General features: G+C 40.6%; 1 protein-coding gene across 2 annotated transcripts; it reads right to left on the bottom strand.

Annotated features, from left to right (window-relative positions):
- Positions 1–854: 854 nt before the first annotated feature.
- On the bottom strand, positions 855–59,497 carry CNKSR3 (CNKSR family member 3). 2 transcript variants are annotated; one of them, XM_057406139.1, is made up of 13 exons: positions 59,402–59,497; positions 29,192–29,355; positions 21,524–21,726; positions 19,767–19,854; positions 17,563–17,604; positions 15,543–15,662; positions 13,730–13,789; positions 11,019–11,087; positions 10,157–10,303; positions 8,248–8,381; positions 5,620–5,828; positions 5,051–5,152; positions 855–3,670 (listed from the first exon to the last, which is right to left on the bottom strand). In XM_057406139.1, exons 1-13 carry the CDS (start codon positions 59,451–59,453, stop codon positions 3,372–3,374), a joined length of 1,689 nt encoding a protein of 562 aa, XP_057262122.1. In that variant the 5' UTR covers positions 59,454–59,497; the 3' UTR covers positions 855–3,371. The 2 variants fall into 2 exon arrangements, with proteins under 2 accessions (XP_057262122.1, XP_057262115.1); XM_057406132.1 differs by lacking the exon at positions 855–3,670 and adding an exon at positions 58,478–58,612 and having other exon boundaries at positions 4,853–5,152; positions 59,402–59,471.
- Positions 59,498–72,089: the final 12,592 nt, after the last annotated feature.

Here is a 72,089-nt window from a genome sequence, read left to right on the forward strand (position 1 = left end):
CTGTTGGCCAGCCAGAATTCAAACACTGAATAATTTCATTATGCCTAATATTATCATTATTCCATAATATTAGGGGAAACACATTGCTTGAAGAATCACCTTGAACTCTGTCTCTATAAGTCAGCCCTATTCATTTTTATGTCTTATTTCCTCTTCCTCATTACCATCTAGAATAGCATTCTCTTGCAGTTGATTATGTAAGGGAACACACAAGGAATTGGCATGCAAGTATTCTGCAGACTAAATGGAAGGCTGCTCAATATTTCTGAAGTGCACATTCCTGAAATCTCAGCATACATATATGCAAGAGTGCCTTTTCTATTATTTTTGTGGGTTTTACAATATTTTCTAATTAACTGTGTTGTTTTGCTACCTTGACAGAATGTCCAGAGTATTATGGAGTACTGTACCACAACAGGATATTTGGATACATATGTTATACTCATTAGGGAAGTCAACCTTGCCATAGTTTTTGTTATAACAGATACATGTACTTCAATGCCAAGAGACAAGCCAAGTTGTTGCATATTACACTAACTTGTTACCTACATTTTTCTCAGATTAAGCCAGAAAGATATCAACATCTGTGATTGGTTCCTAGATAAGTGGGTCTTTCTTTTAAACACCCCAAATACAGAACACCCTCTATATTCACTATACACAGTAAGAAATTAAGCAATCAACATCTTTCAAATTTAACCTCTTGGACAAAGATCTGAGAGTTCAGACTTTTCAGATGTTTCCCCTCACTTTCAATTAATATGGTAGAAAGAGGACTAGCACAAGAGATGGGTATTCCACAAAGATGGGGCAGATATCACCTTCTCCGAGATTAAAACGCAAAAGGAACGATCTGAAAAATATGAATTTTTAATACCTCTCCAGTAGAGCTTCTAACAGGAGAGCTGTTACTGTAAAGAAGAAAAATACCTACACTTTGGAATGTTGCAACATGCACTGCTATGGGTATTTCCCACATCATAAACCATTCTCCCAGACCAACAGTAGCATATCTCCCAAATGGTAACAATAGTACTACATGATCTGTGCCACTCTGTTATTTGGTAAGCAACAGCTGGTTAATATTAAACATTGTGCACAGACATCAAGAAAGGTGAGGTACTTGTATTTTCCCTCTCATTTGGTGTTCATGCAGTGAGGAACTTCAATGTTTCTCTGAAACAAAAACGTAGGACTTTATTAGATGCCACTACACATCTGCAGCAGCTTATTCAACCAATTGTATTATCACCCAGTGGCAACAGCACATACACTTGTTCTCAACACAACACTGAGCCTCCCTCTAGATGGGAGTTGGAGTCCCCACTTACTCCATCAGCCCTCTTTGGAGAGAGCTTTCTAGCATTATTAACATTCCGTAACAAATACAAAAGGAAAGGAAATACAAGATACATGCTTCCTTCTTTGGTAAAGAAATCATCTGGACATCATTTGCACACACCTGAGCCAAAAAAGACACTTGCTTAATGGTCACCTCCATTTTTAAACCATGGAAAACCAGACATTAAAGATGAGCAAAAATTCCATTTTAAAGTCTTATTTAGACAAGATCCCCGACTCTTATCTTGTTCAGTAATTGTGATTTAATTTAAAACAGTTCGGTCAGTCAGTTTGGGGCTCATCTATACTACACCACAATGCCTACACCAATGGCAGTTTCAGCCCTCATCTCAGGGGCAGGACCAAACTGTTCTAGGGTTCAACTGTACTGCAGCTGTATTTGTCCATGCCTCTAGTACAGACTGCCATCTGAGGGAGTGGGGAAGAGTGGCATTAAGACAGACATAATCTGCTTTGATGAGAAAGGTTCAGGCCAGCCCCCAGCTAAATCACCAGTGAGTCACAATCAAACATAATTGAGAACTGAATTTAACACACTGTCTCTGTGGGGTGTAGCACGTCATAAGCTTGTTGCAGAATGGCCTCATCTTCACAGCCAGACTTACGGTATGTTTTAACATACCCTAAATAACTTCTGTTATCACATACAATTTCTGCCCCAGTCCAAACTAGCATTTAACCTTCCTTTTTCCCTCCCCACCCGTTATTAAGTATAAACTCTTCATCTTTTCAGCAAGGCCAAAGGAGTAAAGGCTGTTGGCAATGTATCATCTAAGAAAATAGTTAGTCTTATTAGCAGGGAATGCAAAAGACTTTTTCTTTTCATTTGACTAGTCTGTGCCCAGTACTGCAGTACAGGAAGGTACAAACTGTATCTGTTTAAGTGTAAAAAATATATACAACTGTATTTAACATTTAAATTAAACACAACTGTTTCATACCAACAATCTTATGTACATTCAGTTTTAAACAATACCTCTTTAATATCCTCTTCTTTTGTTAAACAAGTTTTATTTTCCTCCCAAAATACCCAATGCTACTTTAAAATTCTGGAGAGGAGAAAATCTGAGCTATATAGAAAATAGCAAGAGGTCTTACAATTGTAATGTATTAGCACATATTTTTCATAAACAATATGTAATTCAAAATCTGAACCACTATAAAAGTTCTTGTAAGTCCAACAGGACTGCCTTTAAAAACTGACTTTGGTTAACAGCAAATCATTCTTAAACAATTAAGGAAAAATATATATTCTTTTACCACCTCTACAGATGCATTTCCGTGGTATGTTGTAGCAATCCATATATCTTTACGGATGAGAACTATAGTTGCTCAGCGCTCTTCACCTGTACTGTGATTTCAGTAAAATGGATTATATATCAGGTTGGATTGATTTATAGTTAAATTAGTCCAACTTCTTAAGATCTCTGGGTAAGAGAACTCTCTTCCTAAGACTTCCTAACATCTCTGGATATCAGAGGAAGAATGGCAACACTACTACTTCCTCACAAGGCTGATCTCATGCAGTACTTGCAATAGCACTGCTAAGTTGCATGAAACTGCTGTTTTCCTGCTTATCTTTCCTGGTCAGGAGAATAACACGACTTTTGCTGAGCTCTACATACTCTGACACCCAGCTAGTCACACCAGCCCCTAAGAATCCAGGCAACTGAAGTGCCACTGGACTTTACAGTAATGCAATGATTTCCTCTGAGTCATTATGCATGTTTCAGGTCATGCATGGCCTCTGTATCACTGAAATTTTACTCATTTCCAGGGGAATAAATGCCCTCAGCTTTTGGCCAGGAAGAGGAACTTGATCTGTATCTTTCTTCCCTCCTTGTACTACAAAACCCTCTGATCCATCTAAAATCACCAATGAAAAGGCAAAAATCTAAGATTCTCCAGGAAAAGAACACCACATTAGTCACTATGCACCAGTTAAGCTGAAAAGTAGAGAAGTCTGACCGATGAGCAAAGGCACTTGGTAACAGTCCTGTGAACAACAGTCAATGAGTCAACAGTTTCAGTCTTGTGATCCAACTGACCAGCAGCGAGGGCTCTGTGGAGGAAGATTTTGTGGATGATGTAACAGAAGATTTTTTAGCACCTTCCTCTTGAAAAGGAATTGTTGCACTGTTGTGGAGGTCTGCATTCATAAAACATCTGCTGCCTCGAATATAATCTGTTCCCCTCACTAACTGCTTCTCAGAGACTGGCCTTGAGAGAGGGTGTTGTGTGGAGGTGCTTTCTTCAATGATTGGGGGTATCCTTTCATTACTGAAGTACCTGCAGAGGGCATCTTCACCTGCACAAACAGGAGGAAGAAAACTAATTACTGCTGACTTCAAAATCCTCCATTAACATTTTCTATTTTAATAAAGAGATTCTGGTTGCAGTTCAAGTTACCTAGATTTTGGTTACCCTTCTAAACACACCTCGACATAAGCAGCTATCAGCAGATATATGGCTTTTTGCATCTTTCATATTTTAAGCAACACAAAGAACAACAAAATCAACTCACACATAGACAATACCATTTGGCTGTTAAATTACAAACCTGCTAGTGCAGACTACCTTCATGTACATAACTATCATGAGCAAGACCCAATAAACCTTCTTGTAATGTGTCACTGAATATGCTGATAGACCAGAGTTCAATCTATGTTTACCTGTATGTTACTCATGACTAACTTAAAAGCTACAGATATTACTCTGGACACAGAAATTAATTTTGCAGATAAAGATGTAAGCATTTCCCTGGTTTTGACCATTGTTTCTCTGGTTTTACTCTTCCCTAGACAACTGTCCAGAGCAGCTGCTAGAGACATCCTACTGGGCTAGACAAGTCTTTTTTCTGACCCAATACAGCTTACACACAAGCCCACAGCACTTAACTACATTTCAAGTGCTAAGAACAGCCAACACAAAACCAAAAGCAAAACCAACCAAAAAAAAAAAAAATACCAAATCCATACACACAAAATCCAGCCCTGCCACCTGGTGATCATTCTCTTAGACCTGTTACTTAGCTTGCTTCCAATATCCCTCCAAGTTGAAGTTTCTTGTTATCAGTTACTACGTGGCCTAGAATTACACATTAGCTTTCCATAACAGATTTCAAGAATAAGGTAAATACTCATCCTTTCTTATTTCCCACTCTAACAGGACTTGTAGACTTTCAGATGCAAAAGGAAGCCAACGAGAGAAGTATGGGAATGAAAAAAGCCACCCAACCTAACACCCACTGTTATGAGCTTCCGTCTCCCATTCTGTGTCATCTGCAAAACATATTAATTTCTAACAGCAGGTGCAGCAAAAAAACAACTCCTAAACATTTCACTTTTAAGAATGAGCTTGCTTCCACAACAACCTCCACAGTGAGCTAAACAAACAAAGATTTAACAACAAAGCAGTTTTATGATCAATATTAAATGAAGAAGAAAGGGAAAAGGGTGTGTGTTCACAAGAACATTAAGACAAGACAACAAAAGCTTGAGCCCCAGCACTGAGTAGCCTCACAAATTTCACAACTACCATGCAGCATTCCTACTAAAATCAACAACTCTTATCTTGGATCAGTTCAGCAATATGCAAACACTAATTCTTCATTCCTAATTTAAACACTTCCACACAGTTCACCCCAAAGAAATTTTGGAGAGGAATGAAAGAGAAAGAGGGACAAGACTGAAAACTTTGCCTTTTCTCCCTGGTGCTCGTGGCCTAGAGAAGGGCTCTGCAGCTCCTACCCAGCTCCCATCAGCAGGCATTGACAGAGGACGAGGTTTTCCTGAAGGCAACATAGAAGGTTATGAGGAATTACATTAAGCTTAGGAAACCAAGTTTTAAAATTGTACTTTTCACAATTAAGCAAAGGGAGAGATACAACAACAAAGAGTTAAAATTGCAAGGGGGTGTGTGTGTGTGTATAAAATCAGGATACTTCCAGAGTTGAAATATAAGAAAGCAATGTGCTGAGATTGAACAACCATACTCTTGCTCATTTACTGCAACAGTGAACATAATAACCAAAAGTTGTATTCAAAATACACATGGAAATGGCCATCTGTAGCAGCAGACCCCAGCTGAATGACATTCATTAAAGAAATAATGGCATCTAAGTGAAATTATTTCAGATGTTTCATTATTTTATTCACAATTTACACAGACTGCCCGTAACACGCAGTTTTCTAAAACTATTCCAAACTGACCAAAGTGTTTATCATAACAGAAATTACAAAAGAAGAATGAACTCACCATAGGATTGTGTTTTTTCCCTCATCTTAGCTGGTAGAATATTTGCTTCGATGGGATACACAGGCAACTGATTTGAATCAGCAATAGTAAACCTTCGCCTTCGACTCTCCTGATCCAGAAAAGAATTGGGGGACTCGGCACCCTTGGACCCAGGTAGTGGCTGACTGGGTTTGTTGCCTCCTCCGTACACAAAACTCCCTTTTTCATCTCTGAAAGGACATTTCACTTCAGTTAGTAGCTTAAAAGAGTTTCATGCTACAGACACAAATGAGTTTGGAAGATACTTCTAGCACCTAGTCATGCTCCTGACAACTGATATTGGGCTGCAAACAAGCTGAAAAAAAGTAACCCAAGTCAGGTGATAGATAATTTCGTTATAACACACTTACCAAGGAGAAAAGAAAGCTCCCCGCCATGCTAACTCACTTTTAATGACCCAGTCATTTAACACACGAAGAAGTTTCAAGGTACCATCCCTGAAAAACCTTTTGCGAAATAAGATCTTTCTGCCCTGAGAGTACTAATGCTCCCAATTTGCTGCCCGTTAAGTACACAGTTGCGACAGAAGACTGCATACATAGACTTACTCATCTTTGTGTAATGGCAACACTTACTGCCTCCCTCTGAGGGACTCTGCTTTTCAGTCATTGTAAGAGGCCAATAACTGCCACTGAATATTTATCACCTCCTCTCTTCATTCAAAAGTGAGACCCCCTCCAGAGTTTCAATAATAAATTCATAGTGTATGTACACTGTGCCTGTATTTCAAGCAATTTCTGCAGGAACTCCTTTCCCAGAGCAATTCCACGTTCCAAAGGCCAAGAACAGCCAATTTTAGAACCAGTACTTCCAAGTACTTTTGGAAAAAAACCTGCCCTCCAGATTAGGATTTGGTTTAGATTTTTTCCCCCGTTCCCCGTGCATGCTACAATCTTAATGCTTAAAGCAATCACCAGCCAAGTCAGGCATAAAAATACACAGCAGACTGTCTAAGCACATGCATGCCCTGCTATTCACTACAGCCCCCTTGGCACTGCATACTCCAGCTCTCCATCAACAACAATGCTAGAGCTCGGTGAAAGGGAAGGAGCTATTTATGGAGATTCAGGGACTGAGAATTGCACAGAAGCGTTACATCACAACCATATGTATTAGGAGAGCTCTCCTACAACACCACCATGTGGAGACTATGCCACAGGGAGGGAAAACCAGTCACTGCTCTCTGCCTTCCCAGTGTGAACCAGAGAAAAACCATGCAAGGAATGGAAGAGAACAGAAGAGGACAATGGCAGGGAAAATGGTGAGAATTGCCACACGAATACATCAGTGTCAAGAGAAGAGCAAAACATGCAGAGGTGAAATTAAATAGCCAAACAGAAGACAGAAGATCTGCCCTTTCTCCTCTTCTTTGCTGCCTCAGCTTCCCCACATTTGATTTTTTTAAAAGCCTAAGTCAAGAAGCCTCCCCCTTTCCACACACCATCCAGGACAAGTTTGATCTTGCATTACTAATTTTTTCCATGTCGACAACTATTCAGGTCTAAAGGCATCTGAAACTACATTTAATTTTGTGACATTTTTAATTCACCGATGCACCTGAAATATAATATGAAGACCAAGATATGCTCAACTCAGCTGCTAAAGCTATATGCTTGATTTTATGGCAAGACTTTGGTTGGTTGGTTTTGTTCTTTTAAGAAATGAGCACACATAAACTTGGAAAACAGGGAGACAACAGGTCAAAGTGGGTCCAACTTCAGCAAGGAGACCCTACCCTGGAGAACCCCTCAGTGCCAGCACTGCCTCAAAGACTACAGTAACACAATCTCTGACACTGTACCAGGTCTTAAATGACAGGAGGCAAGCTCTCCTTTCATAAGAGTCCTGAAGTAAAGGGCCATAGCTTCTGTGTTGGGCTATCTACATGTAACTTAAAATGTCAGGCACAGGCCAAGAAGCAAGAGAGAGGCAAAACGCTTTTGTCCATCACCTTTCCATGTCAGCTGGCAGGGTTCTGGCATGATTCAACAAGGACTTGAGAACAAACAAAAGCTAGCCATAGCATACACATGCCACACACCCCTCACCCTCCCCTTTTTGCCTTCTGTGTACACAGGTTTGTGTTTTTATAGCTTACACTGAAGGATAAAAACAAATAAAAGCTGAATGAACTGACCCTCATTTCCCTTCAGTGGGAACATTCCTGGTTTATACAGCTTGCAAGTTTAATAATTTAGAACTTTTCTCTCCTAACTCCCAGAACAGTTACTTAACTTGCTAAAAAAAACCCCAAACGACTAAACACATACACACCACAGTGGAAAAAGTTACAGACAAAAATGACTTATTGCTATGTGCAATTGGATTTAAACAAAACCAAAAACATAACCCCACAACCAGGGATGACATCCATTCGTGATTTGGGAACAACTCTGATCGACACAGCACATGATCTTCTAATAATAAAATCTATTACAATCCTGGTAGTTTATACATTTAAACACCTAGAAGTCTGGGAGATCTGCAGTTTCCTCAAGCTCATCTGCACAGAACTCTAGCAGCAAGCCAGCTCAGAAACAAGTGTAATAAAGGAGTTTTTTCTTCAGTGGTACATGTTTATTTGCATACCGAGGAGAATATGGAACAGCTGGTGGAGGTGGTATGTACAGATCCAAAATGGCTGGCTTCTCTTTTTTCAGTGAGGTATCCACAGTGCTTTCAGGTGACTGGGTTGAAGGACTCGTGATTGGCAGAGGACTGGTCTGAAATGTGAGACAGCTGTCAAACATCTGAGCACTGATATATCATTCTCAAAGAAAACTCAATAGTACCATTTTATCTCCTAGTGAGCTACTGTTTCTATGCTTAAGAAGTGCATTAAAAACTCTTAGCATTTACATTTTCCTCCACCCTCAGTTTTGGCTAGCTTTGCAGTTCCTCCTACAGAAATCCTATCATGGATAATGCATTGCTCAAGAATATTTTGCTCTTTCCAATCCGATTTTTCTTGTAAATTCCATAGACAGAAAAAGCAACAGAGACAAAATTCCGTCTTGTATTTTTAGATTCATTAAAAGAATGCAATTTGTTAAACACAGATACGATCCACAACACTTATGAAGCTAACTCACACTACTCTTATTCCAAACAGTCCTAATAACTGGGGCACAGGCAGGAATATGGTAAATTTCACCACAATTTTCATCAAGGGGTATAATCAGGGTAAGAGAGGCAAAGTAAAAATATATTCAGTATTGCTCATCTGAGCATGTTTGCCATTTTGCTATTTGTAGCTCACTTCTATGTCCCCGGCATCTTTCCAGGCTCTTGTCTGCTTCTAGGAGAGAAAAGTCTTGAAGAACCCTTTCACCTTTGTTAGGCTAGAGAACTACTTGCCCCTTTTTTTCAAGGAGCTGCCCAGGATTCCACTCTGGCCACTCACTTAATGGCACCCCTGCACAAGCATCTGCTTTTTACTGATCGGTACATCAGAGTCCAGAACTGTCAACAGGCTTCGCCAATCACTCATTCCCCGAAGGAAATGCTGCTGGGTACAGCCTATATCCCAGTGCACCTCAGCTCTCCACACAGGCAACAGGTGCTTTGGGTAACCCTTGCTTTGTGTAACCCTTGAAAACTCACAAGGTGGTGCTTTTTTAGCTTTGGCTCTGATTAAACGACAGACAATCCCACAAACACAAGACACAGGCATTGGTGAAAGGAAGGATGAAAAAAAGAAGTCAAGTGAGCATCTTCTAACCGGTCTGAGAGAAATCTGCCTGCATCAACACTTGTGACAGCCATTGGCATTTCACAGATTGATAAAATTATCCTCTCAGGGTTAGGGAGACCTTTGTCAGAACAGAAGTAGGAATAGGAACTCTCCCTGGTTTTCTTCAGATAATCAGCTTAGATTTAATTAGGTCATTTCCTTCTGTAAGCATTAAGCCCTAAGCTTCCTAATACAACAAGCCATTCCTCGGCATGGTTAAGAGGAATTGATGTCACTTTCTCTGCCTGCTCACTACCCAATCTGTGAATTGCCCAACAATCAAATCTTATTTAAACAAGTAGTTTAACTTCTTGAAAAACACTTTCCCACTCTTCACTAGACTAAAAAGAGAACGAATATATAGAATAATCTAAGTTATTTCAGCAAAAACATTAACTCTGCTAAACAGAAGAAGCATTTATTACTCCATGCTGATGAATTCCATACTTATCAGTGGCTTCAACAGTTTTGCCTCACAGAAGTTCTGCCAGTGGCACAGACTGATTAAAATGTTCAACACACCTAGTTGCTTTGTGTATCAAGAAGGCATTATCTGGGTTTAAAAAACAAATAAAAAGAGAAGGGAGGAGGCAAGAACATTCTCCCTTTTATCTAGGGGCCAGAAGAGGACAGCTATTTCACCTAGCCTTCCTTGACCTATAGTTAAACATGTGTACCTGGGAACATTTCTAGTATTTCTCTTTTTTCAAGTTGCAACCAAGGCATTCCTATCCCAGTATCAGAGTTGAGCCATCAGCCTCTCACCTGCACCAAGGGTGGTTTCCAACGCAGGTTCTTTAACGGAGCAGGAGTGAAATGGAAAGAGCCAGTAGGACGTTTCTTAAGCAGCAGCCTAACTCCAGCAGGATTCTCTCGCAACTTTGCCACCAGATTTTTTAGTTGCCATCCAACCTGGAAAAGAATAAAAGACATGTTTTCTTTTGTATTGCTTTTCTGAAGACAAATAACCCCAAATCTCCCAAGTCAAACTATCGTTTAACATGAACTTAAAGAGAGAAACATCCAAAAAAGCCAGAATGAAAAAATTGGAAAGCTCCTTTTTTTTTTTCCAAAGGTTGTTCTTTTGTTTCAAAGGGAGACCTCTGCTTAAGCTGTAAATTAAACGCTGAGATATCAAGCAATGCTCTTTATATCTCAGTTCCAGTCATAGAAGGATGCATGAACGTGCTCAGATTGAGTAACACAGGCAATCACAGTGAACCGTCACATTTCTTTCTCACATTGAAAGGCATTCCTTACTTTTGCTAAGTAAAAATGTAATCATTTTATGTAAGTTCCCAGGTACAAACAATTTGACAAATCCTCGAGTTTTTTAAAGCTTTTATCTGCATTTCAGTAGACTGTAACAGTGTATTTTAAAACAGGCCTTAAATACAACATGAATTATTTTATTATGATGCACACATTTAAACATGGAATATGGCACATTTATTTTAGCAAAATATTGCAAAGAATAAAATCTGTCTTGAAAACAGAGTGTTAAAAAGCCTCAAAGATTTCAATAGGAAAACCCCAGAACCACCTCATAACCCCATCCATTCAGAAACTTTAGGGAGCAAACTTTCCAGAGCAAGAATAAGGGAAGGCTGGTAAGGCTGTTACTGACCACAGTTTGACGATTAACCTGGATCACTTCATCACCAGCATGAATCTTCTGAGATCGATCAGCAGGGGACTACAGAGGAAAACAAGAGATGTGTGTTTCAGCAGGTTTTTTTCCCCTCCCATAGCACCCCCCCACCAAGCAAAGTCAAAGGTTGTATCTATAATGAAGATCACACATTAGATTTGTTGATAACGCAAGAATTGCAAATGAATTCAACTTATGATTTATTTTTTATACTGAAAAAAATACAGGGAAAGGGAGAAGGCACAGCCTATGTCTGCCGCAGGCCAAATGGCACGTAAGTCATGGGACTGACTCCACTGTCCTTTTGTCTCCAGTTTGTACCGTAGTTTGAGACGGCAGTGGGAGAGGACAGAAGACTTCTGTCCTAATAGAGAAGCTATCTTAAAATTTTAGCTTTCAAATAAATGTATACCGATTAAAAAAAAAAAAAATACTGTAAGACTTTGAATGTACAAAGGACCGAAATATTCCAAGACACAAAATAGATCCATTACACTTTCCCTTTTTGTTCCCCACTGTAAATAAGAGCTACCAAGTTTAATGTGAAGTTACCTGTCTGCATCAAGGTCAACAGATAAAAATATATGCTTGCACACATCAAATGTGCATAGATACATATTTTAAAAATACCTATCTAGTAATAATAATACACCTTAAAATATCATTTTCTGTGAACAAAAACCAAGCTCTAGGGAACCATTAGTGAGGAACAGCTAAATGTGTCAATACAACATACCAACTCTGATCAGCCTTGGCAACACCCAAAGCACACAGGCACTACCTGGGTATATTGTACCCTGGTCAGAGGACAACTTCTCCTCCCATTTCCCCCGCCTCATGAGTAACCACATGGCAGCAGGCCATCTTTTCCTAGTGATTCCAGGACTAAGCACTTGGGTTCTCCTTGTCATCATACCTTCAGAGCTCAAGTAACATTTTTATTAGAAGGTACTTTGGAATAAACAGTGCAACTAGGGAAGAAAACATGGGGAAATTTGTGGGAGGCTCCAGCTATCATGAGTAACCCCATTTCTTCATTGTCTTCTTGCTTCCTCTGACAGGAAATGCCTCTGTGGAAGGCTGCATATATATGAGTCAACCAAGATCATGAAAAAATGCTTGGCCAAAGTCAAGCTCGTGAAAAACAAAGCTCATTTCAAGCTGTCCTTTAGATGATCAACAGCCTGTCTAGGGAGGGTAGGGGACCCTTACACAGAGGACTCCTAGAACAAGCACCAGCTAGCACAGCAGACACTGCAATTGTGTTGTGAGAACAGAGGAAAGAGCAAAGTTTACATCTAGGGCACAGGAAGTTACAAGTAGAACAGCACAACTCAGGAATCCTGTTGGCTGACTGGTATTAAATGCATGGACTTTCCCAGTCCTTCCAACGTACACTACTGTTAATTTTGGGGTGCAGTTCCACTGCATTCCAGCACACTGGCCCCTGGTGATTGCTACTAAAATACCATTCCAAACCTAGCAAGAAAATTGAACTAAGACCCAGCCTGGCACATCTAAATAATTGCATGCCACCAGAAGGACATGAGTTGTTTGCAGATCTCAGTCACTTGTCAAATTTTTTGCCTCAAAGTAATGAGCTTCCCTAAAGGAAGAACCAGGGCTGATAAGAAAGCAGATATTTAGGTTAACATTCAAAGCTATAGAAGCAGTACGGCTCAACTCCTCGCCTCCAAACTGAGATCTATATGCACAGGCAGCTTGTCAGCTGTCAATATTACAGTCATTCATCTTATTCAGATGTTGAAATTGCTGTCAAAGTGGACTTTGCTGCAGATCCTACACAACTATGCAAGGGCAATAACACAAAAGCTGGAAAAGCTTTCCATTTTCACTCTAAGCTGCAAGCACAGACTTCCACTCACTCCTCCCTGGCCCCTGGACCTGGCAGGGGTACAACCAGAACCACTGGTTCTTTCATGTTCAGAAAAAAAAATAAAAGAAAACAAAAGAAAAGAAAAAAAAAGGCACTGCTGCAAAAGCCAAGATCCCTCACTCTTGTTTCTTTCAGCCAATGCTCCTGTAGAGTGGCATGTCTGACAACACCACAGCATCACCTGCCAGTCTCAGCTGCTAGCCAGAGGTCCACTGCAATGACTGCCCAGAAACCTTTAATAAAGTCTCAGCTACAGAGAACTCCCAGTGTAAGAACAAAATAAGCAGCCATCTGCCTCAATCATTTCCTTCCAGCAGACCACTTAAAGTCTTACTTTCTCTTGGTCTTTTTATTCTGCAAGGTAATTTTGTCACTGGACAGCTCAATGATTTCATTACTCATTACTGAATTAAGCACACTGCCACCTAAATGTTCCTATTAGGGGAGACTGCCTTAGCCAGCAGCGAGAAAACACATTCAAGGCTTTGTTAAGCATGATACCATAAGCACTCAGAACAGCAGATAGGGTAACTTATTAAAGCAATTACTTTCATGCCAAGTATTTGAACTAACTCATGTACTTGTAGAAACTGGTTTAATTAGACTAACAGTGAAACACGCAGACACAAATATTTACAAATTGTGGATAAACAAAATGATGCATCACAGGGTATTTAAAGCAGTAATATCATGAAAGTCATACGTAAAACACGAAAAAGTAGTAAAAAAAACGAACTCACTCAAAGATACTGTCAGATAGCCGGAGTTAATCTACATTTACTTCACTTACGTTTTCTGTAGTTCCAGTAATTACATGTAATCCATCATAAGTTGATTTGATGTACATTCCCTAAATGTAAGTAGAAAATGAAAAACAAGTTTAAAGGCAAACAACCAACATTAACTTATCTGATTAAACAACTGTTGGCAATAGACTCAAAACATTATTAAGACAATTCACATATTTTCCCTAGAAAAGTGTGTGGTCTAATATTACAACATTCTAAACCTCTTCACAGATCGCTTTGACTGTAATTAATTATAATAGAATAGAATGACTTCAAACACCTAATACATGGAAGACAATATAGAAACATCAACTGGTTCATAATACCAAACGCTGTTGGGTTTGCTGCCTTGTCTGCCTTTTGCCTTGAACAAAAACTTTATTTCCTTATTGCCCAGTCTGCACTAGAGAATTACAGGTTTTCCTAGATGGCCACTAGCTCTCTCCATATGAAGCACACTTACACAGCTGGGCTACAAATATTGTCTACATGTTCTTTTACAATTTCCCTTGGCAAGTCAATATACAGACGGCCTTGTAACCCCAGCGCTTACATCAGCAATAAGAGCTCCAGCAGAACTAAGTATCTGTGGCTCTAAATGTTAAAGTTGAGTGTGAAAGCAAGGACAAACTCAGATGAAGTGGGTGTTGACCATATGAACACTAAATGAAAAAAAATTCACCAACAGGCTATTACTAATTATCTAGCTTTCCCCACAAGAGGTGACCAGTACATTCATGAACAAGTAAGTTTCTACTTCTCCTGTCTACATGTGTTGCTAGAAGCACCCACTGAGCTGTAAAGAACTGGATGTTATTCAGGAGTTGTAGGCAGCTTATCTGCCTGAAGTTGCCACACTTGCTGAGAAGGAAAAAATACAAGATGGTTTGGGTTTTTTTGCCCCTTCCTCTCCAGACAATTCCCTTCCGTGTTTGCCTGTTAGTATCCCATTGTGCTCACCTACCTCCTCATTTCTTACTTAGTCCAAGATAGGCTGATTCTGCTTCACTGTAGCTTGTGCATTAACAAAGAGGTCCCCATAATTTCAAGAATGCATGACTGCTTCTAATGAGTCTAATTCAGTGGCCTAGGTAAAATTGCATAGCAGAGTAACACTGTAAAGCTTCCTATAAAGGTGTTCATCTCTTCTGCCTTCGGGGCTGGGGTGGAGGCAATACAAATGCACTTAAGAACTTAAAATTCCCTCCAACTCATTCTAACGTGTCTGTTCTCCAGCCAGAAAATTCACCGAGGTTTCAAAGTCAGTTTCTCATAACCAGCACTCAGCTAAGCAGCATCCATTGAATGATCAAGATTCAGTAATGTTACACAGCCACTGAACTTTTAAAAGGATTTCTCATACTCCTGCTAGCCTGAAAAATCCTCACATCATTCTCAATCTTGCTATAAAACAAACATAAAATGTGCCTTTAAAAACATAAGCGTAATGTCTCATCACCTTCTCCATCCTCCAACCCTGCTATTAAAACAGCTGGTAAGGCAATCTGCAAAAATAAAATGACTGATTTCACAAGCACCAGTAAATTCCTCAGTATCCTGGTGAAGGTACAAATCTGAAGCAATTTAGCATAAAAAAATACTTGGGATGAAACCTATTAATGTGTATACCAATCTCTGGCAGCCACTCCAGCACACTACCTGACAATTAACCTTCGGAGTTCCTCACCATGCCTCTTTCTGTTTCCCATAGGATATTACTGTTTTGAAATATCTTGCTATACACCCATACACAGTGATCATAAGAATACCTATTAAGCACCGGGATCATCAGGACATTCCAGGATTGGTTCTTACCAGGCCTTCCCCAGGCTTAATGTTAGTTAAATGAACCTCCTCTAGACATGCACACTGGCTCATCAATGGATCTGTAGTTGATCGGATAGCTTTATCACAAATGCCATTTAAAGTCTTGGCCTACAATGAGAACATACAGAAACAGTTACAAAATTTCTCTCCCGGCTTCTTCCTCTTTCAGTTTTCAAGAAGAGAAAGAAAACGAGTTCTGGAACTTGGTTGACTAATAAGTCATAGTTAAGAATCATCCAAATAGAAGATTCGTTTGTACAGATATATTCTACAGCATGTTTATCTTTTTACTGTAACATAGTACAACCAAAGCATTTCCACTGGTGCCACCTCATCACTGCTAACAGATGCCAACACATCTTCAGTTTAAAAAAAAAATATATATATATAAAAATAATAGCAAAAAATTGTGTTTGGAGTTTGCTTGCTTTAACCAAAATATAACCCATTAAAATACTGAAACATTTTAATGAATCTTTGTGGGAACAATTGACAGGTTTTCGTTCTGTTGTTTGTTTCTGCTATGAGAATAAAATTGGCCATGTGTCAGAAAAAGGGACCACCAACTTAAAAATTGGCCACCAACTTATAATGCACAAAGTTTTATAGTACAAGGCAGGACATCCAGCACTTAAGCCTTTCAGCATTACTTCTCTCCACCATGCCTCTGAACTGACCTCCTGTGGAATGCTTATGCAGGCAAGGTTCATATTTCCTTTTGACCAAAACATAACTGAACCTAAGCCAACATTGTAATGAAAGGCAAATTCTGACCTTGTATGTGTGTCAGTAAAGTCAGAGGCAGAACAGTTTTGTCTTGTACAACTTGTAACTAGCAAAATGGCTAATTAATAAACAAAAAAAGTCATAGCCCAAAAATCTGGGCTTTCCCTACACTCAGAAATTTCCTTAATACCCCACAGTGTGGTTTGGGTTAACTGAAACAATACTGAAACTTAAAGTAGGTTACAACAGCTTAAAGGTGAGGGGAAAGAGGATTAGTACACAGTACACAATTTGGAAACCAGCAGGGTAAACCATCTTTCACAGGGGCTTTGAATCCTTCAGAGTAGACATATAATTACAGGACAGGGGGAGCTGCCTTGTAGGAAGACATTGGTTTGGATTACAATGGCCCCTGGAAACAATAGTTCCAACATTTTTTCTTTTGTTTTACATCAGATTTATAGAGCAGCAATAAAATAAACCAAAACAATGCCTAAGTGTGAATGCAAGGAACTGCTCAAACAAGGGAACTTCAAACAACAATATCTACTTCCAGAGTAGTTGTGCACAAATGGAAAAAGAAAGATGCAAAAAAAAAAACTCTTTTACGTGGTTGCATTATTTATACGACATAATTATTTTTAGTTATTGTGCTACTAAATTCTTAAGCATCTATGAGCTAGCGGAAGGCCTTATCAAAGAGCACAGCCTGGCTCATGTCAAAAGCAGGAAGCGATGATTAACTGCTACAAAATATAAAAAGCATTCCATTACGCTCCTCGTTTGGTCACAAGGCTGTTTCAAACAAACCTGAAAACTCTAACTCAAGCACAATCAGAGACAGAACTTTAGTTCTGTGGCAGGGCAGTTATTTTTTGTGAAGAAGTTTAATAAGCCATAGTGCATTTAGGGCTTTCACAAACTGACCATCACAGGCATACTTGGTTTGTTTGGGCCACTATTATTTTACAGTACTACCCCTCACAAGAAAATCTGAGATCTAAATTATCTTAAAATATATATATATATTTATATAAAAATAGCTCTGCAATGAAACTTTAATGAATACTTTACTCTGTGCTATTACACACACTACCAGTCTGTTCAAACTTCATTAGTTTCCTCTAGAGCAAAGAATATTCACAAAATGGCCCATAACAATGTTTACTTGCATGATACATCTGTATGTGTGGGATTGGAAAGCTGTTGTCAGTACAGAGTAGAAGCCACCAAAATAAATGTGAATGCAGGTAGCTGAGTTTCAACAGAAACATGTACTTACTACAGTCTGAACTTTATCTTCCATGTCAGCCACAGCGCAGTCCTAAAACCAAAACAAGAACAAATGGCCTACATTAACCAATAATCACGTAAACACATTTCTGAAAACTCTGCATAACCGCCACTTTAACCTCTACCTGAAATAGAGTTATTCATGCTGCAAGGGATCAATCAGATTAGTTTCACCCAGTAGGGCTCAAATGTACTGTTAAACAACTATTTTCTGGCCCTGGCAGAAAGCAATAATAAACCTTGAAAGCTAAGAGAACACGGGATTCAATTACAGCCAACAGACTTTTCCAGAAAACCAGAACCCTGCACAATAAAACTAGACCCTCAGGAGGCTGGGTACATAAGCTTGCCATACTCTGATAAACACCAACTTAAGAGCTGCTGTGTCCCAGGCACCAAAATTGATCCAAAACATCTATTTTGTTAAAAAGTGATTTTTTTTAAATATGCTATTGATGACATTCCTGAGGGCCAGAGGACTGCACAGAAAAAAAGCATTATTTACACAGCCCAGGTACGAGTCTTTGAAGTGAAACAAGTTTATGTAACAAGCTACAGAAGTCATAATTTTCTGCAGGAAGAGCTAGAGAATGTTAACAGATTCTCAGATTCGTAAGTTAAAACGGCAAGTAAATAATGAAACAAGCTCTACAGTATCTCTAAGGAGAAACCCCCAAACTCCAAGCATTTAAACAAGCTTAAAATCCAAGATACTTGCCCTTGATATCTATTCTGGGTTTGCATGGCAAGGTTTTGGTAGCAGTGGAGCTACAGGGTGGCTTCTGTGTGAAGCCTGCCCTGTCTGATGGAACCTAAATCACCTAAAGATTTTTCAGCTGTCTCTCCTTTTTCCACACCAGTGCATTCCTTCAGACTATTTCCAATGTATCTGCAGTGTCCCAGTAAAAAATTGCATTGATTCTTCTCCCATTAATGTTTTTGCTCATATGCACCAATCCTGTACTTTACTATAGCTCATACCAAGTTGGCAGAGAAGTACTCTGACAGTTTTTAAAAGGCTAGGGTTGTATTTGCCAACTTCCATTCCCCTGCCGTCAAAGGCTGATTTAACTGAAAGATTAGACACCATTTTTAGTAGTTTTATTAACACAGTTCAGCAATCTCATATCTCAGTTCCTGTAGCACTCTTGGGTGAATACCATCTGCTACTAGAAATGCTTACTGCTCTACTTCACAATCTGCAAATCTGTAGCTGTAAATCACTGACTTTCTGCAACTGCACATGCAACACCTAAACAAGAAGGGCATTCAGCAGCAAGCCAAACTTGTGCTTCTTTGAACTTACACTGTACTATCCAGACACTGTCCTTTCACAATGGTCCAACTGATAAAATTGGGTGTTATCATGGCTTGACAACTCACAGGATGTTTCTATCCTTTGACATCATCGCCTCAAAACTGGGAAAGAATCACCCATGTCACAGGACATGGTCCTTTGGAGTTCAAACAATATATAGCCACTAATGTACTATGACAAGTAGTACATTAGACTAATGACTACGAGCAAGTTGGGCTGGAACTGAAGTGTGCACACAGTGCTTCACACCCAAAGCAGCAGATTGCTGTCAGAACACGTTCAAAAACGTGCAGTATTACTCAGGAAGCAAAATTACATAATTTGCCAAGACTGTCACAGTTGCTATATGTCCTTTTAGCTGTTAACAACATAAGCACCCTTCACAGAGCTGATAAATGGAGTTCTGAAACAAAACTGTGGTCTCGCACTACTGGTGGAAGAAGCCAGGCTAGCAGGGTTTGAACTGCAAAGGTGGCAGCTCCTTCCCTTACTTGCATCATTTTCCATCTGATGGATAAAACACTCTGTACAGGACAACATCTAGGGAGCCTGTTTTTCAACATGTTCAGAACTTGAAAATCTTTAAACATAGACCAACTGTTTTGAAAACTAAACCTCTTCCCATTAAAGCTCAAGAAAGTGAGTAGCCTTTAAACCACAGTCACTAAAGACACAGCCAGCAATAGCAAAATTGGAAATTGAGTTGGGGGACAACACACAACTGAAACTGACCTTCATGGACCTTTCAAGTAAGCTGTCATTTCCAGATCTGCCTTCCAATTAGGACCCTGCACACAGTGAGAACATTACTTCCCTAAACACCCCCCCCCTTTCCTTCCCTTTTGGAAAACAAAGTGGAAAAGAAACCAGCTGACCTTCTGAACAGTAGTAGTGAGATCCAAGCAGAGCTGAATGATTCTGTTCTTCATTGATGAAAAGTCAGCAATACCCGTAAATGGGGTCCTGCAAGAGAAAATTCCCTTTAGATAAAAGGGACCTGTCTTCTCCCACCCTACCTTACCAGTGAGGAATAGCAAACAAGAGCAAGCGTTACAATTCTGACATCCATGCAAGTTTGAGGATACAGTTTTATAATACAAGTATTCCTGCATATTCCTGACTGCATAGTCCTGCTCCGTCCTTGCACCAAAATTGGTGAATGTCTTTGATGAGCAAGTTCAGAAAGCAAAACCAGAAGAAAAGGTCCATTTTCCAAACTACAGTTCTCTCAGCTGTGCGCTCATGTCAGATCACACTGACTGTTGTAAAAATCACACTCCTGGGCCTGCCAGCGAGTAGACATCTAACTCCCACATCTATGATTACTAAACCCCAGGGGGGGGGGGGGGGGGGGGGGGGGGGATCTCTAAATGAAAAAAAGAAAAAAAATGGATTTTCATATTGAGCCTCACTGTACCTCTGTGTGTAAATCTTGGAAAAGGATCATTATAGGCAGAGCAGCTTTAGAGCCTATAGAATCTCACCTCAGACCTTCCAGACAGCTGAAAGAGCGAGAAGGGGGGTTGAGAAGCAACCCCAAACATCTTGCTGACTGAGATGCAGAAGAAATTTAGGGCAAGCTACCAGCAACAGGGTAAGAGGAGAGGATCAAGCGAGAAGCACACTGTTAACATCACTGCCTGGACACAGAGCCAACTGCTAGGTGAAGGGCAGGGATACTGAAGGATAAAAGGGCTCCTTGTTGCGGTACCCATGAAATTTTCCTCCTAACCCTTCTCTTTGGGAAAGCTGGCAAGGGTCTTGAGAATTTACATTCATCTGCTATCATGGACAGCATCCCTGCCAGCAAGCAATGGCTCTAGTGCCTGTTTGCTTCCTCTGCAGCTGTCACAGAACAACTCTGGCTCTTGTCAGGGGAAACAAACCCCACACAAACACCAAATTGAACAAAGAAATAATTAAACAAAACACACATCCATCCCAATTCCTGTCCTACCCCTCACGAAAAAAATACGGCAGAGGGTGTCTGTCAAATCACAGAGCTAAGGCCACAATTTGAACAGAACACTAACAATTTTTTTACAAAAGGACCTGGCAATGGCAAGTAATTTAGAAGGTAGGATGAGGGCAGGGGAAATCACATGTGTGAAAAACTGACCTGAACAGGAAGGCTCCTACTTTTATGAATACCGGTTTGGGTACAATGTTAGCAGTTTCATTGGTTTTAGTAAGACTGGAAGCACAAAAGTAAATACCCTAGATTAAATTTGTCCACTAGAGCCCTTCTGGCAACACCAAAGAAGAGGTGAGATTATAGAGTCACTGACTGGTTTGGCCTGGAAGAGACCTTAAATATTACCTAGTTCCAACCCCCCTGCCATAGACAGGGACACCTTCCACTAGACCAGGTTGCTCAAAGCCGCATCCAACATGGCGTTGAACACTTCCAGAGATGAAGCGGCCACAGCTTCTCTGGGCAGCATCTTTCAGTGTCTCACCACAACAGAATGTCTGGAGTAGAAATTTAAAGATGCTACCTCTAGTTCTCTCCATATAATATAACACCATAACTGCATACAGATCTTTACACCCAAAGCATCTAGAAACTGCTCTACAAGGAGAAGCAAGTCATTATGGCAGTAAAATCAAAATATAAAGATTCTATTCTTACCGGTCCAACCATGCAAGCAAGGCTTTGGCAGCACCAATAAGCTCTACCACAGAAGTAAGGAATTCATTGGGGGGCTTGCGAGAGGTGTTTCCATCATAATTTGAGTTTTTCCTACGGCTGCTGATGTAATTTTGCAGATTGTTGGATGATGCTCGCAGTTTGAGAACCAGGTTCTTCATATTGTCTGTTTCAAGGCCATAGTTCTGCAAGGAATAATATTGAGCTTGATAAATCTCCTTATTGAGCCCTCCTTTATATTATACTGCAAGTTACAAACTTATGTGGGATGAAAGTTCTGAGGATGGGGGATCTTTTTTCTTTTTTTCCTCAAAAATGCCTTCTAAGACTTTTCTACATGACAGCCACTTAAGAATAGTTTTGTACATGCCAAACCCCTTCAGTTTCTGACATTAATGAGATTTGAGAACACTTTTCAGTCAGAATGAAGTTGCAGTCTCCTACCAGAGGGCATTTACCTTTCAAAACGCGGTTAGAATAACATGATTGTGTTGCTTCTCTTTTTGCTAAAGGAAAGCAAATGCTGTTTTTTCTTAAAATATTTTCTATACTGTGGTACATAAACACTGGAATAACATTTCATTCACAACTAAATATAAACAATCTGGCAAGAGATAAAAACATCAACAGGAAGCAAACGTAATTTCACAGTCACAAGCTTGAATAAATATTTGGATCACAAGTTTTCAGTAACTGTGCTCCTTGATTACAGCAGTGCAATGATTGGCAAGTTTGAGGACTGTGTTAACTCTATATATAGTAATTAAAACCATCCTTCGATGTTGTATTTTTCATTCAACAGCACCTTCATAAATATTTGAAACCTAAAAAAATCTGTAAGTACTGCCTGCAGCTTCAACTTTGCAAATTCAAATACAACCAAACCACAATCCCCAGGATTAAAACCCAATTGGTTTTATGTAACACATTGATCATCTCATGCTAGACATGTCAGAGACGCTACATCTGTTCTAACGACAACTTAATTTTGTAATCAAGATTATCTTCTTTGTCCTGTCAGCTTGCAAATGTGTGAATTAAGTAGCAACATGTTGCTATGTTCATTTTTGAGTTATCCCACCTTGCAAAACCTCTGTGGACATTTTATCAAAGTCTCAGAAAATGCTTAGTTCTGAGAGTGAAAATCACCACCCAAAAATACAAGACAACCATGCCTTTCTCTATTCTCTTGCTCCTACAGACTCTTACTACCAACCTCAAAGTTCCATAACTTAGTCAGGTATTATACTCTTTCTCCTTTCCTTCTTAAAAAACTAAAGCAACTAAAGCAAATCTTAATTCCATTCAGTTCCAAGCTTCCAGGGGTTTCTGATGCCTCCACTCACAATCACAGCATCACCTGTCTGAATGGGAGCTAGGGAGGTTTCAGTCCAACCTCCTGCTCACAGGCTCAGCTGTGAGCTCAAACCAGCTTGTTCCAGTCAGGTCTTGAAAACCTCCAAGGGTGGAGACTGCAGAACCCTTCTGGGCAACCTGATCCATCATCTGACTTTACCTAGAGTAAAAAAGGGTTTCCTTACATCCAGCCTGAACCTCTGATTTCAACTTCTGCCCAAAGTCCTTCATCCTCTCGCCATGCAACACCATGAACAGCCCAGCTTTGTCATCCTGTCAACTGTGCTCCCCATCACAGTATGTGCTAGGAATTTGCTGTTAAGGTCTCCCTGAAACCTTCTCTTCCACATGCTAAAGAAGTTCCAGGCCCTCAGCCTCTCCTCATGGGTGAGTAACCCCAGCCCTGACCACCCTGGTAGCCCTCCACTGAGACTGCACTAGCTCATCTACCTCTTTCCTGTGCTTGGGAGAAGGGTCATATATAGACTAATGAGTGCCAGGTAAAGGGTGATGATCACTTCCCTCCCTCTTCCATTAATGCAATCCAAGATGCTGCTGACCGCCTTGCTGCCGGGGCACACTGCTGTCTTGTGGCTCCATTCCCTCCAGTCAAGCACCCATAAAACCCGCTCTTAGACTAAGTCATTTACAAAAGACAAAACAGAGCCCTCATCCTAAAGAAAACCACCAGTGTAAGGAGAGGTTTCAGCTATTCAGCTACCTGCAAAAAAAAAAATCCACCAGCTCCTATGGATAAAATCCAGGGGGTGTAAGTTACACAAATGCCTGCCCTCCTGCCCCGAGCAGGCTTGGCAAGGAAGCACCCTTAAAGTGCAGCCAGGAACGGGGGTCGAGAGGATACATCCAATTTAAAAAAATGCCACTGCTGCAACAGCAAAGGATATCCTTAAATTTTCCAGGATCACAGAGAGGGAAAGATTTGGATTACTAAATGATATCAAAGTACTTGCATACTGTCATGTGTGACCTTATCACCTTTTAATTAAAACAGAGGAAAAAAAACCCCACCACTCACACACAAGACCATCATTCAGATGTATCTCTTACAGTTACTTTTCTCCTCTTCACAGGAGACTGCATATTAATCTATTTTTTGAGGAATACTTTTTCACCAACAGGACTGGATGTGGGGTAAGTTCCTGTGACCACAAAAGTTTGAAAGTAGCCATGTGCCAGAAATCTCACCCTTTAGCAAGGGAATTAGAGGATGCTGATCCCCCTTCCTTCCATAAAGGGACAGAAAACACAACAGATTCTGTTTTCTGTACAGTGGTATTGCCACCTAATGACTCCCATCAGAACTTGAGAGACTCTCGATATATTTAAGTATCTTCAGGTCTTTCTTTCTGTCATTCAGATGCAGAAGTTGTGCCCAGCACCTGTGGGTGTCTGCAATTAGAGATGGCACCAGCATTTAAATGGACATATGTTAATATACCGCATCAGATTTTGGCTTTGGCCCTAAATCATTCACATTCTCCTTACCATAACACTTTCACCTTATTTATACAGCAGGTCAAAATGGTGTGACTTTTCCAGTTCAGCTAGTTTTTTAATAATTCTAACAAGTAGTTCTGTTTCGAGGTGGACTTCAGCAACACAGATGTTGCCTCTGGAGATACACTGGCTCCAGCTTCAGACTGCAACTGGCCTCCCCAACAGCCTATCAGGAGCACATCACAGCCAAGCTCTCCAGTCACTGCACTAAGCTTTCCTACAGCTTCCCCCAAAGACTTTGCAGAGTGCACTAGACAGTGCACTGGCAGTCTGTACTCCAGGAAAAGTCCTGGCTAAGCACCATGCCTATCCAGCACAACAGGGAGCACGCAGCTCTTCAGTACAGATGACTGAATTCTTCAACTACAAGATCAGCCCTGAGGAATGAACTTCCCCGGAACAAAGGGTCATCACAACCCGAAACACCTCACTTCCAGAGGCAAGCCAGTCTTCTAACCTGTTTGAAGTAATACATAGAAAGCATTATGCCTCTTCACCAGATACAGCAATATTTCCATGCAAATTGACACTATCTGAAACATCTCACGTTACTTATTCCTGCTCCTTCCCTTGCAGTGTCCAGTTTGCTGGGAAGGCTGGTTTAGGGAACTAAACCATTCAAAAACATCTATTCCCTTTTTTACTGTAGTGTGCTCTCACCTGGTTTAGGTCCCTGAAATAGCTCACTTCAGGGTCAGGTAAGTGCACGCACAAAAGATCCCTAATAGAAGGCAGCAGCTGACTTGGATTAATTTGACTTGTCATGGAGCAGTAGCCCCAGATCAGGACAGATAGGAATGCTGATAGCACAGCAGCTTACTAAGCAGCCTTCTCAGTAGCACACACTTGAAGCGCAGAACTTAGCGGACTTTTTTAAAATACTTCTAGAGGACTGAGGCTACAATATTTAACAGCCTATTTAAGCAACCAAAAGGTTTTAGATGTTGCTCATGAACTGAAGAGCACATTATGTTTTCACATCACTCCCAATTTCAAGCATCAAAGTTGCTTTCATCAAAACATTGACCAGTGGTCAGGAGCACCTTACATCAAACATTCCCAGCTTGTTACTCATTAACCTGCAGAGCCACATGTGGGGCTGGGAGGGAGAGACAGCATGTACACATGCACAGGGGAGCACAGGCACACAAGAGCATGCTCTTTCTGAACACCATTGCATTTAATGAGAAAAAGCACTGACCAAATAATTGCTTAAGGTCAGGCAGCCAACATTTTAAATAAATAAATAGCGTGGCTAACTGAAGTCAAAAGAGCACAGCAGTTGTGACAGGCTCTACTACAGCCCAGGGGCAACGTCCCCTTTCCCTTTCACAGCCATGTGCATGTGCCACAGTGCAATGAGCTGGGTCTGCTGGCTGACCCACCTGACAACCAGCTCTGGGGGAAGAAAAAATGAACAACAGACTGAATGCCTGCTCAAAAGCTGATCTGTCTGATTGCATGCCTTTATTATAAACACTAGAGTTAACATAAGGCACTGTCACAGTCACCTAATTCTTGCTCTCTCCCCTTTTAACAGAAATGCATTCTAAAGAACCCTTTGGAGTCCCAGACTGCCTAATAAATATCACTAAGTTTAAAGCCAAGACATCTAGAAAACTGAAATATTATGAGGTGGTGCAAAGATGTGGTTCTTCTGACAATGATTAGCCACTAATAAGTCTTCATGCATGCATGTTCTAGTTTATGTTTTGAAGATTTTTTTTGTTGTTCTGTCAGCATATTTGCAGGGCATTACTGCCAGTGAAATTATCAAAAATACAACACTAAAAACTGGTTTTTTTGGTTGGGGGGGTGGTGGTGTTGGTTTGGGGTTTGTTGTTGTTTTGTTCTTGGGCTCAGGGGGGTTTCTTTCTTTTTTTTTTGTTTGTTTTTGTTTATAAGACTGCTTAAAACTGGTATCTCTTCATTCTAACCTCAAGAAAAATCAGATGCTTTTATGCTTCCAAACTCTTCCATCATACAGTGTCGATAAAGATTCACAACCCTAATCCAAAAAACACATTAAAAGGGAAAATATTTGCATACAGTTTCCCGTTAATGTTTGCATTGTTTTATATTTATTAAGCCCAAACAGGCAAGACTACTCATCAGGGAATAATAAGCATCCAGTTTTCGCCACTGCTCTAGATGCTTCTTGTCCCAGTTTTTGGCTGAGAAAGCTTATTTTCTGGATCCCTGCTGCTGCTTTTGTGATTTTGCATGAGTTTAATAAGCATACTTATGTATGTTTGTTTCCCCTTCCCCAAATATTTCAGTCAACTAAGAAACGTCTTCCTCCCACCCTTTTTCTCCCCCAAGCAAATATTGTCAATAAAAAGATGGAGGTCCTCAAGTTGATGTTTCTTTTTACTCTCTGAGGAATTCAGTTTCTTTGATAAATCCTCTAAATTCCTTAAATAAGCCTTCAACACCTGTTCAGAACCAGCACAAGACCAACAGACACGTGCGTTCACATGAAGTCTTCACTTTTTATCCCTGTCCACGTACTATCCCACTGCCTCTTCAGCTACAGCTTTGTTGCATATGCAGCCACTACTACGAGGAGATGAGGGAACACTACCTCATCAACCAAAGCAGCAGAGAAAAATGCATTAATTTCTCTTTCAGCTATCCTGGCTCTAGAGTTTACTTACTAGAGCACGAGACAGCATAACTGCAGACATATTTTCAGCTTGGCACAGTAACTGCCAAAAAATAATAATAATAAAAATTTTAAAAAACAAGTATTTGGTGGTTTTTCTCCAGGAAAGGAGAACCTTCACACTGTATTTTTACAGCTGATCTACTGAGGCTGGGAAAAAGGTCTGTATGGTCAATGCTTGAAAAGAGTTACTGCAGGAGAAAGGTGTTCCAAGACTGCTGCTTCACTGCATTTAGAGCTGTAACTGTTCTTGTTGTGTAAGGGAACCAAAGCACTGATCTGAAGGAAGTTCAGCTGGGAAACTGCCAAGGCAAAACTAGATAAAAAGGGAAATTCTTCTTACGGACTCCATGACTGGAGAACCAGAAAAATAAATCCCCAAAATAGTTCCTCTGCTTTCAAGGCTCCAAAATGTAGGCAAATGCTACCATATACACACACACACATAAAAATAACCCCACCTAATTATGTCAATACACACACCCATTTTCAAAGAACTAATACAGATGGAACAGGGAAGCCTTTGCTCCCTCACACAGAGACAGCAAAGTAAGAAATTGGCTGTCATTAGACCTTGAAACACACCATCCCCTCAGCAACAATATCAACAGTGATTTTATAATAACAATCCCAAAAACTCAAGGGAAGGGGCATCAAGAAGATGAAAAAGGGCAGGTCTAACACACAGAAATCCTTCCTCCACCTCTTAATAGAGAACAAGGACATTGCAGCTGCAATACATGAATTCTGTCTAATACATTAACTTGAGCTGCATTTCACAAAGGATCTCCAGAAATGAGTCTGAGGTCAGAACTTTTGTCTAAAAAGGAAATTGGAAGGAAATTGTAGGAGATAAAACACAGCTTTAGGTTCTGGCATTCATCCAGCTTTGTTCATTTTATGCTAATATTTTTAAAAGTCAGAGAAAAAAGTGCCTTCGGGGGCACTTGCCACATCCATTACTTGAGTCAGGACTGTATACAGCACAGTACAGATCCCCTCAGCTGCCTGATAGATGATTATTCCTTCCCACAACATGAACTGCATTTCAGGCTAACTCCATTCTTCTGTTAGATTTTCAAGTTAAATGGTAAAATTGTTTTATAGATTAAATATTGAAAGGAAATACAATGTTTTTCAAATATAAGAGAAACTCCTTGGGAAACATTTCAGATTGTATGAAGCGATTTCCTTAAATACACTCCTTTCAGGTTTTCCAATTTTTTCCTGGTTATGGAGTATAAATGATCCCTGTAGCACCTCTGCAGCAAATAAAGCACATATTACAAAGGCAATAAAGACTCTCCATTTTAAGAAGAGGATGCTGAGGCACTGCAGGTCTTGCCTAATGAAGGGCAAGCAGGCCAGTGCTGGCCAAGGAATCAACAAGCAGCCTTTCCCACCCTTCTCGCTGATGTAATCATATATACCTCTGGCTCTCATTTGCTGTGTTACACCAAACATATCTTCAAGACTGTCTCCAAACTACAGCTTTTAAATAAAGCCTGCACTAGCAAAACAATCTGAAATGTATTTGTTCTTTCCAGAGTGTTTGTTTTAAAAGTATCTGTGCGGTTATGTATCAGGAGTAAGACAGAGGAACAGTTTAACTTCCGAATCCAATGGGAGTTGAACCCATTACAACTGTAACCAAGTTAGTAAAACATCCCTCATCTCAAACATTTTCTTCGCTTTGTATGTACATTACAGAATTGTCCTAAATCCATTTCAACTGATACAAGGAATCATTAACAGCTGTCATTTCAACAGTATATATTCCATTTTCTTTGACAAATTCATTCTACTCAAGAGAAATTTTAATCACTCTGCTCACTAACAGAAGCCAGAAGATCTAACAATGCTACTCAGATAACTTCTTTCTTTAGAAGAGCAGCCAAATTAATTAGCATTGCCTCTTATGAGGAAAAAGTTAAAAGAGCTATTAATATAAAGCTCGTGAGAATTAAACAAATTCTTAATTTTTTCTTTTACCATGATGTGTAGCAGAAAGCAAAAGACAAGTATTCCAGTTTTATCAGACTCGCCTTTGTTATTCACCCAAAAGAGCTCTTTAAGAAATTCTTTGCATATCTGTTCACCACTTAACTAACCAGTGCACACAGGAGATCCACAGCCTCTAGAACCAGTTCCTGGTGTCCAATTCGTGAGATGCCCAAGTCTTCAAGGTCCTGGTGAGAAATCTGTAACAGCTGTTCACCATTTATCTTCTCCCGTTCAAATTTATGGACATACTGCTGCAGGCAATCATCCAGGCCTACCAAAACACAAAAGAGGGAAGGAGATGTGATTACAGATTTGTCTTTTTTTTTTCTAATTGTGAGAGAGGGGGAAGGAAACAACACCAAATCGCAACCCCACAAAAACAAAAACAAATCCTGTGAAAGACACAGATTGCAAGTTCATATAATATGTGATGTCAAATGATGAAATAAACTTGCAGTGCAATTGAAGTTGTACCACGGGCAGAACAAACAAAGCACTCAGGTTATGTGGATCTTTGGGTCACTCAAGTCAATGCACAACCTGCCTGATCCTTCTGGATCAATGTTATCAGGTAAGAATGTATTTTTGGTTTCTGCATAGAATAACCCAAAACCCTGAAGGGCAAGCAAAGCAACAACAGCAAAAAAAATGCAACAGGGCAAGGCAAGAACAAAGATCTTGCTCAAATTCTAGTTGGACAAGTAAACAAACAAAAGCACAAAACTCCAGTTCTCCATCCACTTATACATAAAAGGGCTGAATGAATGATGAGAGGAAAATAGAACAATCAAAGCCAAAGCCATCAAAATGATGTTTGGCCCAAGTCTCATTAGTCTCATGATTTACAAGAGTCCACAGCTTCCTGAATCAGCCATTCCTCCTTCCCCTCACTAAGGATTAATGGCACTCACTAATAAGAAATCCTATTCACTTTTGTATCTATGAAGTATTTTTAAAACAGTTTATTTTGTCCCAGCAATATCCCTCAAATCCTCCCTTTAAATTGTGATTCTATAATCCTGTTCTCTACAGTATCCTCTTCCCAGTGATTAAAGAAAAGATTTCTGGTTTTCGTTTTGTTTTATTTAACTAAGCTTCATGTGTTAATCATGTTTTTTGTGTATTCTTATTTCCTCTGGTCTTAAAGATCCTGTGAACAGCAACAATCTAGGAAAAACAAACTTTGGATGGATGTGTTATTTTAAAGATGATGCAGAGCTCTTGATGCCCTGCTCCATTTCAACATCTTAGCTTGAGCAAGAGGAACAGATCCAATTAGGCCTGTTTTATAGAAATACACTGTAAATAGTTGACAAGCAAAAATTCAGATTACACATTCAGCATCTACTTTGTAGCATTCACAATAGTTATGTTTGCTTGACCATTCAGTTCTTCAAAAATTGAACCTTTAGCTGTATAAAAGGATGTTTATCCATGGCACTGTCTCAAAAGGAAGCCACTGACATGGACAGGATGTTGAATTGTGCAGATGAGAAACATGAACAGCATCCTGATTTACAAGGAAATTAGAGCCAGAAGACCAGCACCCAATTCCACTTATGTAGCCACAGTAGCAGCCTGGAAAATAAGCACTCCCTGCACACCCTACTGCCAAGAAAACACTCAAGACAAATCACAAGGGAGTTCCAGAAGTCACATGAAATAATCTCGTTTCATAACAGCAGCACAAGCAGTCACCACTGCCTTGCACTGTCTGGTCCCAGCAGATCTGTAGATTAAGGATTTTCAAAGCCACAGGCTTAGTTAACACATCACTTGCCTTTTAACTCTCACTCAGAAATTAATAAAAACAGGCACCCTGACACTTAACAGTCACCCCTTTACATGACTCGGGCAAGCATAATTATTACAGTAGATCAAAATCTGGCTGAACAAGCTTGACTTGTCCACATGCAGAGCTACTAGTGTGCACAGCTTGATTTTCAAGCATAATTATGAATGGGAAAACCTGCATGCAAGATGAGCAGAGTCTCCCAGGGCTACAGTTGTTTGGGGTTCACTCTTGTTTCTTCCCATCTGTCTTGGCAAGGCCACATAAATTTTGAAAATTGAGCCCAGTGTTCTCTTTCCCACAGGCACCAAGTCCCCCCTTAGGCTATACAAACTCTTTTCCCAGGAAAAATAATAAAAAGATCTGGCCTTCATTATTTAACAATTTATTTTTTCAAAACAAATTCTCAACCAGGGCTGACATACAGTGAACATATTTGGCATTCCTAATTTTTATTGCTGTCTTGCAGACCACTGTTTCCCACCATTTGCCACTGTAAGCCCATAGTTTCCATTAAGAATAACACAAACACCTAAAATAAAACACTTTATTCAGCATGCAATGAAGTTTTCTGTTGTAAGGTTTTCTGGATGCAGTGTTGCTTTTGCCTACTATCCTTTCTGTGTATTGACTCAACTTTCTAGATCCTCATTCTATGCTAAAACATGAGACTCAGAGTTATATTACACACACACCCCCAAGAAATACAAGTACAGCTTTCAGCTTGCTTTTTTGAATTCATGCTTGCCTGTTCCTTGAAAGTCTATTACAACTTGAACAGCTACCTCAAATATTTTTAATGAGACCTTAAAAACAATACTTCTGCAATCACACCGTATGACTGTATTTTATAAAATAAAATATCATAAAAATCACACAAATGTTAATTCAAAACAGCCAACACAGATGCACAGCAGCTCAGCTAGAGATGTATTAAAATGACCAAAACTATGCAAAGCAGGAAGTGAGGACAGACCCACACATTCATAGCAAGCATTCACTAATGGTTTAAGATGAGCTTACTAACATTAGTGTTATTATTTCTTACAAGGAAACATATGGAAAAACCTTAAACATTTTAATTGAGATTGTAACCACGTGTATGGTCTATTGTTTAATTTTCTCTCATATCAACTAATGGTTAAACATCATACATAAACCAGAAAATTCCTATTTTGTCAAGAAAGAAAAAGGGAAGAAAAAACCCTCATAAATCAGTTCAATAAACTAAACAAAATAATGCTTACGTTTTTGAAGTCATTATTCAAATGCCACTGGTCATTTTTTTTCCTTCATCAAAACATCTCAGTTCTTTCCATGTATTTTCTCTGAGCTTCAGAGCCTCATGCAGACTTGGTATTGTCCTTTAACAAAATCTGGATATTTTTGAGAAACTTAGATGAATTGACAAGCCTATATTACTCAGAAAGACACTTTCTTACCCGCAGGGTCACTGTCAACAGTGCAATATTCACAGGTTCAAGCAAGAAAAGATGTCCTGGGTTCAGCAGTAGCAGTCATGTTTCTCCTCCTTGGTAGCTGGTGCAGTGCAGTGTTTTGACTTTCAGCTCGGGAACAGAGCTGATAGAGATGTTTTGGTTTGGCCAAGGACTTTGTGAGCCTCATGCTCTGCCAGGGAGGAGGGGAAGCTGGGAGGAAGCAGAGACAGGACACCTGACCCAAACTGACCAAAGAGCTATTCCATACCACAGCACGTCATGCCCAGGATGTAACTGGGAGTTAGCCGGAAGGGCTGAGAGACTGCAGGGTTGGAGGAGGTATCGGTCGGAGCTTGGTCGGGCTTGGGGGGGGAGTTATCGGTCAGCGGGTGGTGAGGTGTTGTATTCTGTTCCCTTGTTATTTCCTTTATCATTATTATCATTGGTGGCAGCAGTAGTGATTTGTGTTATACCTTAGTTACTAAACTGTTCTTATCTCAACCCGTGGGAGTTGCATTCTTTTGATTCTCCTCTCCGTCCCTCCAAGAGCAGGGGGAGGGCAAGAAAGGGGGGGAAGTGAGCGAACGAATTACCTGACTGGGTTTAAACCACGACAAAAGAGTTTTCTCTCTCTTATTTTTTTAACACCACAATTAAGACTGACATTGGAAAAGATGTCCATATTTGTCCTTTACCCAAACAGGAGCCCTTCAGAAGTCTGATCTATTAATTTTATGCTCAAAGTATGTTTAAAAAGCAATTGTCTCAACTGCATATGAGAAATAAAACTTGCACATACATCAAAACCATGCACAAAAGATAATCCTCCTTCCTACTTACATAATTTTTCAAGAATGAGGGAAGATGGAAATAGCAATTGTAGAATGTTACTCAAGTTTTACAATGATAGTCGCATTGATTTTTTGGGAAGGGAGGGAGAAAAAATAGTCTAGTTAGTGTTATTCCTATCATGAAAACCCTTCTGAGGAACTGCGGTGAAACAAACAAAACTCCCAAATTTTGGCAGGTGTAGAGATGTGCAATAGATACTAAGAACTGTCTAGACTTTTGTGTCTAAAATAACCTCCCATGACTATGCAAAGCACCCCAGAAGACATTCAATACGTTGCATTCATGCAAAAGCACTAGGAGAGAGCTTACACTTAACAGATTTCCACTGATACCCATTCTCTGTTTCCAAGATTAAGAAAGATATTTTGAATTAGAACTGGGGAGGCAAAAAAACTCTTTGAGGGAATTAAGGGGGAGGCTTGGGTCCAAGCCATAACTATCAGTTTATTCAGAGAGAACATTTTTACTGTTGATAGATGTCAGCCATCCAGCAATGACATATCCCAAAGTACTAGAGATGCGTGCTTTATAAGCCGAGTCATTATGTAGCTCCGTGCTTTTTTCTCACTTCTGTGCAGGACATCACCAGATAATTTACCTACCATAAAACAGTAAAAACAGTTTACTAATGTATTACAGCCACAGGTCCAAAACCAGCTGACTTGCCATCTCTTCTTTCTGCCTACCATCCCACTCTCTCCTCTTGTGAAACCATAGAGTCTATACACTTCAACATGGCAAGGCAGGGAGGGGCCGGAAGCAAGGAAAAGAAAGGAGAGATAAACAGGGCAAGGAACCGAGGAAGGAACATTTAAGGGGAACTGGAAGGTAACAGGGATCATTTTCCTTTAGTTCAGGAACTTGAACAGAGTCTCAGGTTAGCTTGTGAAACATCAAAGCTGTCGAGAGGAAGTAGGAAGAGCACAAGCCACTTGTACAGAAGAACTCATAAGTACAAGACCTCTTCCACATAGCACCACCATAGGGATCATCACTGTCTCAATGAAATACAGCCTTATTTTATGAATATGTACTCTTCTCTGTTGGGTGTCTCTAATAAACTGCAAGCACCTCATGTCTTGAGGTAGCACCAAGGTTCAATTACAACTCCCATCCACTCAAGGAGCTCCCCTGGACAGCTAGCAAGGTGGGACTGCTGAAGTGTTTTTGCCTTATCACATTAAGAAACACACATTCAAATGTTTCAAGAATCCAACCTTTCTACCTAAGAAAGTCGCTCTAATTCTGGTCTCCCCTTCTGTATCTATTCAGTCGCCATTTCTAGTCTCCAAAGACCCCTTGCACACACAAACTTCAATGCATCCCCCTAAGCTTTGAAATATCTATTTTAGGAGAATCTTTGATATACCCAATGATACATGCTACTGTACTATCATTTATATTCAACATTTTATAACTGTTATAGCAATAGATTCCTCCCTTCATTTCCCCCATCTATTTCAGGACTGGAAGAAATTAAAACAAGAACAAGCATGAGGGAATCAAGGCAGCAAATGAACACCAAAAAGAAAATGCTACTTCATAAGTGGGTGAACCAGCACCTAAGAAGGCAAATTAAAGTAGGGGAAAAGGGTCTGCAAGACAGCTGTGAAAAGCTGAAGCATTTCCATCAGACAGGTGCAGGGTGAAAAGGAAGAAAATGCAAAGTTCAACAAGAAAAAACCCAAACATGCAGTTTTCTTTAATACAGAAAGCAGTGGCAAGGTTGTTCTATTGTAACACCACAGATGCCATTCTCCTCCTGCAACATTACAGACAGAGCCAGGAATTTAAGAATCCTTTAAAAAGATGATGAAAATAAATCTAGAACAGTCAGTGGAAGCTTAATTCAGTAATTATTTGAGCCTAGGTAAGAACTGACTTTCTAGGACCCACATGTCTGAATGTTTTTTAGCTATCATGACTGATTTAGCATTTATCTTTCTACAAGTTTTCAAAACAAAAGTTTAGTTATCAGGTGGTTTGAGCCACATGTAAGGGCCGGAAAAGAGCTCAAGTTTGCTAAGAGCTTAGTTTGCCAAGAGAAAATAAAAGCTTTCAAGAAATCTTTGAATTACTGTAAAACAACCTTCCTTGTTCAATTCCTTAATCCAAGTGGTTTCACAATCACTCATAACAGTGCCACCATCTGACGCATCAATCATTAAAAAAAACACCAAAAAAACACCACAGAATTGAAGAGCAAGAGCTGCTTATTAACAGCACAAAAGGTTTCCTGCATGAACCAGCTTATTTATAAAATAAATTCTCATGTAGTCAATTGTAAGCAACTCCTCACTTTTCTGTTTAATCATCTGCATCCTAACCAAGCAGGCACAACCTGTTGCCTCAACAGGCATTAGGTCTAGTTTTGCTGAAGACAGACATTGCCTAGAACTGCCAGAATGGTACAAGTTTGTTTTTTGTCTCCCACTTCATACAGGGATGGAACCATAAAAACTGCTGGCCTCTGCTTGCCATCAGGGATGCAAAGGGCAGCTCCCTCATGAAGGTCACAGCAGGACAGAGGGAAAGGGCAAAGCTTTCAACTTTGATAATGACTGCTTCAGTGTCCCCTCTGTAATCCCCTCTGACTGACAGTTGCACAGAAAGCTTTTTGCAACATGTTCCTATTTTCAGTATTTCCAGCTAACATATTTAGCCTGGAAAAACAGACTACATACACATGCATTCACACTACCTCAAAGTAAATCTATTCATTCCATTCAAATCCACCCATAAATCTCTTAGATCCTTTTGAATGCAAAACTGAAAGCTTTGCCTTGTAATAAAAGAACTGGTGGGTAAATTTGGGTTGTAAACCATCCCGACGAGAGGGCTATGGAAACTGTGTTTAACCTTTTGTTGCTCCATATAGATGTAATCTCAGACAGGTCTTATGCTGTGCTGTACTTTATACCAGTCCTCCCTACAAAGCTATTGATTTAGACCATTCCAACAGTACCCATTATCATGCTCCAAAACTGTAAATTTGAGGACAGCTATAAGCTTCAACGCTTCACAGGGTCAATCATGAAGTATGTTAAGAAAGAATCAAAATCGTTTTCATCCACACACTTCCTGAACCCTTCCGAGAACTCCAGCAAATTTGCAAGGCAAGACCTCTCTAGAGAAGCCAAAAAAACTCACTCAGATTTCCCTCACATAATATTTTCAGGAAACTAAGCAGACATGGAGTAAGAGAAGAGTCTTTACAGAAAAAGAGAGACTACAGGGAGGAGGAGGACACAATGAAGGCCTGCAAAGCCAGAAGCAGCACAGAAAAGCAGAAAGAGCACAGGCTGTACATCATCTCTTTGAATAAAGGAATTAGGGAGAGCCAACGAAGGTAGCATGTAACAGGCCCAAACAAGCAATAGAAGAGTGATTCTTCACACAGCAGTATGCAACAAATGTTCAGCATCCACAGAGGGTCAGAGGACGGTTCATGAAAGAAAATGTCACATAAGTCATGTCTGACTCTGAAATACTCAAACAGAAATGGTTGAAGGGTTGAGGAAGCCTACAGAAGGAAACAAACCATATGTCATCTGTCCTACAATCGTCCTTAACATATCCCTTTTGGGCAAACATTCAGGATGGGGTACTCAGGTAGACAGCACAGGACACACAATTTCCACAGCTGTGCCATACACAGCACCAAAATGTATATTGCAACTTCCTTTTAATTACTTTTATCCTAAGACTTAAGAAAATTATTACCTCTTTGCTAGTGAAAGCTACTAGTGGTATTGGTATTCACTGTACAAGTGACATAAGATTTTTCCCCAAATGCAAAAATTCTATACAGATAAAGAGAAGGTGGTGGGTGGGGGTGAAGGAAAAAGTTAAACAATAACACTGAATTGTGATATCAATATACACCAAAGCTATAACCAGAGTTCTAGCAATACTAGGAAACAGATCACAAGGAATCATACAGATGCTCTTATGGGTTGTAATCCAGCTCAAGATATTAACAGTGAGTGGAAAATTACAAGAGTTAATTTAGAAATTGTACCTTCAGTTGACAATGAGTGAACTTATATCAGGACTCAAAAATAAGTCATGAGTGAATGGCAGCATACAATAAACTGAAATAAAAAACAATCTATAATAAATGAAATATTAATGGTATTTCATTCCAAAAGCTTTTCAGCCAGAACTCAAAGTTGAGTTTGCTTTCTTTTTCACAACTCTTTTACAGGGAACTCTCTTCTTTTTTTTTTTTCTAAAAAAAAAGAGAAAAAAGGTGTGTGGGAAGGGAAATTCTACTATTTCTACTATTTTCTATAGCGGGCTTCTTGTTATGACATAGCTGTAAGGCTTCAAATTAAAGGCAAAATTAAAACCTAATGCTTTAGAAATTGAAAAGTGAGCTGTGCTGGCATTTCTAAAGGGGAAGAAAAAAAAACCCAAACAGAGCCTCCACCAGAAGAGGACTGCTGACCAGAGACATACAAAGGATGGAAAAAATAAAATTGATGCATATAGTTTTTTTCTGCCAACTTTTATGTACATTCTCTGCCTGCAAGGATTAAGCTCCACATCATGAAGTAGCTTCACAAAATACAACACTTGATTCTTAAAAGAGAAAACCAAAGCACAACTGCATCACTCACTGACCAGCTACGTCTGGCAAAAGCATTCTTTCTGTACTTTAACAGATTTTGTTTGGCAAACTAAATAAGTGAGATGGAAGCAGAGCATAGCCATATGTTCTCTGAGATAGACCTGGCACTTTAAGTTTCAACAGAACATGTGATGAAAGCCAACATTCAGCAAACATGTGCTAAACACTTCAAAACAGAGAACACACCTGCCTGGGGCAGACAAGCCCAAATAGCTTCCCAGCCAATACCACAAGATGTCTTCAGGGACACTGCTGACAATATCCTCCCTGACTTCACAGCAAAAACAATATCCTACTTGTGGCAAGACGCAACTCACATTCATCCCCTGGGTAATACTGCAGCATGAGCACGGCAACACAAACCTATATTGTAGCTGTAATGAGGCACTTAATCAACATTTATTGCTCAAGTAGCACCCACTAACTACTATAAACTCCAAATTGAAACAAGAAAATATCTTTTTGCCCAATGTACTAATGCATGCAAAGACGTGCCTATTTGTCTGTTGGTTGCATTTAAAATAGCTATAATTAAATGGGTTTAGAATGGCTCTCCACTGCCACAGAAGCACTTCCAGCAAGTATGACCCAGATCTTGTTATTCTTCTTCACTTTAAGTTTTTGCTATTATAGCTAAATTATTTTAAAGCCACACAGCCTGATATTGCATATTGTAGTAGACTACTGCAATGTCAGAAACATTTACACTCAATTGCTACTAAAAAGGACTGTTCTTGGACTAATTTGCTCAAACTCTTTTGACAGGCACCGTGTCCAGTGAGCATACATTCGTGTTTGTCACAACCTAACAAAATCATTTTGCTGGTGAAGACATGACTGACAATATCAGCAAATACAGAGCTTTTAGTACAGCAGAAAAGTAATCATTCAATGTGATTTTAAAGTCACATGCATGCATTATGGGAGGCAAGAAAGACGATCAAATGGCTGTGGTGAGAAATTCTTTAAAAGGCCTAAAAACACTGACAGCTCTTTCCTACACCTTTAAAAATGCTCTTCTGTCTCTTTTTGTTGCTTGCAACTGATCTCAATGACTAATCAAAAGGTGTTGCTTAAATAGGGCAGCAACAGAAGTTACTTCATTACACCAGCATAGAGTAGCTTCATTAACTTCACTCAAGCAATGACTGTAGAACTGTTCCATATACATCAGGATAAATTAGTGTGTCCTACAGGCTATTAGTGACATAAAGCATCATTCTCACATACTGTGTTAAAACTCATAACGAGTTTTTACTGAAGTTTCAGTGTGCAGACTCTGTTCCATCCTGGGCTTGAAAACCTCACTCCTCTTGGATGCTCAGAAGTTGTTTCCCAATACACATGGGCTCAAAGAACCACTAACTCTTTCTCCAGCAGGAAACAAAAGCAAGTGGTAAAATCATAAATGGAGAAAAACATATGATTCCAGGATTCCTTTTTCTCACCCCACTAAGGCTTTTTCTTCATACTAAATACATTTTAAGACATGCTGGCCAATACGTTTCAAATTATCCTCAAACAGGATTTTGCAGCTTCTGTAGTCAAGGTAGGTCTGCTTTTCTCTCCCTCTGAAAAACTAGTTTGTTCTAGTGATGTAAGTAACAGCTTTGCCTAGGCCCAGTATAATTTTGGCAGGAATGAAAGGCAGAGCCACTGAAAGCTGCAGTTGAGAAAGATACACAGACAAGACCTTTGTCCCTCACAGTGTACAGTGCTGGGCTTTATAAGAAATTAATCCAACTCACCATATGCCCTCTCCTGTACAGAGCACATAGGGTGACTACCTTGGAAACAAACCAGTCATAGGCATATCACAGACTTTGTCTCTTCTGCAGCTAGGTGACAACAAGATCCGAGGTAGAAGAGCAAATGCCATTTCATCTTCAGGCTGGTCTAACACCCCAACTCACTCAGTAAGGAGGGCACAAGCAGGAAGACAGCATGACCTTAGAACATTCACTTCCTTAGATCCCATATAGCATAGAGGGATGCATAAATGGTTACTGCCAATGCACTTTCATCCAAAACTGAGGTAAAGCACCACCAGAAATGAATTTGTCCCAGCCACTGCACATCTTGACAGGAGAAGGCAAGCTGCAGAACTGCCTGTGCTCCAGCCACTGCAACAGGACCTTTATAAGCTCAACAGCAGCTTCAGCTGGCATAGTGGGCTGTGAATTGGGAAAATATGTAGGGAGGACTCAACCTGGTCTGCCACCTTTGCTGTAAAATTGCTGCAAAGGACTAGGGCAGAAAGTTGCAGATAGATGGGAGATGAACAGCAGGACGTGACACAACTATGGCCAGCAGGGGTCATCTAGCAGAAACATGACTTGTACATAGTGAGACCCCCATGCTATTCCTCACTGGACTGACTGCAGACCCCACTTACAGAAAGGTGTATTTCCTCACACCCATTAAACAGCTCCAAAGAGAAGCCTGAAAGGTATCTCATTTTTGCTACTAACAGACGCAGATGTTTTCACTAAATCAACGCAACCACAGAGGAATACATTTCCCAGAATTTTCCAACTCACAAAACCATGCTGAATTTGCTGGGTGGTTTCTTTTTTATACCACTATTCTAGCACACTCGTTTTACAGGAGAACTTCTACTCAAAACATGCCTTTAAAACACTTCACCATTTTGCTTACAAAAGTATAATAGCACTGAACCTAAAATAGTCTTTCTTAATGCTAGCTGTGGTGTCATCCACAAGATTTCAGGAACCAGACTTCTTTTTAATGAAAAAATTTAATTTTGTTTTATTGTTCCTGTGAAATGCATATTACAGCTTAATCCATAGCAGGAATATGGAATCATTTAAGCCTCCTGAGGCAAAAACTCTGGAAGCTGTCGAAATTACAGAATTAGGACACAATCTGTAAGTCACGTACAGATGAAGACCACCTTTCTAGTGTCATTCTTCCCATCATCCATCCTACTTCTCACTCAGCATCCCTGAACCCCTTTCTTTCTCACCTCCACCATACTACTACCCCCTTGCCAGAAAACCTTCCAGGTCCTAGCTACAGCAAAATGGTCGACAGAGAGCCAAAACAGAGGTGATGAGGGGCCCCACTGCGTGCTCTGGCTGTGTCTGAGCATCTTCTAGGACTCACACCAGTTCACCAGAGAAACACTGCAAACCACAGCCTGGACAAGCTTTGTAGTGGACCAGCATATACCACTCCCAAGGCACTAGTGCACAGCCTGGCAGCAAACTACACCATGCAAGGAACAGGATATGGGAAATACACAATCTAGGTGCCATTTAGGAGGAACCAGTGCTGCAGGGCTGTATTTGGAACCATGAACTTAATGAATACAAGGCACTTTAATGACTTATGGGATGTTGGACAAGAGGCAGTGTATGCCACAAAAGAGAGGACAGCAACAGTGGTGTAGGATGGATGCTTACACAGCTGCTTATAGAGATAGCATGTTAATACACAGTCCTACAAAGTATAGGTGAGAATTCTATTTGCCTCTGAAAGTATTAGGCCAGAGACAGGGAGGATGGAGAAGATGGGACATAGATGGACAAGGTCTCTGCACCTAACAATGAAATCCCTTCTGCAAGACACTTTTCTCTCTCTGTAACCCAGTGCAAAATATTAAAAACTCACCAAGTGCATATACTGCCCAAGCTTTCAAAACTGGCTTATGTTGTGTCATATCAGTGTCCCAGGCTGCTAGTCAGACTGGTCTTCTGGGTCCCAGATGTTATTACCATCAGTCATTTTGTATAATATTGCTTAAAGTAAAGCAACATTTCACTTCTTACTGAGGAGTATGTCCTTGGCAGGTTTCACCCATCCTGCATCTCCTTGCTCCAGTTTTTCAAGCAGTAGACATAGGAAGTTAAATTTGCCAACAGGCAGCTCCCCATCACCGTACTTTACTAGTTCACCTAACTTCACTATTATTATAAAGTAACTCACAGCCAAATTTAAGAACAATTTGCACAGCAGCACCAGATACGGGAGCACTCCTGGACAATTTAATAAGGCATTCCCCTTATAAAGTCTTGTAATTTCCATTGTAATGTTAATGTATTTAGAGTAACACACAGTTTACATCAGCTCCATTGCAATGATGAAACTGCAAGGTGTCAAAAATTCAAAGCTGTCTGAACAAGGAATATTTCTGCTTCAGAGGGTTAGCCTCAGTAAAATACAGCCACCTGTATTTCCACCAGTATTATCTTTTGCCTACTGACACTTCAAAGCAATGCTTCTTCAGTTCGTTATTCTCATACATTTAACAATTCTCTGACTACACATAAACATACCAGTGTAAACCCTGTAAACAGTTTTTCCTTATACTGAGTTTTTTCTATGTTACTATCCATTCTTTTTTTAATAAAGAAAGTGAAACTAGCCATTTAGCAGCCCTACTTCTATAAAAGTATAAAGCAGACAATCTCCCCTTAAGGCTTTAAGTTCTGTATTTGCAAAACAGATGCATGAAGGGATGAAAATCCTATAAATGGTTTGCATTCTTAATGTCTGACACAATTTAGTCCTTGGGGAGCATCTGCTACTTGTCTATGTGTGTGTATGTGGGAGATTGCATACAATCTTTTACAATGGGGCCCTGAACATGTAACAGTACTTTAAGCACCAAAAATAACCTACAGTCCTGCTGCTGTATTAAGAGCAATGATCAAAATGTCACCTATTAAACTTTTGCATCACTATAAGATTGCTTTTCCTCACTCTTCTTGGTTGCTTTTTTTACAAATCAATAAACCCCACAGATACTTCTTGCACACTTACATTGATTCAGATCATATTGCAGTAGACCCTGCTTTAGCTACCCCCAAGTACATAATCAGGACATGGCTGTTGGACAACAACAACAGGAGGCACTTGTTAACAAAAAAGTCTTGCAGACAAAACTCTGCAACATAACGTCACTAACCTTGGTTATGAAGACACACTAGAGAAGTTGCAACAGCAGAAGGAATGACTGCACTTATTGTTAAAATAGTAGTTTATCACAAGGAATTAACTTGATCCAGAAATCTCCGAAATAGGATAGAAACAAATGGATGCAAATACTGTCCTAAAATCAGTGGGTGCAATCATTTTTGCACCTGTTTATATCAAATATGATCCCCTCTCCAGTTGCTATTTCCAGGGTGATTTGCACATTCATTTCTTACTTTTCTTCTACTTACTGTTCTTCTATTTACCTGTCAAATAGCACAAAATTTTTAAAACCTCAAGAATCCTATTGGTGCTCAGAGATTTTATGCTGTCCACTACCAGCTACTACAACTTTTAGTGGATTTTGCAAATCAGTACAAACAGTAGAAATACTGAAATGTAATACTGAAAAGTATATTTCATAAGCACTGTAAAATTCTCAAAGCTTTGCTGGTCCTTGAAATTCAAATTTTGAAGAAGCCTAGCCACTTTATTCTAACACATACCTATCTTGTCTTCAACGTAACTGTCCAGTGGAAAGCTGAAATATGGTATCTGCTCCTCTTACCCTGATATTTTAAAGGAGTTATAATTACCATAATCACAGAATGGACTTACTAGAGCCATTAATTCAAAATACACAAAAGGTTACAATATTTCTTTTAAAAATTACTTTTTTTTCCTCTCTCCCCCCTCTCCCTTTCCATCTTTAAAAGTTGCACCATTTTTGTAACAGTGCTTCTGATGGGTAAAAAGGCTGTATGAAACTGAAAAGCATAGAAAACTAGAAGCTGTTTGCCTACTAAAAAAAAAGATATTGCATTCAATCCAGAAATCTCATAAGTTTTATTTAAATACAATTTTAAATAAGTTTTTTATTTTAATTTAAATTTAAATAAGTTTTATTTAAATACAATTGTAATTACAAAAACTAATACAAGTTATTAGTTTGTTTTGACCAAGTTAAAGCTGCCTGAACAGCCTCTCTCCTGGATACATACTTGAGATAAAGTATTACAGAGTCTGATTTCCAAGCCACCTAGCTAAAGAGAGCAAATACTGTGTTGAAGCTAGAGCTTATTTCCACAGCTTGGACTTCTGCAAGTTCAGGTGCCACATGGTTAATACTGTGTAGCAGTCTCCAGTTAGTGATCAAATTTTCAAACTTCCAAATCATGTCAAATTGCTTTTTGTGCCCAAGGACATAGTTGGACGTGTAAATTCAGAAGCAGTGTGCTATTTTGTATGTGGAGAAAGAACATGCAACCAGGTTGATCTTCTTCAACCCCTGAAATACTCTTATTTGTTAATTATGCAGTGATGGCCTTTTAAGATGGTGATTTATGTAAGCCTGTTTGATCACTATTCATCCTTGTTCTTCACTTACAGGTACTGTAGTGACTTTATTTACACCTAAGTTAATCATTAGGTCTTGCAGGAGGTGAGGAATAGCAGGGGAGGGCAAAGGGTGGGAAGAGAGAGAAAAAGGAGTGCAATTTTATAAGTTATCAAAACAGCAGCAAAGAAACAGTATCTCACACAAATACTTTTTCATTAGGCAGACTTGGCTTCACAATCCCACTCAAGAGACTGCTACTGAGAGGATGGCACCAGCCACATGTGCTCTCTACCAAAGCCTCCAGAAAAACCCACCAACTCCAGCAATGCCCCCACCACAAGGACCCCTCAGCAGAAAGCTGTGAAGTATAAACTTATTTCCAGACTGTCACCACAAAGGCTACCAGGTGCTCCTGTCTTCTGCTTACCATTAGCTAGAAAAGAATGAGGGCTCCCCTTACGAAGACTAATGCAATTCATCAAAACATTTACTGCTCTTCATCACTTCTATAAGCATCTTCTTTACCAAGGAAAAAAGTCCCAAATCCTCTGAAAACCTGTTATAAAACAGTCAGGAGACAGTGAGGCTGCTCCTATCCAAGTAAGACCAGTGCGGCAAAATACCACTTGGGAAAGAAGACCACATAACAGGAAAATACCAGGAATAAAAGGAAATATAGCCTCAGAAGGAAAGATGAAGAGAAACTGCTATCGAAAATTTCAACTGAGACATTCCCCCAACAGAGACCATTTAACTGACCTTCAAACAGTCACACTGCTTCAGCAAGAAACCCTCTTTTTTTGCATTATTTTCCTAGCTATGTTTATTTCAAATTGACAGAAGTAGCAGTATCTCAAAGGCAAGCAGTACACAGAAGAGCACTGCTCTACCACAAACAAGGTAACATAAAAGCCTTCTTATCCACAAAGTTAGTCTCTCTAGACATTCCATCCCACTCATGTGAAATAAGACAGATATTTCTTCCCCTGTCCTCTCCTCCACCCCCCCACCCCCATTTTTAATTTTAATAGATATAAAACTGTCATCAACATCTTGGTCTGCAGACACTAAACTTCAACTACTGCTTCCCCCTCTCATGCACACATGCTGAAAGATGTTGGAATGAAAGCCACAAACTAAAAACATGCATTTACCTGCAGACCAGAGCTGACAGCTTTTCCTAGAAGGGGAACTGGCAGGGTCTGGGGAGCTTTGGGATAGAGGGGAAGAACCAGACCCCCACCCAGCCTCACTCCACCTCCATGCTGAAATCTCCAGCGAGGAAAGCATTCAGAAACAACTGCATAGTAAAACTCACTAGCAAAGCAAGAACCCAACCTAAAAAACAACCAACCCATTCCACTCAAAGACAAAAATCTAAACGTCAGCCCACTTTAACCAGAGCTGGACTTCCACCAGCCCACACATCCCATCACCAAGCCTGTGCGCATCTGGTTTACTATTGCTAACAACTTCTTTACAATTCTCTTCCAAAGGAATAAAATGGAAGTATAAGCACAGAACTCAATCATATGTAATATGAATATTAATCACAGTAATTACACATGGAGTAAGGCAACACAAAAGCATTGTCCCCTTTGAAGCATTCTCAACTAATCTGGCTGACACCATGGCTTATCAACTATAACAGGTTAGGTGCCTTCCATGGGGAAAACAGCCGAACATCTTTGCAGTAAGTGACATTTTTATACTCCTTATCAAGTGGGGGGAACAAATAATAATAATAACAACAATAATAATAAGCCTTTGCTGGCCCTAAAAATGAGTACCATCCTTCAGCAAATAGGTCAAGCACAAAGTCATTTTTTCTAAAAGCTCAGTTATAGTATACCCCACATCACTTGTTTGCGTCTCTAGCACATGCAGACATGAAGCTTGTGCGCCTGACAACTTTATGTGGTTAATAGTTAATACAGCGCAACAACCCCCCGCCCTAGGGCCTTCATCTCAAACATGCAATTAAGAGCTTGCCTTTTAAAAGTTTCAAGGTTTTTGTGGTTGAAGGAGTAGTTCATTAGTCACAAGAGCTCCTTTTCTTGAACTCTGATAATTAACACTCTGATGCCTGTTCCCACAGTGGAAACAAGAAGCAACATTACAAAACTGCCTGCCTCTTGGCTCCCAAGAAGAAATGCGGTGATCCCTTTAATTTGGTTTGGCTGCCTTCTCACATCACCATGTGGAACTGTTTTGGCTGACTGCAGCAAGGTATATTACTCACATCTGCCTCTCCTTTGTGTATGCACCCTTGCTAACACTGTGATTACTGTCACACCCATGATCTAGTCAAGGAGCAGTTTGCTGTAAGGCAACAGCTGATGTAGTTACCAGATAGTCAGCCTTTTAGACGACAACCTCCTACACTATTTCAAAACATTTATGCCTAGCACCTTACAGTCACCAGGGAGGTGTAAATACAGGCACATGAGAATCACTGGCCATCAGCACCTCCTAATCACATCAATATGTCACAGCAAGTTGAATGACATTAGCAGAAAAATGCTGGTGGCACATACCTCCTCTTTCCATCATGAGCAGATCCCATGGGGTCACTACTGAATTCTCCTACGTGATGTTGTCATTACTTGCATTCACACATTACTTCATGTTTAAAATCCCAACAGCATTTACATCAGGAATTCTAGACTCTATCAAGTTTTTGTTTGCATTGTTTTAAATAGCACATCACAGTGCTTCCTTCCATGAGCCATGCGTGTTCTATACACGGATCCTCAAAACCAGAAAACAAAAATCTCAACCCCTGTCTAAAGGGAGCTTGAAACAGAGAGGAACATAGGAGGAAGAATGACACTCCACCCCATGAGACAGGCAACTATTTCACTGAACTAGACATCACCCTTCACCTGCAAAAGGCTCAGAAGCTTGATGCCATCACAGCTGACAGCTTTGAGGATAGCTTCACAGCCATATGAGAAGGATTAGAAAACTTAAATGGTGTTCATGTAAAGCCATTGGGTTCCCAGCAACAGATGAGGGAATATGCAGGAGAAGGCCTGACCACAAAGACCTTTGAGACCAAATTCAGCCAGCATACATTTGAAGCAATACAGGTGGCTGCAAAGAGAGGGGAAGAAAAGACTGATACAGTTAGGTCACATAGCTAGGGGAAAGAAAAAAAAAAAACAAAAAAAAAAAGGAAAGAAAACCACACACAAATACTTTGCAGTACTAAAACTTGCTGATAGTGTTGTCCCAGTGACAGGACAGACCTGCCTTGAGGCATCAAACACAATAGGCATTTTAAAGCATATTGCTGAAGCATCTCAGCTTTCTTTGAACAGGCCGTGTCAAAAAAAACAAGGTTTATTAACTGAGCAGCCAATCACCAAATGTCTCAGCTTCCCCATATTTTTGCAATTGTTTTAAACATCTAAAGCAATTGCTTCAGCTAGCTGCCTGACACATTTTCATTGCTCTACATCATCTTAAAGTCCTAGTTAGGTGTGCAGTGATGATGCTACTTCCTAAAATAGCAGAGATCTCATCACAGGTCAAGTGCAACACCCCAACTGTCAGAAAGCCAAAGTGGTGGCAAAGCTGACTGAGGGCTCTGAATCATACGCATCCAAAATACCACCAACCTGACCAGGAGCCCTACCTCCTTCCAAGATGTAAAGTGGATCAAGGAGGGCAGGAAAAAGCCTTATATCTACCTCAGCCATTCTATCTGACATCCTCACACAATACTTTTTGTAATTATGAAGAGGCAAAAGCACGAGCAGATATTCCACCCTCTACGTAAGGTGGTGACAAGATATTTCTGATCTTTTGCTGAAGCTCTGAACAAGTCATCTTGGTACTCTTAAGGCACAGCAAAACACGACCAGATATTTGTAGGGAAGTCAGTCAATTCAATTGATGGCTATTTGCTTCTTTCTCTCCACATTTCAGCTAAATTGGGTTTGGAGGTTTTTTTGAAAGATCTGTTACAGAATACATCTTTATTGGTGGAGCTCCCAGGTAAATGCGTAATTCCTAGGTGCCAGAAGAATCTCTAGGCAGGGCCCTTACATATACAGCTAGCAAAGCTGCCAGGAAGCTGCTGCAGGCAGAATGGAAAACAGTTAAAATCTTAATAGGAAACTAGTTTTTAAAAGTTAACAGATTTTTGAGAACACCCAATGACAGGGAGGAATATTCAAGAGCAAAATATAATTCAGCAGAGCCACAGGACATAATTAGTTTCCAACTATCATTTCAACACACTCTTAACCCTTGGAAAATTGAGGGTGATACTGGACAATAACTTCACATGCATTATGCTCAATTACACATGGGTTAGAAACCACATAATCCATTCAGCGTTTCTCAGCAGTCAAGACATGTTAATTTGAGAAAAACCTGTAAGTGTACATACAAGCTGACAATCTGAGAAATGAGTATTTCTGTGAATGACAGCCCAACAAAAGCCTCCAGGCATGCATGGCACAGGACTGGCTCTATTGGGAGTTGGAATTCCTCTACAAATATACAACCCTGAGAAGCCAGTACTAACCTTACTACACTAAAAGCTGACACACAGTGTTGCTAGTGGTACTATGGCCACATCCCTGTGTTCAATTGTCAATTGCCTTGTTTCAAGAAACAACTGGTTTCCCATCATGGATAGCACCATAAGATTGGACAGTTACCTGCTGTAAAAAGGATCTAAACAAGTCCCAGAAGGCTATTCCAAGTGTTTCTAAGTGTATCACAAAGATCCAAAAAGTATCAGTTATCCTAGATTCAATTATACTTGTTACATGATATCTTTTCATGCAATAAGGTGTGGTGCTGCTAATCTTTCTACAGAGCTTTACAAGGTAGGGCAGAAGAGGTCGGTTATTATCACGCTTTCATCTGTTATTACCCTCACATGCAATATTTTAAGAACTGTGAGTTGAAATACACCAAATTTTTCACCAGATGCTGAATAGCACAAGATACAGTTACAGCTCTCCCACATACAGATCGCATCAACTGACAAGAGTCAACAACTCTTGCACATCAAATGCCTATTGACTGGTAGTATTTCAACAATGTTAATGCAGCCATGCTCTACTTCAAGCAAGCACACACGTTTTTAAATGAGCATGCCCCCACATTTGTCATTATGACTTCCTGCACCCCAGCAATTCTCAGGTAACCAATAGAGAAAGGAGAATCCAGTCAATACAACCCTGAACCAGGGCCTGCAAGTTTTCTTCCTCTGCTGCAAACAGCATGGGATGGAACTGTCTGGAGACTGACATGCCTAAACTCCCACAATACTCAATACTGAGATACCCAGTACTCAATGGAGACCAGAGCATGATTCAACTTGCCCTGAAACAGACATCGAGTAAAAGATCTTTTGAGCCACCCTCTAGGCTTCAGGGACTATAACAGGAATATACACATCTAAATTAATCATGTCTTAATCCTAACTTGAATACCACCCACTGTATGACCAGAGGCAAATCGCTTACTTTCACCATATGCTCCACAATGCAGAGCTGTGAATGGATACTTGAAGTAGCCCGGACAGACATTTCAGTTTATAAGCAATATAACTACATTAGGGGATGAAAATTATAGAATCACAGAATGGTTGGGGTTGGAAAATAGCCAAGACAATCATGCTAATGCTGTTTCTACTACGTAAATAACCTACTTCAGAGGTTAGCTGGACCTGCACTGTGTAAGGTAGGCACACCCCAAATTCTTCAGTGTTAACTCCCTATCTTTAAAATGAAAACAGCAAATTCCTATTGAGAAGGGTGCTAAAAGAATCAAGACTGCAAAGCACCAGGGACACTGTAATAATGATGCATTAAGGTTAAATCAAGGCAAGAACTGCACCAAAAGAACATTTCAATAGCCTCCATAGACTTAGTTTTTCAAGGCTGTACTCCAATAATCTTCTCTTGACACTTTTAAAGTCTGAATCAAAAGGTCCACAACTCGACAGAATCCTACTGGCCAGCATCAGCCTGGTACCCATACCCTAATGAAGTAAGCAGCAAAAGGTTTAAGAAGCTCTGATGACTATCCTAAGAGCAACCATAAAAACCAGATCCTCCACTGCCAGCGAGTACCTGCTATGGAAGCACAGCATCCACCTCAGTCCATTTTAATGCTCCAGCTTTGCACTGCTGCATCAAACCCACACTCACTCTCCCAAATAAGCAGCGAATCTCTTCCTCAGTCAGATGCCAACATTAGATGTTTCTCCAACATTATTGTTAAATCCTAATCATAACTGAGGGCAAACCATGTTCTTAATTTTTTTTTTTTATGAATGCAGTGATGTCTAACACATGTTGTTCTAACACACAACCAAAAAACAGCAAGAAAGAAAAACGTTATGGGGAGTTTGATTTCCAAATTCTTGTTTTGATCACATACAGATTTATCTACCCAGTGTTATTGTCTGAAATAGTCTGAACTATGTACAGTTAGAGAAAAGATGAAGTATTGTTTTTAAATACAAGAAAATATGATGCTTTTATGTTTACAAAAGGATTATATTTCACACAACATATAATATTACATCTTCTGGTGAGTACTGCCTACATCCAAACACTACATGGAATGCTATAAATTTTAAAGAAAAAAACCAATACAAGCATACAGAACTTACAGCATATTTATCTTTTATCTCCTCTTTCTTCCTAGCTTGCACTAGGAATGCCAACAATTACTGAGTTTCATGTTTTGCCATAATCCTTTTAAAATTCTGTTTGATGAAACTAACAGCAAGACTTCTGCACCTTGCGAAGGATAGGCGAGTGAAGTAGTGAATACACATCAGCACTAGAATTGTTCAGGGGAGAAAAGAAATTAAAAAGAAAACACACACATACACCCAAAAAGAAAAAACACCACACACCAAAACCACTCCTGTCAGGGTAGGCATTTGTATTTCACTGGGTTCCCACTTCTCCTCTACAACACTCTCCAGGCATGGCTCTGTTCCCTGGTCCCTGCACATGTTTTTCAGTCCACATTCTTCAGGCATGTCTGAACTTGTTCTTATAGCCCTCCTTGCTCAGGGAAAGGCCTACATAGGAGGGAGGGGAAAAGAAAAAGTAAAATCCTTCATCCCTTATTGTTCCCTTCTCCTTCCCTGCCCTCATCACCAACCACAAATCTCCTCAGCAGTGCAGTGCCAGTACCTGCTCAGGTAAGTCTCTGCCTCCTGCAGCAGTGGGATAGCAGCCAACTCAAAACTAAATTCTCAAGGCACTGGAGTTAGGATATTGCTGTCCCAATGAAACAGACTGGTAGATTTTCATTCTTCTATTTACACGTCCACCTGTCACCAAAGGCTTGTCTTTTGGCCTCCACAGCAAGGACACAGCTCTTTCACAATGCTAGGTCAGGAGAAGGAAAACAAGTACTGCAAGGACCTGTAGCTCAGAATAAAGCATCTTCAGAACAAGCAACAGCAGTAGTATCACAACTGAAGGCAGAAATCCTCTCTCTTATTAGATAAGGCTGTTTTATAAGCTACAAAACCCAACAGAAACCCTTAACCAGTCTGCCCCACTGGCCCACTAGACTCACTAATATATCCATAGGAGGTAACACTTTGAGCCCTTCCCTTCTCTTCTGGCTAGGAAAGCATCTCTACCAGATAGATATCTTTCATTTAATGACAAAATGGGTATATTGCAGAGCTTTTCATAAAGCATTCACCCAGCAAGCTTCATTCCAGTAACACAAGACTGTGAGATAAGGTATTAATGATAAAAGGATGGCAACTTAAGCAACATTAATTTTGCAAACACAAGACAGAGACATCAGGATCATTAGCCTAGAAGCGTGTACCAACACTTGCTTTAGCAGAAGCCTTAGCCCTGGATAAGCAGCAATTAAGTTTTAAATGGAGTTCTTTCCTTTGATCAAAGAGCAAGATAAGATCATATTTATACCACAAAGCTTTGATTGCAACAGCACACCAGATGCTTTGCTTACCTACGCTTAACTACCAGTATAAGAAGCAGTCAAAAAAACCTAGAGAGATTTTGTCATTACAGTAGCAAAAAAACAATCTTTATGTTAAAGGGTATCAAAGAAGCATGTACAAGAAATTATATTAACTTGGCACTGATGCAATATTATAATTTTGCCAGATACTGAATGCATCTCTGTAGACAAAAGCTACAGAGGTCAGTGATCTGACCTCACCAAATCAAACACACAGATGCTTGGGTTTGCCCAGCATGTGCGACGTTTGATAAAAATTACCTGCATTTCATAATATCATAAATATCTATTCTAACAGGTAATTCATGTTTAAATCCAGTGAAACAAATCAGTCTGATTCACCAGACCTCCCACATATCCCCCAAGCTGTGAAACATTATTGCTTGTACCCTGAAAAAATGGGGACAGGCATGTGGAAACCCACAGAAAATTTCCTTGTGCAAAAGAAGCTTGGCCCAGGGATCTGAATAATATCCTCAGACTACAAAGTCATCTCACACTGGTAAGGAGAGCCCAAATGACAAAAGGACTGCCTCCTCTGCTAACATCAGACAGCAAACCACAGTCAAGCAGCATTTTTATTTGAATTTCTTATCTCTTACTGCAGCCCTGTGGACAAACACTAAAATCTATGAGCAATCCTGCAATCACAATTAGCAGAGTCCTGAAGAACTACCGCAAACATGAGAGGCTGCTACAGATGCCTCAGCTCCACTAACTCCTGTTCCCCCTTCCTTTCCTATCTCCAGGATAGCCTTGAAAATGTGAGTACCTCACTACCTCCTCCTTTTGACAGGGCTTACATATCTGGGGTATGTGCAGGGCAGAACGAGGAGACACTATGGAAACACCATCCCTCTAGGGAGAGACAAGACCTAACTGGTGTTATCAGAAAACTCTAGGATAAAAATTAAGTCCAATATCATTACTTTCATGGAAAAAATGCAACAGTAAAAAGCTTTTTCCACTAAATTCACAGAGGCATTGTTTAGACTTACTAACATACCTTCTGTGTGATGCTTGCCTCTAAGTGAAAATCTTGTCCTAAAATGATACAGCAAAACAAAAAACTGAGTAGTCTCGCTACCTCTCCTGCAAACCATAACTGTCACTAGTTGTCCTCTGTCTGACATGCCTGGAAGGAGCTCATCTGTTAGACTATAATTGACACCAGGGAATCCCAAGGTTTAGATTCAAAAAAAATCAAAAGGAAAGAACAAACACCACACACACACACACCCCACACTCCCCCCATACTTTTGAATACTTGCTAACAGGCTGTATGCACGCACCCCTCACAACTGCAACTCATCTAGTGGCCTGTGTTGGATAACAGCCTTTTGTCAGGGCCTTTTACTTAAGAAAAAAAAAAAAACCCACATCATGACAAATTTTAACATGCATTTTATCTAGTGCCCTATACTGTGTCTTCCCTTAGCTCTTATAGTGAGCTAGAGAGAGGCATGATCTTCAAAGAGGATATACATGCTGAAAATATGGGCTCCCAGGCAGAAGTGCAAGGAAGAGAATGAATCTATAACAAGAGCTACGAGAATCTGACACACACATACTTTTCATCTAAAGTGAGTTTTTTCCTACAGAGGTCTCCAATATCAGATACCAGTGACTTCCTGTCATTGAAGGAAGGAAACTCTTTATAAGACAGAAGGAAAAAAGCAACCAGCCCACTGGCCAACCTCTGTACCTTCTACTGAGCAATTAGAAGAAATTTCTCTTAAGAAGTATACCACTTTACGTGTCTAGTTGGGTAATACCAAGCAAGCATACCCGCTTTTAACACTACAGCCTAGGTACAGGTACTACCTAAATATACATCATATACCTAAAATGCGTTATCAGAGTTTCACTGCATTCCTCTACAAAGGCTACAATCAACTTTCCACCAACACCCATTGTGATTTTAGCATTTAAAATGTTGCTTTTCCAGATACTATGCTGACAGCTTTCAATTTCTAGACTTTCTGATGTTTGGTTAAAATAGTTTGAACAGAAATTTAATGGCAAATAAATAGAGCTGACTTTGAACACGAAAAGATCAGGGAGAAGAAAAAAATTCACAGAACCCACAAGCAGCTCAAGTGCAATGCAGCAAAAACCACAAGAACATGATCTAAACATGAACACGGAGGCAAACTTTGGTTTATATTTTTCAATACACCTTCACTGATCTCAGCAACAATGAATGAATAATTTTAAGACTGCAGTAACACAAACTCGTTGTGCAACTTTTTACTTTGTTTCAGCCCACAGATATATAGGTCTATTTAGTATATACAGGTTTCACTAGTAAATCATTACGGGACAGCTATACGGAGAATTTCAGCCGAGATCTACAAAGACTGATTATTCAGTGTCACTTTCTGATCTATTTAACAAATACTCTATACAAGTATTTTTAGGCATCCAAGTAAATAGAGGAAAGAGATTCTTCTGCAGCCCCAGTTATAGGCAGCCTTCTACACTTCTTACTGAAATCAAAGTATTCTGCCTGAAGAAATAATCAGGGGGTTCTTACTGTTATTTTCAAAAAAAAAAAAAATTTGAACAAAACATTAATTTGAGGATACCTAAAAAGAAAAGGCTAAATAACAACTCTGGTGCTATGCATTACTCATCACTGTTCCTAAATTCCAGCTAGTTTGCACTCCCAGCACACACAGTTAACATGAGTGACCTTGTTGAAATCTCCCTGGGTAAGCAAGATAGCTCTAAAAAAAAAGGAAGACCAGGCTCTCACAATTAATTGCTAACTATTTATAAATTAGCATATATCCCCATCTTCTCCCAAGCATCCCTATAAATAAATACAGTGGCCTGAAAGCTTTACCAGGAATAGAAATCTGAGTATTTCATGATATAATAGGCACAGGAGTAAGTGATATCCATGAACTACAGAGGAAGGGAATAACTGTACCTGGAGTGCAGTAAAGAGGCCAAAGCAGACGCATGATCCCTAGCTAGCTGAGCCTACAGCTACAAAGGCCAAATTGTAACAGAGCCTCACAACAACAGACGCTTCTAACCACAAGTGCATCCAACTGTCTTTACCGTGTAAAATTTGGCTTGAAGACACAACTCACATAAGTATGTGAGGCCTGGGGGCAGGGGGAAGAGACAGATCAGGCTACAGCAAACAAAGCACATCAATGTTCTCCAATAAGACAGTGACATTCCTCACACAGGAGACTATCCCATACACAGCTTTCCTCCCCCCCACACATCTTTTGAGGAATGACCTTAGCTGCAGGGTTTTCAGTAGCCAGGGTTTTCTGAGACCAGAGAAGGCTCCTCCACATCATAACACTGTTCCCTTCAAACTGTTGCTATGCCAGTAAATCACTTTTGTGCTAGATGTATCTCCATTTACACAGCCCTATGGAAGTACACGGGTTCTTGCTCACTTCTGCATTCAGGACAGCCAAAAAAACTGCAAGCCCACAAACATATACCAGCAGTAGCAGATATGCTACAACTTCCATAGGCATACATCTGTTCCACAGTAACCTGGATAACCCCAGGAATTCCTCAAGGGCCTCTGGGTGAATTCAGTTTCATGGGCTCACAAGGGAGTGCTGTGAGATGCAGGTGAGGATTTTGAGCCTGTAAGGATCTTAGCCTGCATCAGAGCAAGACCACAGGTTAAACACAGAATGACCCCAAAAAAATCTTGCCAGTGTAGTCAGGAAAACAGTGCAGGCTATATCATTCAAAGAACATAAACTCCATGCCAGCAGAACCACAAGTCAAATCAACATAGCATCCTAGCCAAAGTACCACCTTTCATGGCCGAATATGGCTCCGAAACACCAATTCAATTTGTGCCATGCTGTAAGAGAAACCTATAACTCCACCATCACTTCTTCCAGACAGAAATCAAGGAGGTACTTATAAAAATGTAAGATATGGTTTTCAAAACCTGATGCTATAGCTAAAGAGTTATTACATCCTTGGTCAAAGCTATACAGAAAACTGGTAGCAAGTAAAAGCACAACTCTTCCTCAGTAGCTTTGGTTTAGCTAGACCAACTCTTACTAGCTACATAGACTGCTACTGTTGGTACACAGAAAAAACACCCTTGCTCACAAAAAAATAGCAGCATTCTAGTCTGAATTAGCACGAGAGGACAAGCAACTGCATTTTGTACCAGCTGTTGATGGTAGCAACAAACAGAGCACTTTTTATTTAAAACCTGACTATAAAAATCTAAACATATTCACATTCAACTTACAACTCCTTAATAGGTTCTGTTTTAAATTATAGATAAATGGTATTTATAGTATTTACCTAGAAGTGAACAACTCAAAAATCACAGAACAATACTCTTTGGGATAAGAGTTACCTTGTAAAAAAAAACTTAGTTCAAAAGCTACTTTAAAAAAAAAAAAAAAAAAACAAATCCACCAAGAGCAAATACGCCAACTCTCCAGCAATTAGCAGCTTACTTTTGGACTTTGCTTTTGGGGGCTTGTTTCATGGAATAGGGGGGAGGTTTCATGTTTCTTGTGGTTAGGAAAAGCTATATTTATATCTATATACATATATATATATAAATTATTTTACAGCTGCTTGATTGTACAAAGATTTGTAAGGGAAAAGAAAAACCCTGGAGAAATATTCTCAGCTTTACATTGAACATTAAAATGAATTAAGTCAGACCGCTTATTTCTGCCACTCTACATTTTCCAAGATGTTGTTATTGTTGTACGATAAGCATGAATCATTATCTGCAAAACCAATCTCCCCACTGAGAACTGGCATCTCCCACCAGTTATTTATGTCATTCTTCTAGAATACATCTCCATGGCACCACAGCACTAACTACAGGCAGCAAATACCACTAGCCAAATACTTTGTCCCAGAGCTTGGCCGGTTCAGTGAAGATCATGGTATCACCTCCTTCCTAAATGGCACGTGTAAGAAAACAAATGGCATAAACTCTCCTCTAAAAACTTGTTTTACAAAATTAACCTCGAGAATTAAATATAATATTCATAAGATAAAATACAGAATGTTAGGTTTTGGTCAAACATAAAATCCAGTGACTGTGAACTACACAGTAAATAACCATTTCAGATTAAAAATAAACTATGAAACATTGTGCTAACAAAGCTGTTAGCTATCTATTAAAGTGTCAATTTTAACGTGCAGACGATGAAAGCATAACCATAAAGAAAAAGTTTCCACATGTCATTTCTTTATTACAGTCTTGTCATGCAGGGAGTGACATAAAATGACACTGTGTACCAGAGGTCAAAAGCTTACCTAGAAACTGAAAAACAGCAGCAGAAACAAAAGTCATCAGCAGCCTTTAATTTATTCCTTTGCATTTCAAAGAACACGTGTTTGCATTAGTCAGAAGATCCACCTCCCAACTACAGCCAGCCCTCAAATTATTCTGCATAACACTAATTGAGGGTCCAGCTAAAGAGTTACCTGTTCAAGGAACCTGCAAGTAAAATAAATTATGCAAGAGAGCAAGCCACGCATGCTGAAGTATAAGAAAGCTTTTTAAAATGATTAGCAGGTTTAATCTTTAATCTGGCAAGGTAACAAACTTTCAGCGCCCAAGAGAAAAAACACAATGAGGGAAAAGCATTATATAAATATTCCACATGCCACAGCAAAAAGCTTATTTCATTGGAACAATGCACTCCTGTTTAAACCAACACCAATCAGGGAAAAGAGATCTTTCTGGGGAAGTTATTTATATGTTAACGCATAACTTCACAGCACGTTTGTATGGAATCCTCTTCTCACAAAGGCTGCTTGGATGGTCCCTCACTGGCACAGCCCCTTCACGTACATGTTCAAGCTCAGGAGGGCTGGGAGTATCCATCTCACTCTATGTGAAAACATGAGCCTGCTTTCCAAATTTGCCTCGGTCTTGAGCCGAACTACTGCCAAGTGCTGACCACAGGCACGCAGTCTAATCAGCATTATGGTCCTGAGACAGAGGAGTAATGGCTGCTATAAGTAAGTGCCGCTTCTAATCCAGGGAAACTTTCACCTCTGAAAACATTCCTAACTTCACACAGACTTCAACTCCAGCAAAGCCTGTGAAAATACTTTATGTAACAAAAGGCAATCACACTAAAACATAGTCCTACGAAAAACAGAAGTACTCCTTCCAAAGTCATAAATCCCTCACCTAATTCATAGTGATTTCCCTTTCAATTTATTCCAGGTAGAGAGGGAACTGCAAGAGCAATATCCCAGTGGGCACTCAGAAAACACTCACAGGGTCCAACTGGAGTTGACAAACCTGAGGTTTAATCTGCCTTCACAAAAAAAAACCCCGACGATACCCAACACTGCAGAGGTCCCCCACAGCAGGAACGGGGCACCTCACGGGTGCAGGCCGTGACCCAGTGCCTGCTTTGTCCCCACCTCCTCTCTCCCACCAAAGAGCTTCCCGGAGCTGGGTGCAAGCTTCCCAAGTGCCTTCTTGGCACATCAGTCCAGCTGAAGCTTTCCACACCTCCGTCAATATCGTGAACAAACCTCGAAGCAGAATAGGAAGTTCTGATAGGCGGGAGAGGGAGAGAAACAAGCGCAGACACGAGAGATGAGGGGTGGGAGGGATGCATGGACAAACAGACGGATGAAGGGGACACTACTCAGCTCTCCGACCGGGAGCCCAGCTTTTTAATCCCATCACCGTTAAACAGGATCAAGTCCTTGCTTACTTGAGCTAGTTCATACAGCTTTTGCTTAACTTACAACATAGAAAGTTTCTTCGACCAGTGAGTAGGTTTTGTTTGAAAAGCTGTAAGTAAACTCACATGGATCAACCACCTTAAGGAGAACAGTTATTATCTCTGTGCAAGCATATAGATGCTATATAGATATGCAAGCACAACAGTGGAAGAGGATCGAGCCCTGAGGGGACCCCACTGTATGTATGTATATATATATATATATATATATACACACACACACATATATGTTCCCCACCCTCACACAGCCCGGCGGAAAACTCACCTTCCCCTTTCCCCGTGTCCCAAAACCAAAACAAAACAAACAAGACCGAAACACGCACAAGTGCACTAGCAGGTAAGCAGACAAGTCAGGAGGGCGCGGTAAGCCGCCACCTCCTCCCATACACCACGCCGAAAGTGTCCCACGGAGCCGGGACTGGGGCCGGCACCGCCGCGGCACTGGCAAAGGCCCCGCCGGCCACGCGGTCGCCCCGCCGAGGAGCCCGGCTCCGGGGAGAGGAGCGGCGGCGGCCGGCGCTACCCCGCCCGACAGCGGGTCACCCCGCAGCAAGACACCGGAAAGTTCCCGCGGCGCCCACCCAGCCTCTCTTACCCTTAGTCCAGTCCACCACTTGCTTCGGGCTCCACCGGGTCACCGGCTCCATGGTGAGCTCAACCCCGCCGGCGCCGGCACCAGCCCCCCAGCAGAACGCAGCCGCGCTCCCCGGACGCGGACTAGTCCCCTCTCGCGCTGCTGTCCCGGCAGCGCCGCTCCGGGCCGCCCCTTCCCCGGCCTGGCTCCTCCCGCCGGCAGCGGCCAGACCCGCCCCGGTGCTGCCCCGCCTCCAGGTGCTGGCCCGGCCCGGGCCCGGCGTAGACCTGACGGACGGTGGCGGCTGAGCCGTCCGTAAGGGCTGCGCCGGGTCGGGCCCGGCCCTGTGCTTGGTATCAGCGCCATAGCTGAGGTCACGCTACGAGACCCCTTACACGTGTCATGTCTGAAAGCCACTGCTCTTGGGATGAAGTCTTGGGATACCCGTGAGGGACTTTTCATCAGAGACTGTAGGGATAGGACAAGGTTGAATGGGTTTAAACTTGAACAGGCGAAGTTCGGGCTAGATATAAGGAAGAAGTTCTTTACTGTGAGGAGGGTGAGGCACTGTAAGAGGTTGCCCAAGGATGTTGTGAATGCTCCATCCCTGGCAGTGTTCACGGCGAGACTGGACAGGGCCTTGAGCAACACGGTCTAGAGTTAGGTGTCCCTGCCTGTGACAGGGGGGTTGGAACTAGATGATCTCATCTTTCAACACTAACCATTCTATGATTCTATGATGTAGTGACACAAATCTCCCTTTTCTTTAAATCAAGGTGCAATTTTAGCTTTCCTAGGTGTCAAGACCAGACTGGGAAATATAGAGAACCCAGGCAGAGAGCAAACAAGGATAAACAGTAATTATTACCAGAAACAGGAATTGCTACTGGTCGTATTACCCCTACCATCATATTAGCGTTGCTTAATTTGTACTCTGCGATTCACAGAATGGTTTGGGTTGGAAGGAACCTTAAATATCATCTGTTTCCGTTGCCCCTGCCGTTGGCAAGGACACTTTCCACTAGGTCAGCCTATATTTGTGCTTGGGAGTGCCCCAGCTTGGCCTTGTTGAACTTCATGAGGTTGGCATTCGCTCACCTCTCAAGCCTCTCAAGGCCCCTCTGGATGGCATCCCCTCCCTCCAGCATGTCAGCTACACCACATAGCTTGGTGTCATTGGTCACATGCAGTGATGCCACGGTGAGGCAAGGGGCGGAGCAGTGGACATAGAGAGGTTTCCCCTTGCTGTCGTTTGCATGGGGGTGACCTGGCAGGCAGAGAGGCAGCTCCCAAATGCTGGCAATTTGGGAGCCACATGGCACCATGCCCCAGGAGTGGGGACCTGCCCAAGGGGTGGAGCAGCAGCCGGGTTCTTCACCCTGTTTCAGTGGCGGCCCTGGGTGAGTCATGACCTCATGACAATTTTAGCAGCAACTGTGGACTGCCTTCAACTGCACTCGTCCCAGTATTGGCATTTGGGTTTTTTATTTCTGAATCCTACACTTAAAAGCTTCCTTGGGTGTGGAGCCCCTTTCACCATAACAGATTACTTCTGTTTTGCTGCTCTTGCTTGGGAGCTACATTAAACTGTCAGCTGTACCTCAGGCTCACTTTCCTTGGAGGAAATGTGTCACTTGTGTCCTGGCCACCTTCTGAAGCCAATGTTAACCCCCAGTGAATATCAGTCTCAGAGGTTTGTTTTGGAGGTGCTGACCTCCAAAACCATGTGCCCAGCATACCAGCCTCCACTATTCTTCGCTACACCACTTTTCCATTAATAAAGCAGGAAGGAGATGTGGAGAAACCTGCTACTTTTATTGTGTGCATCAGTTAGGGGTTCTGGTTCAGCAGCAAATTCCAGCCCAAAGCCCTTTTGTAACATGCACAAAGGTCTCGCTGTTCCTCTTCCTCAGTGAGGAAGAGCAGAGCGAACTCTGCTGTGACAGTAAGGCTGTGAAATTTTAACTTGGCAATATTAGACAGCGAGTAAGCAGCTGGGATTTCAGACTGCCAGTTATCCCACTGTTTTCATCGTCTCCCGTCTCTATCCATCTGTTATCCCTAGTCATGCACTTGAAACATAGGCTCTCTGGGAGAGGGGCTGCCTGTCCTTTGCATGGCTGTGCAGCGCCCAGCTGTGCAGAGCCCAGCTTTCCCACCACGGCACAAACAGCTGCCTTCTTGCACACGCTGCTGCAGACCCCTGCCATGGAGCCAAGGAGCAACACTTCACACAGTTTAGGGAATTAGTGGTTTAAAAAATGGTCTTTTTGCATGTGTACCTGAAAACAACCATTTGTTCATTGTTACATGGTGCTCAAAGGTGTGGTTTTAGTTCTTGATTATAAGGTCAACTCATTCTAGCTAATTTATTTATTTGTTTTTCTGAACTGTGAACTATTAAGCCTGTCAGTTAACGTCTCTGCCTGTTTGAAAGATTAAAATGCAGTTCACTACAGCTTTAATATTGGTACAGCAACCAAAAGTTTCCAGATTCTCCATTGAATCATGTGTCATTCACACTTAAAGAACAACAAAACAGCAGCTCTCCCCCCTCCCAGAGGCCTGAGTAAACAGATGGGACTTGCTATGTGCCCTGCTAATGGTTTCACAAGGGTTAATGTAGCAGTGCTTCTGTCCTAACTACACAGATGCTTCCCCGGGTTGCAGGCAGGAAAGCAAATGTCTCTCGCTGTTGGTGTTTGGAGCAGTCATCTGCTGTCATCCTTCTCTGTCACACTTCTTGGGCCAGTCCCTGCGTCTGATTTGGATAGGAAGAGCACCATGCTTTGTGAGTAAGGCATGCAGAGCTGGTCACTCACTAGCAGATTGCCGACCTGATAAATCCATTATTCATTCATAAGGATTTTTGTAATTTTCCAATTGACAAATATATTTACTCATTTTTCAAGCAGGACAACATTGCAGAGGCTCTCTGTTCTTATATTACATGATGTCCCCCAACACCAGCTGCTTTACAGCATGCTCTGGACAAATGAAGTGGAGCTGACGGGAAGGCAGCATGTCTCATCCCATTCAAAGGGACTCACTAGCCACGTTGCTTGCTTGTGCTACTCTTTTCAAGCCCAGATAGCAACTGTTCTTTTGAGCTGATTTTTCTCATGATTGCATCATCTCATCTTTATTTGAGATGAAACTAACTAGTAGTCAAGGGGCATGATGCAATTAGAAATTCTGTTTGTAGGATAAAGTATTTTTGTTCAAAAAATACTGATAAATTAAAAAAAGGAAAAAAGCAATCAACAAACACTCTGATTACCAGAGTGCCAGGCAATAAAAAAGCACTGCCTTTTTGCGTTTCTTCAGATGCTGTGTGAGTTAATTTGAGTTTAGTGCCAGTATGGAGCATTAGGAAACATGTCAGTTCTCTTTCCCTGCTTGCAGCCCGGTATGGAGTTAATTTCTGTGGCAAGGACCAGACCACCAGCTCTCCAGGAGCTCACATTTTTTCATTTATTATAATTTTCCAGCAATAAAAGTGATTTGATTTGAGAAGGAGGTTCAGACCAATTGTTTGCCTGTTCCCCACTTTCATTGTTTTCTTTCTTTTTATTTCCCCTTGCAGACCAGGTTTTCAAGTTTGCATGGTCAGCCTGGCAACATACAGCTCTGTGGACCAGGCTTATGGTTCCACAGTCATGAATGCAGCACCTGCACTCCTCCATCATCCCACAGCGGAGACTTGCAATAGAGACATAAACCCACCCCTGCCAAGTTGGCAGAGGGAGATACACAGTGTTTGTCACCTTCAGGTTTCCATCCTGGCAGCTGGTGAGCAGAAAGAGGGAAGGTGATTCTTTATAACAGAAAGTCTGCTGGAATAAATTATACTTTCCAAAGGGAGAAAAAAAAAAATGCATTTGAATCATTGAAAAGGGGTAGCAAATGGGAAGTTTAGGTTAGATATAAGGAAGAAGTTCTTTACTGTGAGGGGGTTGAGGCACTGGAATGGGTTGCCAAAGGAAGTTGTGAATGCTCCATCCCTGGCAGTGTTCAAGGCCAGGCTGGATGGAGTCTGGGTGACACGGTTTAGCGTGTGGTACCCCTGCCCATGAAAGGGGGGTTGGAACTAGATGATCTTAAAGTCCTTTCCAACCCTAACTATTCTATGATTCTGTGATTCTATCATTTCAGCAGGTATGTTGGCTCTAGTCTGGCTTAACACCAGATTTACCATTTTATCTAAACACAGTACGATCAACCCTCCCTCTTAGGCCGCAGTTTTCAATACTAAATCTGTGTGATACCAGGTCACGTGGTGGGATCTGAGTCATGCATGTCAGGTAGATGATCATATTCTTGACACAGTAAGCAACGTGTACAAAAAGGGTTGTATTGCAATTTTAAGCTGGCGTCAGGGTAACAAACAATTGTTGACCTAGCCCATAAACCTGCAGGTACAGAGAAAACACACCAAAATTCATCAAATAGTTTTGAGCTTAGCAAGTTTGGACCAGGTTATCACCTTACACCATGTGGCTGCTTATGTCCCCTCACCGCTGCATTGCTATCTGCCCATTACCAGACTTACTACCAGAGCTACAATAGCAGGTAGGTCCCTTTGCATAGTGCAGATTTGCACAGGCAGCAGCAGCTCTGCACAGCTGAAGAGCTCCCTGCAGGTTGAGCCTTTTTTCTAAAAGAGGTAACTGCTGTTACTCATCTCTAGAGGGATGAATAAACAAGTGTTTAGCCAAAGGTTGCACACCAAGTTTCAAAAGTGTGTTTTCCATTCAGGGCTACAAAAAGTTATTTTTCTTATGGATTCTTTTTTTTTTTTTTTTTTGAGGAGTCAGCATATTGCAATTTGTGTCTTTGAGTGAAAGGGATATTATCTTGTTTGGCAAAGCGTTGTCTACAGAAGTTGTACTATATTTCAGTACACCATTCATGAAAGGCTTATGGATTTATTTATTTAATATTGGCAGTTGAAAGCTGTGAAAATTAACAAATTTTAGGGATGTGTAACAAAAGCCAGTATATGGGTAGAAAATCCACTGTTTGCCTCTCTTAACAGTCCACAGATGATCATTAGGGAATAGTAAATTCCTGACCTTTTGTCGCTCACAATGCTTCAGAGTCCATCCCTACTACTGTCACTACAAAAAAAAATCAGGATTTCATATGATTTTCCAGGGATTACCTTAATCATGTGTGTGGTCCGTACAAGTCAGTAGGACCTTTTGCACAATCGCAAGAGAATTTTAACCTACCTAAGTAGAACTGAGAGCTTCTGGGTAAGGTTAATGAGTATTTAAAGTTCATTTGGAAGTTGCAACAGGTAAATGAACTGAGTCAGAGTGAGTCAGGTACAGCACTGGGTTTGGTTCTGTAAGCATGTAATTAAAAAAAAAATCACACTAATGGGAAACAGTTGTTGCACAAGAATCAACATCCTACTTCTCACCTGATTCTGGAATTGTTAGTGATGGATCTTTTCTATGCATGATAGTGTGGGAGATCTTGGTGTAGCCTGTTGAGACAAATAGGTCTGCTTAGTCCTTTTCTGAATATGCAGAGTGTCTTTTCAGCTGGATGGGGTAAGAAAGGTAGCCTAGGGGGATGTTTTTGGCTTGAGCACTTACTTTGGAACAACAATGTCCCAACCATATCTTCTCTGTGCCTTAGAACAGACTGACTAAGGTGTATTGTCATTTGATGCAATACTTGCATGAATTCAGAATAATTTTGATAAAGCATTTAAATTTTCCCTTCAATAAAACCAAAATAGTCATTTCAGATTGGACTGAGTATATAAAAACTCTTGCCTTGAATTAAATACTGTTTGCCAAGAAAATGAAACAGAAAGGTGAGAATTCTGGCCCCAGTATTGTGCCAGTTCCCTTAGTGACCTGGATTAAATAATTTAATCTCTGTATTTCCATTTCCTCACCACTCAAAGTTAATAAACTCACATTAATGTGAAATGTGAGAAATATGCTATTTTTCTTTATCTGGTATATACTCTCTCAATAACTGAAATATCTATGGATATAAAAATAAATAGCTATCTCTAGTTAATGGAAAGATATCTATGCCCTGAAATGTTTCTAGGTACAAAGAACTAAGAAATAAATAGTTAGGTAAAGAGATGGATGCAATGTGGTTCTAATGTTTTTTCTAAATTGATTTAATTCTATGTGTATCTACAGTTGGTCATAGTATAATACATATTGAATAAAGAAGCTATAGTCAAGACTGGTTTATCAGTCACCAAAGTTAAATTAGGAAGACCTACATATATCAATGTCTCTATCAGCTTTCTTGAAGATTTATTATTTTTCCCCATTATTACATTCCCACACTCCTTATTTCCTAAGGATACAATTGTATTGGATCCTGTACTTGGATTGTCTCTGTTGTCTTCCATTTTGCTTTAAAAAATCCTACACAAGGTTCCTAATTAGGTGAAAGTTGCCACTGCCTGTTGCTATAGGTGTATATATATATATATATATATATATACCTACATATAAACATATGTGTGTATACATGTACACTGGTAACACTGTGCTAAACTGAGTTAAGCAGTAAGAAGAAAGCTCTTAAAGCAAAATCCTCTAAACTTTATCGAGATGTTTTTTCTTTTCCTTCAAGAGTGTAGAAATAGGACCTGAATTTCCATAGATAAGTATTTTTAATCCACTAGGTGATTTTATTAAGGGAGTCTCAAATCTTTGCACAGAATCATTTCCTCCCCTGCACATTGTGCTGAGGTAGCATGCTTTAGAAAAGGATCACAAACTTGTTTTGCAAAATTTATATTTAGTACAAATATATTTTACAGTTAATAGAAAAAGTATTATAAATTTATTTTGGCGTACCTTGAATCCCTTTACCTGCCTATGAAGCTACCTGACTCTCAGGTAAATAGAGCACAAAAGTGATCTGTGCAAAATTACAAAACTCACCAATATCAATACAGAAAGAGAAATATAGTCAAATGGCAGTGTTTTTGTATAGAGAAATAGATGACTTTACTGGTTCTCATTTTCCTGCCCAAATGGCACACAAGAAGAAAAATTTCTCTTGAACGTACTCCAGCAGTCAGTTTGATTAGATGGGGAAGAATTATGTTCCCAAACAGAAAACAACTGCTGGGAGTTTAACACTAGCAAGGGGAGGCTTATGCTGGTAGAGCACAGAAAGCACTTTGCTAAATCAGCAGGAGCAGTAACTGCCCCATCTGCTGCGGATGTTTGTCCAGCACTCATTTATCAAAGGGACACAGAAGCAGACTCAGACCAAATCCTGCCTGATGCTTGGCGGGGCAGAGAGGGTGAGATGTGGAGTGGTGCTGTACCCCTGGCAAGTGACGCAAATATGGCACAGCTGAGCCCCCAGTGCAAGCACGGAGGAGGAAGCAGAAGAACCATTCAGCTATGTTCCAGCACCGCGCTGCTCCAGCCTGAGGAAGCATGGGGAATGAGGCTGTGATGGCAGGCAGTGCAAAGGAGAAAGGTTGACAGAGCAGATGGGATGTCCCCAGCAGCCCTGAAGCCACATGGAGATGGTGGAAACCTCTTCTTTGGTGGAAACTCCTCCTTCTCCTGCTGAATGGGGATGTGTGGGCCAAAGCAGGAAATGCCATCTCTCATATATCAGAAATGGCACCAGAACACCCACATTTGTCTGGAAACTTGCTCAAAATACAGTCTAAGAGATTCAAATTTACTGATGGCTAACTAGAACTATTCCTGCACAGAGCATACTGATAGTCCTTGTACATTGTATTTAAAGACTGATTCAAGAAGCCTATGTTCTGCCTAAATCACTCTAACTCCTTCTTGCTCTCTAGCTTAAATCTTCAGACTTCATGAAACAGCAGCCAAAGGGATTTAAAGCCAGGTTGGCTGAGTGTCCACATGCATCACTGGAACTGTGAGCTAGAAAGAGACTTTGAAAAGCTATATGGCATTTAAAAGAAGACAGAATTTCTTGCTCTCTTTTGTAAGTATTCCTCTGGCGTCCTCTTTTTAAGGGATATTAAATATACAAGTATTTTAATTCAGCTGTTTTTCTTAATAGCATAAATTCAACTACAGACTCTGAAACATAAAGAAAAGTGCATTAGCTCTACCTTCTAGAGCTTTACCTGCAAATGGAAGCTGGTTTTGGAAGGAGAAAAGAGTAACAGGAAATAAACTATGGGAATATTTGCTTAGCTTTAAAAATAATACCTAAAATCTGAGCAACAGATTTTTGTTTTTTTCGCTAGTTCTCATATATTTAAATATTTTAAGTAGAATTGGCATCAGTATCACAACTGGTTACTGCAGTTGTGAAGTAAGAAGAAAGAAAGAAAATCAACCTAATCAAGAACCAAAGACCCCATTAACTTTAGCAACAGTTTCTCCAGAAAGCTGGAAAGCAAACTACTGTTGTAATATCTTCTATAGCATTCTCAAATCTACAGATCTTAAATCAAGCTGCAAACATTAATGAGCAGTCTCACAAAATACCTGTGGTCTTGTGGTTAAGACAGCCCAACTCAGTTTCAAAAGAAGTTCAAAGCTTTGCCCTGTCACAGCCAGCTCATGCAAGACGAAGAAAGACTCTGATTCTGAAGTGCTTCAAATTTAGGCATGAGAGTAGTTCTGTTAAATTCAGTGGGAAGAATGTGCTTAAATATTTCCAGATTAAGGGACTTTAAGGGTACCTTTGGGTTCAAAGTCCAAAAAACCCTAATGCAGCTGCTAAGATCTTCACCTCCAACTGTCCATTGGAACACCTGAGGAGCTTCCAAAAATAATCCACATATTCCCCTGCAGAGGAAGGTCTGCTGGAAAGAGCAGAGCAGGGGGAGGGGGGGGAAGCAATATCTTAAAACATGACTGTTTAACTAATGCCACAGCTGTGTTGGCACATGTCTGCCCAGGCCCTCGGTCCAGGCTTAGCCAGGCTCTACAGACCAGTAACTATCTCTTGACCAAGGCCTTTTCTGGGTTCAGGTGCTTAACTTTGTTGACACATGAGGATCCTGAATTAATAGGCATACCCAGAGTAGGTCTGATCAAACCAGCTGAGTGAAAACACTGGGGCTCCATCCACAGCTGGGCAAGTCCAGCTCCCCCTCTACCCCACAGGATTTCAGTTTGCTTCCCAAGGCCATTTCTGCCTATAGCTTTCAGCACCCCAGTCTAGCCCTGGCAGTGTTTCGTGGACTGGCTCAGCTAGTTTTTTCAAAGCTTTTTAGATTTCATGGCTTATATCCTTATACCCTTTATGTGGCCAGCTCTCCTCATGTGTTGCCTATGTAACCTGAGGAGAAAGCAAATGCCTTGGCTTCGTGGCACTTGCCCTTGCCAGCAAGTGCTGTTGGTACTAGCAGAGTACCGCTATTATAAAACACTGCTTGAAAATGAAGTGGTAAATCACACTCAGCAGTTTGCTTTGTACATTAGAACCTTTTTATCATCATTGCTGAGAAGTTTACACCTGTCATTCCTTCATTGAGGAGTAGCATTAAAATATTTCCTGTACATTCATCACAAGCTTTTCCCTTTAATAAATTACTGTATCATGTATAAAGCTTCCTTAGACTGTGTATTACTCTTGCTTCTGCAAAGAGTTCACTCATTGGTTGTGTTGAGCCTGGGATGCAAAATGAAGCCACAGGGAAGAGAAGTTTGGAGGAATGGAGTGGAAAAAGGGGTCATTTAATCCTCTGAAAATACAGCTTTGCAGAGACCAAAGAGTAAATCTGCCATTTGAATCAGTGACTGCTCTGAGAGCAATAAAAATCACAAACAAATGTTGGTAACACAACTGTTGGAAGACTTTACAACTCATACAAGAAAGGTTAAAGCAATTATCTGATTCCTTCTTAAAACATACTGATCTTCAAAAATAGGTTTACAGCCTCTCTTCTGGGCAATAATTTTCATAGCGGAAGTCTGGCAAAAAGTCTTGGAAACCACATTCGCTAAGCATTCTCTGCCCCCACTGCAAGGATAATTATGTTTCCTTTCCCCTGCTTTCAGGACTTTTCCCCCAGAATTTGATAATTTAATTAGAAAGTGTAGCAATAGGCAAGGAGATCACCAGACTGGAATTGAAAGCTTCTGTAAGAGCCATGACCACAGTGGTCTTTCAGCATAAAAGAGCACTTTGATCACCTCTTCTTCAGTAACAGCATCCTAAACATGAAACTGGAAGACTTGAGAAAGACAAAAAAAAAAAAGATCTCCAGGCATATAAAGACGTAAACATACCAAAAAAAAAAAAAAAGAAAAAAAGAAAAAAAAGGCATGAAAACAGCTTTAAAACAGCAGATTCAGTGGACAGAAATTAGGTCAACACATCAAATATACATTGTTTATTGTTGATGCCTGAGGCCACAAAATTATCTGGAGTCTTTGGCTTTCTGTGTACAAGATGTAGGTGGAAGCCAAATAATGGACTGATGTTTGCTCTGTCAAATGCAGCCACCAGATGAGTGGGGTTGCTGTTTTTAAATATTTAGTGTTTTGTTGGAAGGCTGGCATTTCTCACATGCTCCTTGAAAGAGGAACAGCACCACAAGGATCTGTCGTGAGTTCAGAATCTTCATTCAGCCCTCAGTTATCCATCCCTCCCCCACAGACAGAGCTGTATCTGCAACTTATTAGTTTGAGGCCTACAATTTTTTGTTGTGTTCTTCAGTTAGTGTATGGCACTGTATATTTTTTGGCATTTGTCCTTCAATTCTGAAGTGATTTTCATGGTTATGGCAGGACATAGAGACCAAAAGCTCTAACAGAGCAAGGCACAGAAAGGTGCGGTGTGCTGAGCACATCGGCAGCAATGGTCTTTGGATCAGACTCATGGCAAACCTGTTCTCCTTACTCAGCCTTGCTAAACCACTGCAGCCCTACTATATACGGACTACGATTTGTAAGGACTTCTGTTTGTGTTTTCCCAAAACAACTTTCCTTTCAAATAAAGGGGAGGGGAATTGCCCAGCAACAGGATGATACTTGTTTTAGTATCAAGTCCTCTGTGAGCATCTGAGCATTGATATTCAAAACAAGTCCAAAAGACTGATCTCACCTATGACCAGCCCTACTTAGTGGCTCCCCCCATCCCTCACTTTCTGTAGTCACCAGGAGAGATTGCCGAAAGGCAAATGTGTTCTGTTGGGAAGGAGGTGGGATGAATTCCTTCCCTACCAATTTATATGCAAAGTTTCTGTCAACCACTAGTAAGATCTGATGGCTTAAGTCCTTGCAGTGATCCTGAAATACTTCTCTTTAATTTACATCTCAAGCTGGGACATTTTCTGATGGTGTCAGGGAAGGACTAAGGAGGTTTTACTCAAATTTGTTCAAGATGCGAGAGAAACCAGGGTTCCTCTAAGCTCTTGTGTTGTTTATTTTTCCCCCCATGGCTGCAGATGGAAAGAACGGGCAGATACCTCAAAGCTGAACACTTTCAGGTCCCATGAGACCAAATCAGAGGAAGTTTTAACCATGACCAGGAAAGACGCCACAAGGTAATGCCCTTTCCATTTCTCCATGAAGGACTCCCACCAGATTTCTGGCGTGAATTCTGGCTCTGGGGGCTAGGAGCAGCTTCTCCACTCACTGACCTTTAGTATGGCCAAAATTTGCCCTGTAGAGGCCTAGCTGACACTAACATGAATAAGATTCTTCATTTACTGTCCAAAGCAGGTTTCTCTGAAGCCTGCCTCCTTTGGATCCCTGGTAATTTCTTCTGCAGTGTTTGTGTTAAAACACAAAGCTCTTCTTAATGAAAATGTGAACATGTATGCTGCATATGGAAATTGACAGAAACCTTCTTCCTGGAAAAGTAGGGGAGAGCCAGGCAGCACTGTGCACCCTTCATTTATGTTCTGAAAGGAACTAAATTCAATGGAAAAATAAAAAATATATGTAATAATATTGTTTGGGTTGGAAGGGACCTTAAAGGTCATATAGTTCCACCTTCCCCTGCCATAGGCAGGGACATCTTCCACTAGACCAGGTTGCTCAAAGCCTCATCCATCCTGGGCTTGAGGCTCCCAAAGACTTCACAACTCCCTTTTCAGTCAGTGTTACTGTACTGGAAAATTCTTAAATTCTTTTATATAGCAAGATTTAACTATCTTTTGACAAAATTTTATTTTTTACTTGTGATCAGTTGCTGGGGGTTTATTGCACTACTATATGTCTGGTAACTCAACCTGTAGTTAAGGCTGAGGGTGTATAGTTGAACAAAATTGGTTTAGAAATGGACTACTTGCCTGGTGAGGCTTGAGTCTCTTTGTGTGTAATTGCCTACTAATAGGCACTGTTTCACAGTACTGTATATTTGGCTGTTTTCACTATGTCTTCTGTTTACTGTGAGTTGAATCATGGATGTTTTCCACTGGTTTTCTTGTTTTGAAGACCTATGCTTTAATAAAAAGAAAGGCAACTAAATGTGATCCAGAGTGACGCAAGCTTGCCAATTTTGCTGAAGCTGCTGATTCAACAAGGTCTTTCATAATTTGTAAATTTAGGGGCATGACCCATGGGGCTATTTTTGAAACAACACCACTAGTCATATGTTTAAAGTTATATTAGTGTTTGAGTACTCTGTGGAATCAAACCTTAATGCTGTGGGCTAAACTGAGATGACTCATTTAAAGGAAAAAATCGTATATGTGAAAAAAAATATTCCCACTTCCTGATAAGTCATCAAATAGCTGCTTTTATTAAAATTCCAA

Source organism: Pezoporus wallicus, unplaced genomic scaffold, assembly GCF_028554395.1.
Source record: "Pezoporus wallicus isolate ANWC-B61680 ecotype Strahan unplaced genomic scaffold, APGP_CSIRO_Pwel_v1 contig_3817, whole genome shotgun sequence".
Classification (NCBI taxonomy): domain Eukaryota; kingdom Metazoa; phylum Chordata; class Aves; order Psittaciformes; family Psittacidae; genus Pezoporus; species Pezoporus wallicus.

Bases quoted from the DNA above. Each gene is read 5' to 3' on its own strand.
- CNKSR3 (XM_057406139.1), bottom strand. From the start codon at position 59,453: ATGGAGCCGGTGACCCGGTGGAGCCCGAAGCAAGTGGTGGACTGGACT. The intron at 11,088-13,729 runs GTAAGTGAAGTA...TTTCCTCTGTAG, and splicing joins TTACTGGAACTACAGAAAAC to TCCCCTGCTGATCGATCTCA. The intron at 5,829-8,247 runs GTATGCAAATAA...ATGTCCTTTCAG, and splicing joins GCTGTTCCATATTCTCCTCG to AGATGAAAAAGGGAGTTTTG.